Here is a 72089-nt window from a genome sequence, read left to right as displayed (position 1 = left end):
GTGATCAGAGATTCCTCTAGGCAATATTCGTATGTCTATGACCCGTAGGAGGTCCGGACTTCCTGCAAAGACTAAGTCTATTCGGGAAAATGTTCTATGAGAGGCTGAGTGGCATGTGTATGCCCTGGTCTGGGGGTGTCTCCACCTCCAGACATCAGTCAGGCCATAGGTATCCACCCACTCAGTCAACCCAGGGCAATGATGTCCCGCTGACGTTAGTCTATCAGGATCCGGGTCAGGGACCAGATTAAAATCACCCAGTATGATATTGTTGTCAGATGCAAAGTCAGCCATTTTGCAGGTGGTCTGATTGAGCACCAGCAAAGAAGCTGGAGGGGGCAAATATACGGTCCACGTTAGAGAGTATATTTTAGCATGAATGATAACATATCGACCATTGGGGTCCAGGGCCAAATCCAGGAGCCGGAAAGGAAGAGATTTCAGTAACAGGATAGTAACACCCCTAGAGACGCTGGAGTGCGTAGAGTGGTAGTGACAGCCCACCCATGGTTTTTTTAGGGCCAGAACCCTACTTCCTATTAGGTGCGTCTCCTGGAGCACACATATATGTGGGTTATAAGCTTTAATGAATTGGAACACCAGGGAATGCTTGACCGGGGAGTTCAGTCCCCTGGTGTTCCAGGAGATGATGTTAAGGGAGGACATGGTTACTAAGAATGATAAGAATGTTAGGATCAGTGTAGGTCACGGCTCCTGAATTGGACCCCCAAACCCACAACAGGCACATCTGGAAACAGTGCAATGCTGATGAGACAATTCTTTTAGTGCAATTATAAAACAAAAACAAAACCAAACTAAAAACAGCCCAATAACCAACGTAAATTAAACTAGCCCCATTAGGGGAACTTTCAACACCCCCCACCCCACCCGACCCCCCAAACTGAGGCGGGTTTCAATCCCAAACCGATTCAGCTCGCCGGCTGCAACAGGGGGTCCGTGGAAGAGGCGAGCCCAACCCCCCGAAACTACACCCGGGGGGGTAAGCAACAGTTCAAGCGGCCTTCCAAATGTGAGATCTCCGCTAATGGACTATAACAGGCTGTGAGGTATTAAAAGTCAAACGGAGGGAAGTAAACCATATTGCGACCCCACAGTAAAGTCGATCCATCATTATGAGAAAACCTAGAACAAGAACTTCAACGCTCCTCAAGGGGGGCAAGCACGTGTCAAGAAGCTTCATATCTCAACAGTCTCCTGACCATAATCTTTGGCAGGGGCATTAACTTAGAATTTCCTGATAGGGGATAGTTAGTTACCCCCCTCAAGTCCGAACATACCATGGGTTTGAACTGAGCACAACCTGTGCAACGAAACTAAGATTTCCATGGAGCAGTTTGTGTGGTAACTCAGACCTGTGCCCAGGTTGTTACAAGTAAACAGCAAAGAGGGTATTCGGCACATACCGGTTAGTCGGTCAGCGGATCTGTGGTAGCGAGTCCAGCCAGGCAGAGGCCTCTCTAGGTGTGTTGAAGAATCAAGTTTTCTCGCCGTCCTGGACTCTCAGACGAGCAGGGAAGAGTATACTGTAGCGAATGCTGCGTGATCTCAATGCCGCTTTAACTTGGTCAAAAGATTTCCTGAGTTTCTGGGTCTCCGAGTAATCCGGGAAAATCATCAATTTAGTGTTCTGGAATCTGAGGTCCCCAACATTTCTGGAGGCACAGAGAACTTCATCTCTGTCTCTAAAGTTGAGACGGAGGATGAAGGTGCGGGGAGGGGATCCAGGAGGCCCCGGACTAGGCAGCATGCGGTGTGCCCTCTCCACTGTATAATAGGGTGACCAGTGGGCCTCGGGCAGAAGGTCACGTAACAAGCCCTCTATGAAGGAGGTAGGATTTTTCCCCTCCGCCCCCTCTGGCAAACTGATAATACGAAGATTATTGCGCCGATTTCTGTTCTCCGCGTCCTCGGCTCTGTATTCTAGGGCCTTTACTTTGGTTTGAAGCGTACGGAGGGTTGCGCCGTGTTCCGCCGTGGTGTCTTCAGTGGTACTCAGTCTTTGCTCCGTCTCAGTAACTCGCGACCTGAGTTTGTCTATATCTTGGCGGATTAGACCCATGTCCAGCTGAACGGCTTCAATTTTTGTTGTTAACGTGGATTGGCAAGTTGCGATGGCCGCCATGACGTCCGCCAGCCAGGGGGGGCGAGAGTCGTCCGACTCCATGAGATTCGTCTGCGAGGCTCTATGGGCGCTGCGTGTGATGTGAGCCTCCGGAGTGGGACAAGTGGGAGTTTGAGGGAAGTCCGACTGTGGCGGAAAGGTCAACCTTTTGCCCCCCTTACTGTATTTTGCGCTGGAATTCCTGCGCCTCATTCAGAATTCTAAGGCCCTGATCTGGGCAATATTCAGTAACTGGCTGTGGGAGCCTGTCAGTGGGGAGAGGGTTATTCAAGCAATAGGTGCAATGTAGTACATGTCCCCCAGACAGTCTTCCCCCCTCACCTGCGAGTTATGTAGTGCAGGAGCTATCCTCATCAAACTACCACAGGCCTGGAGAGATGTTCAACTCATCCACCACGTGTCTCACCCAGGATGTCAGGGGTGGGGATGGTCCAGGGCTTGTTCTGCTGTCCAAGCAGCGGCCTCCAGTCTTCTCAGGGCCCCTTCTTTCAGGCCTGTGGGATCAATCACCCTCCCAGCCGATCCAGTGGCCTCGGGCCTCCAGGAAAAGCCGCGATTGCGGCCTAGCTGTTCGTGGGGGTGAGGAGAGCAGACCCGGATAACAGTCTATGGCCAAGTCTGGGCCAGACGATTATCCCTCACCCGCAGAGGGTTACAAAAGTCCTCAGAGGCGCCGATCGCGCCAGGGATCCTCCAGCGCGCGGCGCGGCCCACCAGGAAAGCCCGTGGCTGCGGCCTAGTACCTCGAGGTAGGCTGGAGGCGTCCGACGGGGCCTCGATCACGGCCCAGAAACACCCAAATTCTCCTCTCCCTTCAGTGGTCGGGCAGTCTGTGGATCCCCCCCCGGGCAGCAAGGATGTTTTAGCAGGGGATTAGGAGCTGATGGATCCGGATTAATGATGTGGAAGCGGAGCTCACTAAAAAGCAGCCGCTCACACTGCCATCTTGGCCATGCCCCTGCACTTTTTAATTTAGGGCATGCCAGTGTCCATCACCTTAAGGTAGCCTGTAACCCACATACTAACTACTATGGCTCTGTGTCCTGTGATGTACTTCAAAGAAAAGGATTTTACAGGTAAGCTGTTATAAAAATCCTATTATTGCAGTAAGGCAAGTCAAACACAATGCATAAACCAGTAGACAGGCAACTGAACACGTTTAAAGATGCTGAACTAACTTGGGTGAACACTGGCCTCTTATATGGGAATATCCGTATTGGCCAGCAGTCCTTGGGGTTTGTCTGTAAGATGGTGCTTGTGAAGCTGTCTCTTTTTAAGAATGTGTAATAGATGGCTGATTGGGTGCTAAGTAAAGAGCAACCTCTATTAGGTATAGACTGTGGGTAGCAAGGGATTAACAAGCTCACCACTCCTGGTAGGTAATGGATCTGGTCCAATCCGCTTGGTCGTCAGTTGTCCTCATGATCAAGTCCTTGCTATTATGCTGTCACTGGCTCTATCCTGCGATAGGTACACACATGGCAACAAGTCTCTTAGTTCCAGTTCAGCAAGTGACCTTACAGTGGCTCAGTCCTTTGGATTTCTGGGCACACAGAACGTCAAAAAGGGCACCCCAAACCCTATGCAGGCTCTTTTCTCTGGTGTGTTGTACATCCCAGGAAGTGTCTGCACTCTGATTCCCCATACTAGACTACCCTGAGCATGGCAGCAGAAAAGCAAGTTCTCATTCCCTCTGGCTCAGAGCCGCTGTTGCCAGGATGGAGGGGGGCCTCCTGCCAGGGGATGAAGCGGGCAGACATAGACAAGCCCACACCTGTGTCGCTCTGTCACTCTGCAACAGGTGAGGTGAGGTGAGAGAGCCGGCTGAAGCGCACACAGTTCAGCGCACTTCTCAGCCAGCAACACAGTAAGTATCAGGATGGAGAGATCAGGCAGAATTTACATTGTGTATGGACTTGTTTGTTAGAAATACCTTATTTGACAACTTTGTGTAAAAAATAAATAAAAAATAAAATGTAATTTCCATTCCACATTTTCCAAGAGCTTGTGGCAAAAAAAAATTTTCATTTTCAAAAGACTAACTATGCCTTCTAGAAAATACCTTGCTTTTCAAATTGGGGTCATTTTGTGTATGTTTTCACTGTCCTGGTGCTCCGGGGCCTCCAAACGTGATATGTAGTCAGGAAATTAGATGTGTTATGAATGCCTCTAGAACTCCTGAAGGCAGTGGAGGATTAAGGTGGTCATGGGCCCCTAGGCTACTTTTTGTGTGGCCCCCTCCTAAGCATGCTTTACCAGAAAAGCGTATTTTCTATCGGACATTTTGCCACTTTGCTGTCCTGTAGCACCCAGGCAGTGACGTATCATTTGAAGACCAATTTGACCTTATGAACCCTGGCAACATATAGGGATAAAGTGAGCGCTGAGCCCAACACAGTGTACACCCCTATCTCTATTGCTCCCAAAGGGGAATTAATGTACAAAAACAATACAGTGTTAAGAAAGGAAAAAGGATAAAATTATGAATGACATTAGGCTGTAATAATGTCCATGAGGGCTATAATAAAGTCCATAAAGTTCATGGAATAATAGCACTTATGGAAGGCAGCCTTGTTGAAGAAAAAGAAGCAATCCTCTGAGCACTCTGAAAATGAAACCAAGGCACCACTCTAAGTGATATTTTTATTAATTTATATATATTTATGTATATGTAGAATAAAAACAATGTAAAAATGGATGGGGAGACCTTTTTGATAGTGCTGTGTGGGCCCATGAAACAAGGAATGGCGTGTAATGCTGAAAAAAGGAGGGGATAAAGAATGTGCGAGATGAAAAAAGGGGTTTGAAGAAATAATGGATGGTTTCATGGTTTCCCGAATAGCTCTGAACGATCGCAGCATTATCCAATGCACAGAGCGCTTTGTCAACCTATCAGTGTCACTCACTGGCTGTATAAACCCTGCCCAGCCCACGTTAGGTCTGAGGAAGGAGCGTAGCTCCAAAAAAGCGTTGCCTATTCGTGCCCGCTTCCGGAAGTGACGTCATCCTCCTGGTTTCCACCGTGCGTTCCAACGGCATCCATCAGCGCAGCCTGTCCATCAGACACCACTGTAATCCAGGAAAGGACCAGACTCACTCCCAGGATATCCGGCAGCTTTTGCCAACATGCTTGTTTACTATGTACCCTTGTGAGTACCTTTTTACAGTTTTATTAAACTCCATGTTTTTTACTGCACTTAGAGTGGCGCCTTTGTTTCATTTTCAGAGTGCATATAACACGCACCCTAACATTAAGAGGGAAGTTTCAGGAAAAAAAACTTCCCACAGCCCGCCTGCACAGTACACAGACCCCCTGCACATAACACAGCCCCCTTTCCCTGCACAGTACACAGCCCCCTTTCCCTGCACAGTACACAGACATCTCACATCTGCATTATAGTACACAGACCCCTTTGAATGCATATCACACAGGCCTATTTTATTATAAAGCCCCCCTGCACTCCCAGGAGACCTCCAGTCTCCTGGGAAAGAATAATCTAAAGTTGAGAAAACATCACTGCCAGCCCTTTCTCATACACCGCTCCTCCTGTGTCACTCATTGTAAATCAAAGCTTCTAAGTACCTAAATTAACGCCGTTCTTCGTGACCCGGTCATGTGACTGCTCTCCTCTGCTGTTTCATTGACGGTCACATGACCGCTCTCCTCCTGCAATCAAAGGCTACACTCGGGAAGGAGGTGGAGCGGGAGGAGGAGAGCGGCCAGACAGAGCGGCTTTAATTGAGGCATTAAGAGACTTCCATTTACATTGAGAGTGACACACGAGGAGCTGTGCATGAGAAAGGGCTGGCAGTAATGTTTTCTCAACTTTAAAGTATGCTGGCAGTGCTGTCCCAGGGTCAGGAGAGGCGGTACAGCTGTATACATGCATGTATACTCTAGATCTCATTTTGTCTCAGTTTGTAGACTCTATAATTTTCAAAAAGACTAAATAATATACACTGATTTGGGTTTATATTTTGGTCTACATTTTATAAAGAAAGATTTGCAAAATGTTACAACCAAAACCAAGAAAAAAAATGTACAGAATTTCTTGCTTTCATTTTTATATAGCAGAAAAATAAGTGCTGATTAACCACTTGCTTACAGGGCACTTAAACCCCCCTCCTGTCCAGACCAATTTTCAGCTTTTAGTGCTGTCGCACTTTGAATGACAATTGCGCGGTCATACAACACTGTACTCAAATGAAATTTTTATCATTTTTTCCCCACAAATAGAGCTTTCTTTTGGTGGTATTTGATCACCTCTGCGGTTTTTATTTTTTGTTAAAAAAAAATTGAAAAAGACCGAATCTTTAAAATTTTTTTTATATATTTTTAATAATTTGTTATAAAATTTTGCAAACAGGTAATTTTTCTCCTTCATTGATGTACGCTGATGGGGCGGCACTGATAGGTGGTAGTGATGGATGGCAATAATGGGCACAGATTGCTTACACTGATGGCAGCACTGCTAGGTGGCACTGATTGTCACCACTGGTGGGCATTCTTAGGTGGCACTGGCAGGCTCAGATGAGGCATATGTGCCTCCTTCCTCTTCGGGACCGATGTCCCTTTAACATAAGCTGGTGATCGGCTTTTTTTTCTCCTCATGCTGTCAGCTTGAGGAGAAAAAGAAAGCGATTACCGAGCTTTTGTTTGTTTACATCATGTGATCAGCTGTCATTGGCTGACAGCTGATCACATGGTAAGGGGCCGGGATCGGCCCCTTACTCAGATCTGTGATCATCCGAGTCTTCGTGACTCGGTGATCACAGCGCGCACACCGCGCGCCCTGCAGGGTGGGCGTGCACAGGGGAATAAGTACGTTTTCTCCTTCACTGATGAGGTGGCACCATTGAGTTGGTACTAATATGCAGCACTGATAGACGACACTGATGGGCACTTATGGGTAGCACTGATAGATGGCACTGGCAGGCATTACTGATGTGCATTGATTGGCATCATTTATGGGCTCTGATTGGCATCCCTGGTGGTCATGGGTGGAATACCTGGTTGTCATCAGTGGTGGGCATCCCTGGGTGAGCATCCTGGGGGGGGGGGGGGGGGTGTTGCACTGCTGGACGTCATATGATGCCCAGTCAGGATAACCAAACCATCGCCCGGCCGTCATTCTGCTAATGCTAAAAAAATTTTCATTCGGGTACAGCGTTGCGTGACTAGTTATGAGTAATTGTCCTTCAGCTTGTGACAGCGTGGGAATCTGAAATATGGTTTGGGCAGGAAAGGAGAAATGCCGCATACACACGGCCGGACTTAACAACCTGTTCTGTATCTGAGTCCATCGGAAATGCCGACAGAAAAAGTTTGATGGGGCATACACACGGTCGGAATGTCCGACCGAAAGCTCCCATCTGACTTTTTCTGTTGGGAAGTACGGCCACGTGTACACGGCATAAGTGTGGTTTTGAGGTGGTTAAAGGTACCTTTCAGTCATCTGTTGTAGCAGTAAAAGTAATAAGTTTAATTGTATACATAACAACTTGTCTACTTGCCTTTCAAAATGTATAAAAACAACCGTGACCTCAACCCAAAAAGATGTATTGATTGGCAGTTTTCTGCATTTTTTAATGGCTTAAAGTATTGAACAACTTCACACTTATTTTACTTATTTTAGATGAAAGCTCAAACCCCTTTTGGTCCGCTCTTCACTGCTTCATGACCATCCTCGATTGCTTGGGTTCCAAAGTATAGGGGCAGCTCATTGATCCCCCTTCAGACATTTCAGACTATCATAGGGAGCCAAAGTTACAACAGTGAGATCGAAAACATCAGGAAAAGCTGTTGGAGGTAGGCAATAGCAGTTTGTAAGTATAAAGGGGAACTTTTTTTTTTCCAGCAGTGCTTTGTACAGTCCATGAACAAAGGACATCTTGGTACACCTCCATCTAGGGCTAAGAGTTGAGTGCATTTTCTTTTGATTTATTATGTATTAGGCCTCTGTGTATGCTATAAGGTCAGTGTAGCCAAGTGTCCTTTGGAGGTAGAACATGTTTCTTTAGTTTTACTTGATGCAGTCTTTAAGCTCTGGTTCACACCAGTGCGATCAGACATCACATGTAAATCGCACCCGCAGTGCAGATTACATGCGATGTCTGTGAGATGCAAGTTCAGCCATACAGTTGTATGGCTGAACTCGCATTAGATTTGCACAGAAAAAAGTGCAGGGACTTTCTGTAATTGGATCACATGGGTGTTCTCACCTATGCAAACCGATTGCTGTGCGAGTTCACAGTTCGCACTGAGATCTGTGAACCAATCTAGGGTGTCATTAATGTATTGACACCCACAGCGGTTCGCAAAAGGCAGTGCGAACTGCCTGCGGGAGAGATGCGAAGCAGGAGCCAGCGCTGTAATCACACTGGTTCCCGCATCGCATCATTGTGAACCTAGGCTAAAGTTTTCTTCTCTATCCTAACAGCTTTTTGGTAGTGTCAGATCTTGCAGCCAGTTCTGGTGAGGACACCTGAAAGGGGCAACACCTGCAGTCTGCCTGCCAATTTGCTACTTCAGGACTGGATGTTTCAGGTTTCTCTCCTCAGTTATTTGCTGGAGGGACTTTGTCTGAGCTATCAGAGTATACCTCAGGCAATCATCCTGGCTGCAGTGGTGCTCATGACTCCCTTCACCTGAATCATTCAATCATGAGATCTTTCATGTTATGATTGCGGTCTATTTGCTGGCCATAGTTTTCGACAAATTTCTGGACACGCATGCTTTTGAAGCTTCTCTGCTCATTCCTTTGGTTTTCTTTTGATTTTTTAGGACTACATATCCTTTGGCATCTTGCTGCTTATAAGCTGTGATTCCTGTACTGACTATGCCTTCTGAAACTCCTCTCAGTACCTCCTATAGTTCAGACAGCAAGCTCTTTGAAATGTGTGACACAAGCAGTGCGTATTCATGGGGCATTGTGAATATGTATCACAGAATTCAAGGAAGTAGATGTGTTGGACTTTTCAAAAAGTAACTTTCCAAACTTCAAGATCATTCACATTAATTGAAATCCAATGTAGAAATGAATATGATTTAACATTTTGACCATAGATACAGTTTAATCTGATCTCACAAGAATCCTCAGGGACTTTAGCTGCTGTTCATAGTTTATGTGCAACTCCATATTCTTCTTAGCAAGGGCAAATTATCAGATGATACATCCTCTCATCACCTAAGTTTTTTACATTCTCATTCAAGTTGTCCTATGGATGCCTAACATTAATGCAGTAAGGAGGAGGGAAATAGAGTGCTGATACATGATACTTCTATTTTTCATCTTTCAGCATAGTCTTGCATCTTTTACTCCTGATGAGTGGCTATAGGTCATGAAATGCCTAGATTCCCTGCTATAGGTTGTCAAGACAAGCTGGTTTTATGATGAATTGTGAAACATTTTTTGAATTTAAAATTTCTAGTACTATGTATCAACTTGCATTGGATGTATGCTATTCTTCGGTACTTAATTCATTAATCATGATTATTGTGATTTCTAGTTGTATTGATTATGTCAGTCTACTTTTTTTTTTAAAGATGTTTTTATTGGGTTTAACCGCTTCAGCCCCGGAAGAATTTACCCCCTTCCTGACCAGAGCACTTTTTGCGATTCGGCACTACGTTGCTTTAACTGACAATTGCGCGGTCGTGCGACGTGGCTCCCAAACAAAATTGGCCTTCTTTTTTTTTTCACACAAATAGAGCTTTCTTTTGGTGGTATTTGATCACCTCTGCGGTTTTTATTTTTTGCGCTATAAACAAAAAAATAGCGACAATTTTGAAAAAAACGCATTATTTTTTACTTTTTGTTATAATAAATATCCCCAAAAAATAATTAAAAAAATTTTTTTCCCTCAGTTTAGGCCGATACGTATTCTTCTACATATTTTTGGTATAAAAAAATCCGCAATAAGCGATTGATTGGTTTGCGCAAAAGTTATAGCGTTTTCAAAATAGGGGATAGTTTTATGGCATTTTTATTAATATTTTTTTTTTTCACTAGTAATGGCGGCAATCAGCAATTTTTATTGTGACTGCGACATTATGGCGGACACATCGGACATTTTTGGGACCATTGTCATTTATACAGCAATCAGTGCTATAAAAATGCACTAATTCCTGTGTAAATGACACTGGCAGTGAAGGGGTTAACCATTAGGGGTGGGGAGGGGTTAAGTCAGTACTAGGGAGTGTTTTCTAAATGTAGAGGGGATGGGCTAGCTGTGACACGTCACTGATCTCTGCTCCCGATGACAGGGAGCAGAGATCAGTGAGACTGTCACTAGGCAGAATGGGTAGATGCTTGTTTACACTAGCATCTCCCCATTCGTCCTCTCCGTGAGGCGATCGCGGGTATCCCCGCGATGATCGAGTCCGCGGGACCCGCGACCCGACTCATGGAGCTCCCGGCGCGCACGCAATGGCACGGCGGGGAATTCAAATGGGACTTACAGGTACGCCCATTTGCGCAGCCGTGCCATTCTGCTGACGTACATCGGCGTGCGCCGGTCGGGAAGTGGTTAAAGACAAACCAACATACAAAAGGTTGTTCATTGATATGCATCTACAAGTGTTACATTCTTTTGATCAATAATAAAGGCATTTCATTAACAGGTATAATTAGAGATTGTAGAGATAAAAAAGCAGACCACATTAGCATCGTGAGTTGTATCAGTCAATCGTGGGTATCATCACAGTAAGGCACATGATATGACACGACCAAGGGTTTTGGGAAGCATTTTCACTCTGGGGCAAGGGTCAGAGGACTGCCTCAGATTTTATGGAATGTCTTGTTCCATTTTCGGAGTTCAAATGTAAGTTTATACATCGGTATAGAATCATTAATTGATTTTAACCACAGGGATTTCATGGAAGTCTGTGTACCTTTCCAAGATAGTAGGATGTTTTTTTTTAACATAGAAGTACAGAATACAAAGTAATCTCTTAGCATGTGGTGGTATAAGTAGTTCCCCAAAGATTCTGAGGAGACAATTCTTAGGGTGAACAATATTTGGGAGGCCTAATGCTGATGAAATAAAACAGCCCACTTCTGTCCAGAAGTCCTGGACCACTGGACAGAACCAGAAACAATTGATGAAGTCGGCAGTCTGACCACAGCCCCTGAACAATATTTGGGAGGCCTAATGCTGATGAAATAAAACAGCCCACTTCTGTCCAGAAGTCCTGGACCACTGGACAGAACCAGAAACAATTGATGAAGTCGGCAGTCTGACCACAGCCCCTGAAGCATTCAGGTGAGGGTAGCTATCCCATTTTGTGTGAATCTGGCTGGTGGGAGGTGGGAGTGATGAAAGATTTGAATGTGTATAATAAGGTCCCTGGATGCAATAACTGAAGTTTTGTATGTTTACTAAATTCGGACCAATCCTCATCTGTCAAGGAAATGTCCATAGATGTCCACTTTGCTTGAGCCCTATGGAATCTAGTATTAAAAAAAGTAACGAGGGCACTATAGTAGGTAGAAACCAGTTTGGGGGGGGGGTCAGGGTGCCTTAGCAGTTTCTCCAGGAACCAAATTGGGTATGGACAGCATGTCAGAATTGATAGTAGTAGAATAGGTATGAGCGTGGCAGTTCAAAGTCAGTACGTAGCTGGTGGAAAGATTTGAAGCCCTGTGCATCATATAAGTGACATAGGTATTTAACCTCTTTAGAATACCAATGGTTGGGGTCAGATAGGGATTATAATTCCTGTAGATTGGGATTAAACCACAGAGGGTTATTGCGGGAGGTCAACCAGGATTGTTTAGATATCTTTGAGACAATGGTGCGAAATAATGTAAGGGAGGCTTTTAATATGGATGTGCCAGGCCGGTCTGGGACCCAGCCTCGGTAGATGATGTTCTGGAGTGTCTCTAAGGAAGACGCAATGGCTCCCTCTGTGGTGGTACATGCATTGGCTGTAGCTGGGTGCAACCAGTCATGTATATGGACCAATTGGGACGCTAGGTAGTATAGGTAAAAGTTAGGAAACGCCAATTGTGCTGGCAGTCTTAGAATCTCCGGTGCCACCCGAGGGGATCGGCCATTTCATAAGAATGCTGTGCAGATCGTATCAATACGTTTAAAAAAGACCTAGGGATTATACAAGGAGAGTTTGCCAGGACATACAGTAATTTAGGTAGGTAGATCGTTTTAAGGGCATTAGCTCTACCGCTAAGATCCAGAAGCAAGTCCATCCAACGTCTGGTTTGCTCTTGTAATTGAGATAGTAGGGATTCAAGATTATTAACTATATATGTAGACAAAGGTGTCTGCACCATGACCCCAAGATACCTAAAGGAGGACACAACCTGTAAATCGAGAGTCCGGGTGAATCGGAGGGGCCGCAGCAGTGTCTAAGGGAAAAAGATTTGACTTATCCCAATTCACCCGGAATCCAGAGTAGTCGCCGAAGGTGTTAATTTCAGAAAGCAGCACGTGGAGGGACTTGTGAGTGTCAGCCAGGTATACCAGGGTATCATCCACGTACAGCGAAACCCGCTCCTCTATAGTGGCAATGGGGAGACCTTTAATTAAGAGGGAGGAGCGAATCCGTACTGCAAGCGGCTCCATAGCCAGGGCAAAGAGGAGGGGTGACAATGGACACCCCTGCCTTGTGCCCCTGGTAATCGGGAATGGATCGGTTACACGCGAGTTGACTTGAATTTGAGCGACTGGGGAGGTATAAAGGAGATTTATCCAGGCTATCACCCTGGGTCCAAATCCATACAGCTGTAATACCTGAAAAAGATAAGACCATTCCACACTATCAAAGGCTTTGCAGGTGTCCAGGGATACTATAGCACGGGTAGGGGGCAGTCATGTGGGTATTGTATATTGTGAAACAGTCTATGAATGTTCATTCTAGTGGACCGGCCTGGTATAAAGCCTCCCTGATCACTGTTGACCAGGGTTGCGACTACTGTATTCAAACGGCTTGCCAGCACTTTGGCCAGGATTTTAACATCTACATTTATAAGGGATATTGGGCGATATGAGTGGCAGTTAAGAGGGTCTTTGCGAGGTTTTCATAGTAATACGATCAGAGCTTCCCGCATGGGGGGGGGGGGGGGGGGGTTCGACATCCAGTGCTTTGTTATATGTATGTAAGAGAAATGGGCATAATAGTTTCTTGAACTGGGCATACCATTCGGCCAGAAAACCATCCAAGCCTGGTGTTTTATGTGTTGGCAGTTGCGAGATGGCAACAGCGATCTCGTCTGCCGAGATCGGTGCCTCCAACACAACGCTCCCCTCAGACGTTAGGGAGGGGAGATTTATCAGCCAGGTAGTCATTCAGTTGGGCTTCGGTGTAGTCAACTCTACATGTGTAAAGGTTTTTGTAAAAGTCTAGCAAAGTTTCCATGATATCCCCCGGGGTATCGCTAATCTGGCCCTGTGTAGTTAGGATACAAGGGATAGAAATAGGAGGTTGGGTCTGGTCAGGTATGCCAGGAGGCGACCAGCTTTGTTACCATGTTCAAATAATTTCTGGGTAGTGTACAACATGTGTTTTTGCACAAGGTCTAACAAGAGTGCAAGGCTTAGAAGCTGAAGGGCGGATCGCGGCAGTGATCGCAGACCGTGCGTGCGCAATGCAGCGGCGGTATCCGAGCAACCAGGGACGCAGTTGTGCCGAGGCATGGAAGACGTGTGACGTCGGCAGTGCGAGGATGCTGCCAATCTATAACAAGATTGTGCGCTGCATACAGATGCCCCCCAGCAGCTGGTCCATCCCCACAGTGATTGGGGACACATGCCGTTACAATAATAGAAAGGTACTACAAAGGCATTATCAACATGTCATTTTACTAAACCCTTCTTTTGACATGTTTTTTTCTCAAATCTGTGATATTGTGCTAATGTATTTGAATTATTTGAGCTGTTTTGGCGGGATTTGTGAGGTCATACCAGTCTGGGGGTGGGAGGAGCTTTGTTTTTTTCTGATTGGTTGATGGTTATTTAAATTCTTTTCGCTGTTACCCCACATTTATCACATGCCTGACAAAGGGGTCTTGCATGACTCCGAAACGTTGCACTCTCCTTGTGTTCATGCAATAAATTATCCGTTTGGACGCCATTTATGTCGTTCCATGGTGTGCTGGCAAATATCTTCATTGTGACTTGAACCAGTATACAGCTGCAGCACCCAAATTTGAGAGCTCATTCAGGAATGTAGGCGATAGGAATATGAAGTAGGACACTGCAGACATAATGGGAAGGGTGTCAATCGTGGCAAATGCCAGATCAATAAGACATAGTATGGAAAGAATCCGAGCGGCAGTAGTATTGACAGACATCTGGATGTTTCCAACGCCACACCTCCGTGAGATCATAAACCTGTGCCCAGTCCACAAAAGGAGGGGGAGGGTCTACCACCACCCTCCAAGCAATCCCTAGTCGGGTCCAAGATGGCATTAAAGTCGCCCACATAAAGTATGGGGCCTGGAGGTCTAGATAATAGCTGAAGTGACAATTTTGACAATACCTCCACCGAAAATGGGGGAGGAATATAAATGTTTACAAGGGTAAATATCACAGAGGCAATTCGTAGGATGAGTATGATAAATCTCCCATCAGGGTTGGTATTGACTAAGATTTCAGAGGCAAAAGATTTGGCTAGTATAATAGAGACCCCTCGGGAATAATTTGTATGGGTGGCGTGATATGTTTGGGCCAGCCACGGGCGTTTAAGGGCTCTCACCTTAGTGCCAGTAAGGGGAGTTTCTTGGAGACAGATTATATGAGGGCGACTTTTTTTAAAACTGAAAAGACCAGGGACCGCTTCTGAGGTACATTCAAACCCCTAGTATTCCATGAGACTATTCTTAATGGTTTCGCCATGTCAGTGTAGACAGTACCAATTAATCACATAAGGATACCACCATATATAAAGCCTGCTTGGTCGTGTCATCCATAACATATCTAAGCATGCATACAGTACAATGTGGTGATTTAAAGTCAGGTTCGTGAGATCAGCTATAGTAGTAAAAATGAACAACCAACTTCGTCTGCTCAAGGCAGCAACCATAACGAAGTGCAAGAATTGCAAAAAGAAGATAAAAAAAAAAAAAAAACTCTATCCAAAACCCCAAACCCCCCACCCCGCTCAGCCATCCCAAACACAGTGAGCTGCGGATCCCTAAACCTGAAAAAAACCCCACTAAATCTTTCGTTGAGGATTAAAACTGTTCTGAGTCGGTGAGGGGGTCGTGTGGAATCCGGTGAGGCTCCTAACATTAACTGGATAAAAGAAAAACCTTCATGAATGGGTTCTGTTTCAGGATATAAGTCTGCCAAAAATACAGGGTTAGTCAAGGGCCACCTGGCCTTTTTGTATATTTGGGGGTATTTTGTTCAGTACTGCGATGTGTTTAGAACAGCTTCAGGAGGATTGGCCCAGTATAATGAAGGGGCGCTTCTCGTCATGGTATAGGAGGGGAAATATAGGAGGGAAAATCAAGGACTGCCATGAGGTCCAAAGGCAATGTGGTGACTATGGCAAATATGAACACATGTAGAATTTCCGGGATCAGCAGTAACGGGTTCAAGTGTGGTTTCAATGAGCACAGTTTACAATCCTTGAACCTCAGACTTACTAAGATCCAAGTTTCTTAATACATTTCCTCTGACAATTAGGTTGAATTTGTCTAAATATTGTTTGCAAGCTGCTTGCTGCCCCAGTTGAAAACCTTCTCTTAAAAAGGCTCCTAATTAATTGCATGCAAGCAAATTGCACAGAGGAAGCAGTCTGAGAAATGGGGGAAGAAGGTAATGCCGAGGTGGATGTAACTCTTGGGCTTTTGACTGGAAGCAGGGAACACTTGACAATGGCTTCAACCCACTTGTGCGAGCTGTTCCAGAGGAAATGAAGGCACTTTTTACTTTGATGCAGTTCAATGATAGCAACCAAGACTCTGACAAAGAATTCTGTCACTTTGTCACACTGGCTGCTTGCCTGAGTCTTCAAGACAACCTTTATTTCAGTGTACAGGTGGTGAATCACTTCCATAATGTAAGCGACTCCTAAGTTATATATATATATATATATATATATATATATATATATATATATATATATATATATATATATATATATATATATCTCTATCTATATAGATAGAGATATATATATATATATATATATATATATATATATATATATATATATATATATATATATATATATATATATATATATATATATATATATAAAAAAAAAAAACACACATTTATTATCTTACCTGAATTAAAAGCTGTAGAAGAAAGCGATAAGCAGTCCAAGAAGTCTGATAACAGACCTTCAGTATCTCTAAGGTAATAAACAAATAAAAATATTGTTAGAAAATAAATTAAAATATTTAGCCATTAATAAATAAATAAAAAAAATTTTAAAACCAAAAAAAAAAAAAAAATTTACCACAAAAAAAAAAAAAAAAAATTACAGTAAAACAGACATCTAACAAAAAAAGTTATATTTTAACATACCTGTAAATCTATGGCAGTTATCGTTGACGTAAATAAATCTCTTTTCCGTACCGAATTAAAGTACAATTTTATCTAAAAAAAAAAAAAAAAATTAATCATCAATTAAAATAAAAAATATTTGTAGAAAATAAATAAAAATATACAAACAAAAAAAATCACATATACAGTATTAAAATTAATGTGATTTAAAGTATTAATTTAAAATAATAAAACGATTTAAATTTAAAAATAAATGGCGATAAATAAAATGTAATACAATATTCAATTGTTGCTAAAAATAAAAAATAATATAATATATAAACGTTAAAGAAAATAATTATGTGGTGGAACAATACATAACCAAAAAATCATGCATACAAAATAAAATAAATTACTACAATACACTCCTATAGCATTGCTAAAAAAAAAAAAAAAATACACAACATAACATAGCATATAAAAACACTAGATACAACAATACTTACCAGTTTTTACAAATATTTAATTTTAAATATTTCAGCTGAATGATTACTAGAAAAATACAGTATACAGTTACACAATACAAATAAGTGCATAATTAGACACATAATGAGTCTATTTATACAGTATAATTAAGATTACTTACCTTTTGTTATTGTTGTAATAGCTGGTCAGATGGTGAACTTTTAAGCGTTTGCCTCGTGTCCTCCGTTGTCTGTTCTGCTGCGTTAGCATCGTGTGTTCAGGTAGTAATGGGAAAATGTACCTGCTTGCCCTCATTTAAAATGGCAATTTTCGATACGCCCTCATCACCTGACCTGCATCACTTCTGGTTTTACGATCTCTCGATATTTCGCAGTGGTGATCCGCACTGCCTCCTGGGAATGCTGACACTTAGCTCCAAGGAGACGCCGGGGATGAAGTATATACACGGCTACTCCCGCGGGGGTCAGAAACAGGAAATGCCACAATAAAGACCGATAACAAGGTAAACACACAGCAAAAAAAAAAATTTTTTTTCATTTGCACATCTGTTCTATACAATAATGGTATTAACCACTTAAAGCAGAGCTCCGCCGAAATTTTTTGTTTAAAAGTCAGCAGCTACAAATACTGCAGCTGCTGACTTTTAAAACATGGACACTTACCTGTCCAGGGCGCCCGCGATGTCGGCACCTGAGGCCGAACCGTCTCTCGGTCCTCGGGGGCTGCCGCCTCCATCTTCGGGAAGGGAATCAGGAAGTGAAGCCGTGCGGCTTCACTTCCCGGTTCCCTACTGCGCATGCGCGAGTCGCGCAGCGCAATACGGCTGGTCCCTGTTGTCTCTGGGACCCGTGTGTTTCCCAGCAGACAGCGGGGGGGAACAGGATGTGGCGTAAATAACCGCAGATTCTGCGGCTATCTACGCCGGAAGTGGGTACAGATACCTGTAATATACAGGTATCTGCACCCCCCTCCCCCCCTGAAAGGTGCCAACTGTGACACCGGAGGGGGGGAGGAATCCGATGAGTGGAAGTTCCACTTTTGGGTGGAACTCCACTTTAAGGACTAGCCTCGTTTTGAGATTTTGGCGTTTACAAGTTTAAAACAGTTTTTTTTTGCTAGAAAATTACTTCTTTTTTTTCTAACACCCTAGAGAATAAAATGGCGGCCATTGCAATACTTTTTTTCACACCGTATTTGCCTGAATTTGTCTTACAAGCGTACTTTTTTTGGAAAAAATTCACTTTTTTGAATAAAAAAATAAGACAACAGTAAAGTTAGCCCAATTTTTTTATATTGTGAAAGATAATGTTACGCCAAGTAAATTGATACCCAACATGTCACTCTTCAAAATTGTGCCCGCCCGTGGAATGGCGTCAAACTTTAACCCTTAAAAATCTCCATAGGCGACGTTTAAAAAATTCTACAGGTTGCATGTTTTGCGTTAGAGGAGGTCTAGGGCTAGAATTATTGCTCTCGCTCTAACGATCGCGGCGATACCTCACATGTGTGGTTTGATCACCTTTTTCATATGCGGGCGCTACTCTGGTATGCATTCGCTTCTGGGCGCGAGCTCGTCGGGACGGGGCGCTTTAAAAAAAACATTTTTAATTGATTTTATTTATTTTTCACTGTTTTTTGGGTCACTTTTATTCCTTTTGGCAGGCTTTTTTTGTCTTAATAAAGAGTAAAGCCTGGATCAGGCTTGCTGGACTTTGATCAGCGGAAAAACTAGGAATGCCGCATACCTTGTCCTTAATACTTTTAAATGACTTGAGTGAGACAGGTTTGCAATCCTTGAACCTCAGACTAAGATCCAAGTTTCTTAATAAATTTCCTCTGATAACTAGGTTGAATTTGTCTAAATATTGTTTGCAAGCTGCTTGCTGCCCCAGCTGAAAACCTTCTCGTAAAAAGCTCCTAATTAATTGCATGCAAGCAAATTGCACAGAGGAAGGAGTCTGAGAAATGAGGGAAGAAGTTAATGCTGGAGGTGGATGTAACTCTTGGGCTTTTGACTGGAAGCAGGGAACACTTGACAATGGCTTCAACCCACTTGTGCGAGCTGTTCCAGAGGAAATGAAGGCACTTTTTACTTTGATGCAGTTCAGTGATAGCAACCAAGACTCTGACAAAGAATTCTGTCACTTTGTCACACTGGCTGCTTGCCTGAGTCTTCAAGACAACCTTTATTTCAGTGTACAGGTGGTGAATCACTTCCATAATGTAAGCGACTCCTGAGTCTTTAAGGTTCATGACAGATTGAACATAAGGAATGAACCATAGGAAGGTGCTACTGTGGACACGTATATCCTGAGCCCTCTTTCAGACTCGAAGGTGACTGACTTCTCAGCATTGTGACACGCACATAACAAACTTAAAGCATGCACACAGAAACAATGCCAAAAGCAAAGTCACTATAATACACACAGCAATATCCTTGATCCAGGAAAATACTCCACTGAAACAAAACCATCCCACGTTACCCAGGGGGTTCCCAAGGAATTATCTAGCCTTTTCATCATGTCAATACCCCCTCCAGTTCCTGAGGGGAACCATGCCCAGGTCATGTCCTTTTCCAAAAATAATAACCTGGCATAACGTTGTTTGAGGGGGCATTTAGGATGAACACCAGCCTCGAGCAAGTGACGTCCCTCACTGTCCCCGGGAAGCCCCATTATCGGAACCAATGGGGCCAAGTAACACCATCCCTTGGGATCACTCGGAATCCATGGATGGCATGTGCTTCCACAACAAATGTACGTGCTGTTGCCCAAAGCTAGTGGCTGTCTGCTAAGGACCCGTTGGGTACCTTCAGAGAATCCTGCAAGGGCAAGCTGTGAAAGTAGCCTAGCCATCTCAGTATGGGGTTCAGAGGCATGCATGAAGGTATATATAGTGTGATTTAGGGCACGATCCGAGGTGTCAAACACTGGAGTTCCCTTAGACTTTGAATACACATCCCCTCTATGTCTAATGAGTGTGTTATGAGTGGTGTTATCGGGTGGGCCACATATAACCTTAAGGGCCCCCCCAGAACACAGAGGCTGGCGGATGACATGTGAACCAATACATATATAGTACAGTGCTCATGCCAGCATCCCTCCAAACATTATCCAACAGCTGCAAATTCAAACCATCTTACACACTGAAGTGGTTGAGCACATCCCAGGCACACTGCAACAACAATTCCAAGATGCCCCCGACCCTCACCCGGTCCACAACACTAAACATGCAAAAATAGAAAACAATAAACACGTAATCTCAGCTGCATAGCAATTGTCCATGGGATGCAAAAGGGAGGAAGGGGCATGACAGTTCATAAAAACAAGTGGGAGGGGCATGACAGCCTTTAGGCCAAATAAAAATGGTCCTAAAGAAATATAAAAAAAAAAGTCTTTTGGATGGCTTTTGAATGTCCATTAAATTTGCAAAAAAAGGAAGGAAAAGGAAATGTCCACATTATAACTCTCATTCTCCTCAACTTTTCCCAAAACCTTTGGTTCAATTCTGTGATCATCCATATGTACAGACATGAATTCTATACCCCAAAACACTGCCTCTTTGTAAGGACAGAAATCGATATCCACAGACAAACTGGATCTAGACTTGGGTCTTCGGGCTGGCATCTGGATCTCTTTGTGGTGCTCACTGGAATTTCGTAGACCTCGGATTTGCGTCATTTTGGCTAGCCCTCAAGGTGTCATTCCCAGGAACACTTTCCAGCAGGAGTCCGCATTTAGTCATCTAAGCACCTCCTATGGTATTTGAACAACAAAGATGAACAATGAAGATTTCCATGTAAAACCTGTAGTCATCTATTCATCCGGATAGGGTATAGGGCAGGGTATGAATGGGGTGTAGGGTATGACTGGGGTGGGCATTTATTCATGTGCATGGGGCTGTGGGTGAATGCTGGCTGGCTGGGGCAGATACTCCTCATCCGACATGAGTAATTACAGAATCTACCTGATCAATTTAGGCCTTAACCATTGGAGGTATTAAAAACAATATTCTTCATTTGACTCAAACATAAGTAAAACATGCAGGAATGAAAATGTTTCTCAGCAAGTTTTCATTATATAGATTCAATATTTTTACCTAAACATTTTTCCAAATCCAGTATTACAGCAGAACTTCAACAAAACTTAAACCCCTTTAGTTTCTTCTATTCCCGGGACCCAAGTGAACACGAGGGATTTAGAACAGAACATTTTACCCAAACACATATTCTGACTCAGAAATCTCCCAACTTTGCAAATATGTCTGATCATCATCAACAAACAAAACATTGATGGATAAACAACATTACATCATTAACAATTCATGATTGACACTCTGGGAATTCAAAAGGTAAATATCCAGAATAGTCATTCTGATTGCTTATTTCAAACAAATCCTTCCCCCATCACATTGTAGTACCTCATGGACTCAATATATGCAGCAATGTATTTAGATCTTGGTTCCTTAATTTCAGTAACTCTTCAAACATTTTTCCCAAATTTCACCCTTCTGTTACCAAAATCCCTGTATCAATTTTAATTTAACCCCAATTTTTTTAGGGAAATATATAATCAGGAACATAGGCTTAAACACAATATGGGACAATGCGTTGTGTACATTTTAAACACACACTTAAAATACTTTACTAATCAAAATGATGCTGTGCATTCATTAAACACAATACCACCACTTTCTCATGCCACATTCAGTTGGCCAATCCATTCACTCTCCATTTTTTCATATTTTCCCTTCGAACACCTTTAAACACCTTTTAAAACCTTAATATTTTTCCCTAGTGCATAGGATTACACAACCTTAAAGCACTTCCTCTTTTTTTACCAACCAACTCATCTGGCATAGCGCCTGGAATACATAACTTCCCTTTATTTATTTTCGTAGTATGGACTCTTAATTATAATATTTTTAAACCTGTATTAACCAAAAAAGATAAAATCAAACATTTTAAGATCCCTGATCAATGTTAAAACAGCTTAAAACACAATTAACTCATTTTGCACAAATAATCATCCCCCTGCTTTATAAAAGGCAATGTCCTTATATAGTGCAAAGCTCCCATTGTTTCCTTCGACATCAACAAATGTGCCCGTCTGCCCAACATCCCCTCACACATACAATCTATTAATCTGAACTATAGCACACTTGTCGATACCGAAAAACCACCCTTTTAATTTCAATAACGTAAGGATAGGCAACTACGCCATTAAAACAGTCCTTAAAGTCAGACTCCAACTTAAGTAATCAAAACTACCCCATGTATAAGCTGAACTGTTACTCCCAAAGAAATTGTATCTGATCAGATTCCTCAAAAAAAACAAAAACATTTGGTACCAGTGCAAACATGTAATTTTATCAGTGACTTATCACAATCCCCTTTTAATGTTCCCAATTAACTATGCATTGGGTATGAGCCCAATATGTGCCCAACACATTTCATGAATAGACTGACAATAGCTGCAACATTTTAACAACAACATGTATAGCATTTTAAATCTATATAGATAACTCTTCTCAATTAAATCCTTCTTTGAAATCCATTCTCCACCTCAGCAAGTCTCTCTGACTCGTTGAATTTGGAATGCAAATATAGCAGTATGCTCTCCACAAAAGCAGTGGTGAAGGCGTGGTTGGCGGTTTGGTCCCCTCTTCCACCTGAAGCAAAATAGCAGATCTCTGCAAGCGGATATGTACCTCCGTGCATTGTGCTAAACAATACTTTGGATAGGAGGAATCACTCAAATAGTAACTTGTCCTTGTCCAAATCAGTGATTCAATCCTCTTAAAGCACCACACACAGATGAGTACCCTACCTGTCCCTCTCACCTGCCCACTTTAGCAACGAGCTCTGTCTTGACAGGATCATAGGACACATATCAACTACCCAACAATCCATCTGCATTCAGAAGAAAACACAACTTATACTCTAAATTGGAATTCCAAGACAAGACAAAAATTCACATACACATAAAATTAAGCATTTCTCTCTATTAACAACTTTCCCTTACCTAGGTGTCCGTCTTATGAAACTGCAAACAGCGCCGTCCCAAAGGATTGCCACTGATCACAGTCCATAAAGAGTCCATGAAACAGAGAAAATCGCGAGAGAAGTGTTTAAACATGTTCTCCCGCCGATGATGTCCGCACATCGAGAATCCTCACTGATCGACACAGAAACGGCCAGTCCATGAAGCTGCGATCCCAGCGCCTCACCAGCGATCCGTGTTAGAATTCACACCCCCAGACTCACCAGCTCAGAAGTGGAGAATCAGGGAGTGAAGAGGGAATCTCGGGGGATCCGAGGGGAAGGAGGAAGACTTTTAACTTCCCTCTACCTCATTCAGACCCCCCAAAACAGTAACCATGTCCCCCTGGTTACCCTACTGTTAAGAAGTTTTAAAACGTAATATTACGCTCTTTTTGGGAAGGAGGATAAGGGTTAATAAGGCAATTACTACCAGGACCCACAAACTTTTGCTAATCTTGCTTTTTCTTTTCTGTCGAAAATTTATTTTAAAAACAGGAAGTTAGCAGTCGGAGCTGTTTGAGATTTAAAGGGGACGTTGAATGTTGGGACATTTTACTGGCATGGCATACCGAGCTTGAAGGATTGATTTTTCATGTTTGCTGTAGCAAAATGCGGAGATATTCGTTTTCATGTATTTATTGATCACAAAGTATATTTGAGGAAAGAGACCTTAAAGGACAGCCGAGAGAGGAGGTTTCGGGCAGTTAAGGAAATTAACACAGAAAGAGTTTTGTTTAAAATAAGGACGTTAAAGTGTCACAGCTAAATTAATTTGAATTATCAGATAAAAGGTGTTGTTAAAATAAGGATTTTTGTGTAAACTTACCCTGTTTGTGGGTCGGTACAGTGTGCAGATCACTGTTCAGCGACAGGCACAGGTACAGAAGGTGGTGGAAGAGGATTCCCAGGTGGCATCGGGACAGGGTGCCTCTACTGCACCAGACATATCTGATGAAGGGGAAGAGGACTGTGAGACTGAGTCTTCAGGGGAGGCACCCACACCTGCCTGTACAGAAAAAGGTTCAACCAAGGGTAAAAAGAGAGAGCTGGTGGGGAGGCTAGAACCCTTGTTGAAAGCACCCTACCTCATGCAAAGCCACGTCTTAACAGAGATGGTCCGTTTCCCTTCTCTTTTTTTTTTCTAAAATTTAAGAGACTAAGGTTTTATCAGACCTGAGGCAAGAAAAAAACCTTACCACAGGTGAATACCTTATCCCAGTAGTGCCTCCTATTGAAGAGAATCAAACGGTATTTCCGTATACCGGACAAGACCAGCTAGATATAATCACAGCAATTACCACACTCACAAGATCCTCTCAGTACTGAGGAGATAGCTTTGCACATTTAGACTCTGCATGATCTCTTTTTGTGTTCACCAAGAAGCTATCTGTGTTATTCTGGGCGAGTATACAATTTATATATGGTCATCACTAACCAATCATAATATGGAAGATGGGAGTGGTTAATACAGGGGTGTAAATTTCATATCATTACTGGTCAGATGATTAACCTTTCACAAAATGGCTGACATAGGTCACTACAGTAACTTATACCATCTGCTTCCCTGTTTCAGGTCTCATTACACAGGAAAGGTGGTCCAGACATACTGAGCCACAATTGTTTAGACAGTACAGAATAAAACTGCTTACGCGAGCTATATTTTCCTATATGTGTGCTTTAAGTCTGATAAAAGTGAAGATATATGAATTTATATGACTTTATGGCCGCACAAAATGGAGTCACTTCTGTTCAGTCATATTACTACACTTGTGTATATGTATTGAGATTGGGCTGTGCTGGCTTGACACCTGCTAGAATTCGTTCTAAAAAAAGACGGGTTGTTGAGACCCAATTCAAGTGAATCAGGGAGTGCATTTGGGATTTGGGAAATCGATTCCCTTGATGGTGTTTTTTTTTTGTGTGGGATAGTTGGTTGATATTTCAGATATCGGAGTGATATCAGAATGTATAGGACACTTATCACCAGAAACTGTGACAAACTCGGTGCAGTCCTTAAAACTACATTTTCATACATTCGTCCGCTGAGAGACTGATGGCGAATGGTCAACCACACTGGACGGACACATATCTTGAGGTTTGCCAACGTGTATATTAGTCTCTAATTGTGAGCACGAATCCGTATCAATTGGATCTGCCTGTGTTAAAAACAAGTCATCATCATCTTTATGATCATCATGAGTACATGGCATGGTAGGCTGAGAAATTTTCTCTTGAAAATTCGACTGCGGCACTAACTCGGCAACAGGATGGTCATTCGTTTCAGTATCTTTAGTCGTTTTAGAACTGCCCATATACCCTTTTTTGCATCCATAAGCTCCAGTCTCTGGGGTTCTTGCTGTTTTGACCTCTCCATTCTCTCTGTTCTGCTCAGTTGACCTGGAAGAGAGGTCTGATCCCCTAGCTTGTGTCCACTTTGCTTTGTTGCCATACCTGCATTTTTGTCACCGTTTTCAGCATCACTACTCAATCTCCTTTTCTCTGTCTCCTTAGGTCTGGACCGTCGATAAAACTGTTTATCCTGGCAAGTCAAATACTTAGTAACTTTTACTAAAAGTGACTGTGGTGAAATCAGTTTTGAGTTACGCTTTCTAGTCTCAACAAGTCCCGCGGACTTGCCATAATTCCGTAATTCGGCCAAGCTATCAGGTGATCTTAGGGACAGATGAAAAGCTTTGCGGGGAGCCTTTTTCAAACTTAGTTTTTCAACAGTGGAAGCTGGTTCAGGACACTTGTGTATTTTATTTGGTGGCACCACAGCAGGGGAAGCTTTACCTGGGCTTCCATTCTTCCTAACATGTCCCTGGCCTTTTAAAGGACTTTTAGCTTTGTTTGCTTTCGCAGTTTCCTTTGTGTTGCTGGAGATTTTGTGTTCCTACATTTGGCATGGAAAGAAACTGGTTCTTTAGCTAATTTGGGCTGTTTTATTTTAGTGTCTGTTTCTGCGACAAACTCATGAGATCTTTTTTCATAAAACGCGCTGGAATTCACATTCTCATGTGCTGCTTTATTAACACCATGATCTTTTCTAGATGGGGTGTTTGCAGTAGAGGTTGCTAGTTTAAATTGCTGTTCTGCATCTTTAGCTGCACTCTATTATTTCATCAGAAACATAGTCGGTGTCATACCCCCACTGATTGAGATCATTGTTTTGGTCAAAGTCCCCAATATTGTTGGTCTCTGGCCTTGAGGATTTATTTTCTTGGACAAAATTAGGCTTAGTCTCCTCCAACAGCGAGTCACTCCAAGCAGAACATATATCATCCTCGGTTTCAAATTCAAAACATTGTGAATCATACTCCTCAAAGCTTGGATTGCAAGGCTCAGACTTGATCTGGTCTCTGTACTGGTTTTTCTGAAGTATTTTGACCAATGTCCTGCTTTTGTATTGAAATAGATTTGCAAACAGGTTCTTCTTCTGGGTCAGTGTCATCTGAGATTGTTCTAATATGATCAGATTTTGCTTTGGAGGAAATATCATCCTCCCCAATAGCTCTGGTTGCCCCTTTAACTTTCCTTTTTATAGAATACTCTGGTACATCAGACCCCTGCTGATTTGAATCAGCAGAAAAATTGGACCCTTTCATCTGTGCCACCTTGACACACTCTTTCTGAGATTTTCATCACTGTCAACTAAATCCTCTGACTCACATTCATTACTGCAACTTTTTGCTTTTAGCAACAAATCTTTCTGCTCTTTAGCCATTTCATATGGCCTTTGTGCAGTGCTGGAGTTCCCTTCACTGCTGCTTATTTTACTTTCAGCCACTACATTTGCTGTGGTTGGCTTCAAACTTGGAGCATTTGCAATGACTTTAGATATTTTGGATTGCCATCCTGCTGCCAGTCTTTTTGGTTCCTTTTGGGCAGAAATAAACATACTTGCATCATCTAACTTTTCCTGTTTAATATGGGTCTTTAGGTATGAACTACAGTCAGGTGCCTCTCTTTCGTATTTATTTTTAATTGTTTCCTACGTTCTAAGGGGTGGAGAGGAACATCAAGTAAGTTATGTGGAGAAGTAATGCTGGATCCATAACATTCTGCATCCATTTTTTCTGTCTTAATAAAGGGAACAGCCTGGATCAGGCTTGCTGGACTTTGATCAGCGGAAGAACTAGGAATGCTGCATACCTCATCCTTAATACTTTTAATGACTTGAGTGAGACAGGTTTGCAATCCTTGAACCTCAGACTAAGATCCAAGTTTCTTAATAAATTTCCTCTGATAACTAGGTTGAATTTGTCTAAATATTGTTTGCAAGCTGCTTGCTGCCCCAGCTGAAAACCTTCTTGTAAAAAGCTCCTAATTAATTGCATGCAAGCAAATTGCACAGAGGAAGGAGTCTGAGAAATGAGGGAAGAAGTTAATGCTGGAGGTGGATGTAACTCTTGGGCTTTTGACTGGAAGCAGGGAACCCTTGACAATGGCTTCAACCCACTTGTGCGAGCTGTTCCAGAGGAAATGAAGGCACTTTTTACTTTGATGCAGTTCAATGATAGCAACCAAGACTCTGACAAAGAATTCTGTTACTTTGTCACACTGGCTGCGTGCCTGAGTGAAGACAACCTTTATTTTAGTGTACAGTTGGTGAATCACTTCCATAATGTAAGTGACTCCTAAGTCTTTAAGGTCTATGACAGATTGAACATAAGGGATGAACCATAGAAAGGTGCTACTGTGGACACGTATATCCTGACCAATGTCAGATTGGAGTATGCTAGCAAGGCTCAGCATATCTTCATACATATTAGGACAATAGTCTGGGCAAATTGCACTTTTCCAACCAGCTTCCTACAAAGTAATAACAAAAGGAAAAAAATTACAACACAGCATTAAAAAATGCAGTTACCAATAACTTTGTAAAACAATTTTTTTAACCAAATGAGGTCTAGAGCACATTTTTTCATTTTTGCACACATGTAATAATCTTCATTTTTGGCAATACAATTTCTTAAATCCCCAGAACATTATACATTTTCTGAAAGCAGAGGTACTGTAGAATAAAAACGATAGTTGCAAATTTTTATGTCGTGATAATTGCGCAACTATTTGTTAAATACAGATTTTTAGGAAACAAAATATAATAAATATAGCAAACACACACACACAATACAATACCCATTGTTGGTGAAATATAAAAGGTGAGGTTGCATCAAGCAAATATATACCAAACATGCCACAGATTAACCACTTGCCGACTGCAATACGTATATATACTTTGCAGGTTGCAAGTGGTTTACTGGGATTATGGCCGAAGAGAGCGGCCATAACCGTATGGTTTTTTTCAGCCAGCTTCTTGCTCTCTCTTGAAAGCGTTTAGAATGGCTCATGAGCCGCTGGAATGCTTTCAAAAGCGGTGGGTGGGCACATTCCGCCCCTCCTGCCGGAGTTGCTCGGGCTCATCATTTCCCCCGGTTTGCCAGAGAAACGATCTGATGGTGCGGGCACCTGCCTCCCATAGGCGATCAAAGAGTACATACTCTAGATTGCCTCTATGGCCTTGGAGGACCAGAGCGTCGTCATGGCATCACTTCCTGTCCAGGCAGGAAGTACTTTTTTTTTAATCTTTTTTACTTTTAAAAAGGTAAAGAAGAGATTTGGGGGTCTTTTTGACCCTAGATCTCTCCATAAAGAGGACTTGTCATCCTTATTCCTATTACAAGGGATGTTTACATTCCTTGTAAAAGGAGTAAAAGTGATAAAAAAAAAAAAAAAAATTTTTAAAAGCGCCCCCAATCCTCCGTGCTCGTGCACAAAAGCAAATACATACGTAAGTAAACGGTGTTCGCACCACACGTGAGGTATCACCTCAAAAATTAGAGCGAGAGCAATAATTCTACCACTAGACCTCCTCTGTAACTTTAAACAGGTGACCTGTAAATGCATTTAAAACGTTGCCTATGGAGATTTTGGAGTACCATAGTTTGTCACCATTCCACAAGCGTGCAAAATTTTAAAGCGTGACATTGTAGGGATCTATTTACTTGGTGTAATATCATCTTGGGTATATATTGTGTTTTGTTTTTTTTTATTTCATTAAAAGTATTTTTTCCCAAAAAATTACATTTGAAAAAATTGCAACGACCGCCATTTTATTCCCTAGGGTCTCTGCTAAAAAAAAAAAAAAAAAAAGTATAATGTTTGGGGAATCGAAGTAATTTTCTAGCAAATAATACTGAATTAACTTGTAAACAAAAAGTGCCAGAAAAGGCCTGGTCAGCAAGTGGTTGAAATTGTGTGCGCCTGTGATATTGCAAAAAAAAAAATCACCATAGGTGACACTTTGCAGCTTTTCATTTACAGCTCATTAATTTAGAATTAACTAGGAATTCTTGTGCCAGAATTATTGCTCTCACTGACGTTCTCAACAATATGTCACATGTGTGGTGCAATAGGGGTTATGGCAATTGTTTTAAATACATTTTTTTTTCCTTTTAATTTAAATTTTACTTGATTACCAACACAAAAGGATTATAAAAAAAAAACATGTAATTGCATTGGGCAGATGACAGATACTCTTTATGGAGACATTAGGGGTCTAACCAAGCACAGATCGGCTTGGCGAGATGTGTCCCCTTGCTGTACAGGCCAAAAAATGGTGGATCTGAAAATCGTAAGTGCCAAAATCATTGTTACTTCCAGTTCCAATGTTTACATGTGAAAACAAGGCATGGATTTACCTCAGTTTCACATCGCTCTCCCCTAAAGCCGCCGGTTGTGGTCCCGGGCTACCAGTAAGAGGGAGAAAGCCCAGGAACCATGGAGGGAGGGGGCAGCACCACACTGCTGGCTCTGTTAAAATGTTCAGCAGCTAGGGAGCCAACGCATCACTTTCACCTTCAAGCAGGGAGCCAGTTGAACAAAAAACACACAAGCTGATGACTGCTACTTCAGCCTTCAGCGTGTGATTAAAAGGTTCACTCTTTGGACAAATGTACACCTGTTTATTATTGACAATCTGTATGTTTAAACAGGACCCCCCACCCTTCCTACTCTATAAACTTGTTAAGAATGTATAAAGGGTAAATAATCATACTTACTTATATCCTTGTGATCTTGCACACATGGCATAAAATAAACAAAACATTTCCCAAGATCTTATAAGATCTTGGGGGAGAAGTTCAATTAATGTTACTTTGTATGGCACATACTTGCTCTTCGTATATCAGCAATATGACAGTGCTGCAAGAGCTTGCGGTTTAGGTACTAGATTTCCCCTAAAGGCATTGTTCCCTTCCCAGGGGGGATCTGAGCAGCTGGGGCTACCTCGCCACTGCTTTCATGGAGGCCAGAAAGTGGGATACAAAACAGGTAAGTAAAGCAAAAAATATGTCTACAAAATAGTTAGGAAATGTTACATAAGCATGCATTTTTTCTCACAATTTTATCAAAAGGGGAAAAGGTCTGCTTTAAGAGTTTTACCTTTTTAAGTTTTTCAGTATTAAAACTGTACACAGCTTAACTGCATGTCACAAAGTCATCATCATCTGGATCAGGTCCACATTTTGTCGTCCTAACAGAAAAGCATGACAAGAATAAACATTTCAATGCAACAGAAAAGCATGAAAAAAACAGTAGAGTTATTCATAGACCCTGGGTATAGGCTCATATTTTTATGTGATTGGACACTGGCAAAGCTTTTGAAAACACACCCCCTGGGCGCCTCCCCATAACACTATCACAATCCCTGAGTCTTCAGTATTGTAGCAAGCAATGTAAAGTAACAAAGCCATAGAGGCCAGCGTGTCCTTTACAGTGCTCCAAGATATGGAATTTACAGTGCCTTGAAAAAGTATTTATACCCCTTGAAATTTTCCACATTTTGTCATGTTATAACCGAAAACGTACATGTATTGTATTGGGATTTTGTGTGATAGATTACAAAGTGGCACATAATTGTGAAGTGGAAGGAAAACGATAAATGGTTTTAAATTTTTTTTTTACAAATAAATATCTGAAACGTGTGGTGTGCATTTGTCAATTCTTTGTAGAACCACCTTTCGCTCCAATTACAGCTGCAAGTCTTTTTGGAGATGTCTCTACCAGCTTTGCACAGCTAGAGAGTGACATTGGTAGGTTTCCAGTTGTGCCATACTCTTTCCATTTTTGGATGATGGATTGAACAGTGCTCTGTGAGATGTTCAAAGCTTGGGATATTTTTTTTTTATAACCTAACCCTGCTTCAGGTGGGTTTACACTGGTGCGAAAAAAAGCTCCGACATTAGGAGCTCATGTCGCGTATAAATCAATGTTTCCCTATGGGAGCCGTCTTAACTGGTCCGACATAAGTCCATCCAACTTTGAAAATGCTCCCTGCACTACTTTGGTCCGACTTTGATCCTATTTCAGCAAATTGAATATCATTGAAGTCGGATCAAAAGTCGCCGTCTTGCCTGATCCGACTTTGGCATGCGAATTGTGCTCTGATGATCTTGAGGGGGAACTCCACGCCAAATTTTAAATAAAAAAACGGCATGGGTTCCCCCTCCAAGAGCATAGCAGGCCCTTCGGTTTTAAGGGGAACCCCCTACGCCATAAAAAAACGGCATGGGTTCCCCCTCCAAGAGCATAGCAGGCCCTTTGGTTTTAAGGGGAACCCCCTACGCCATAAAAACGGCGTGGGGGTCCCCCCAAAATCCATACCAGACCCTTATCCAAGCACACAGCCCGGCCGGTCAGGAAAGGGGGTGGGGACGAGCGAGCGCCCCCCCTCCCGAACCGTACCAGGCCACATGCCCTCAACATAGGGGAGTGGGTGCTTTGGGGCACTCTGCCGCCCCCCCACCCCAAAGCACCTTGTCCTCTTGTTGATGAGGACAAGGGCCTCTTCCCGACAACCCTGGTCGTTGGTTGTCGGGGTCTATGGGCAGGGGGCTTATGGGAATCCGGGAGCCCACTTTAATAAGGGGGCCTCAGATCCAGTCCCCCGCCCTATGTGAATGAGTATAGGGTACATCGTACCCCTACCCATTCACCTGGGGGAAAAAAGTGTCATAAAAAAAACACACTAGACTGGTTTTTAAAGTAATTTATTTGGCCGTTCCGGGGGTCTCTCTGACTTCTCTGCTCTCTCCGGCATCTTCTCCCGCTCTCCGGTGTCTTTTGCCGGGTTTCTCCGCCATCTTCTGCTGTTTTGCTAGCATTGGCCCGGTCTTCTCCGTCTTCTTCCCTCCGGTCTTCTTCCGATGTTGACACGACGCTCTCTCCCGATGTAATGCCGCGTGTGCAGTGTGCAACGACTTATATAGGCATTAGGGCGTGGTCACCGGGTGATGTCCAGGGATATCCAGGGACCCCGCCCCTTATGACATCACCGCCCCATCACGCCCCGGGGTTCCCAGATTCCGATAAGCCCCCCCGCCAGGGTTGTCGGGAAGAGGCCCTTGTCCTCATCAACATGGGGTCAAGGTGCTTTGGGGTGGGGGGGGACCGCAGGGCCCCCTTGCCCCAAAGCACTCACCCCTCATGTTGAGGGCCTGTGGCCTGGTACGGTTCGGGAGGGGGGGCGCCCTTTGCTGACCAGCCTGTGTACTCGCATAAGGGTCTGGTATGGATTTTGGGGGGTCCCCCTTAAAATCCAGATCAGACCGAAGGGCCTGGCATGCTCTTGGAGGGGGAACCCATGCCAGTTTTTTATTTAAAATTTGGTGTGGAGTTCCCCCTTAAGATTCATACCAAACACAGTGCCTGGTATTGGCGGGGATCCAAGTCGGATCCCCGTTCATTGAAGTCGGGCGCCTCTCTGACTTCAAGTCGCATCCAAAGTAGGACGAGTGTCGTGTCGCATCAGTGTAAACCCGGCCTCAAACTTCTCCACAACTTTATCCCTGACCTGTCTGGTGTGTTCCTTGGCCTTCAATAATGCTGTTTGTTCACTTAGGTTCTCTAACATACCTCTGAGGCCTTTGTAGAACAGCTGTATTTATAATGAGATTAAATTACACACAGATGGACTCTATTTACTAATTAGGAGACTTCTGAACGCAATTGGTTCCACTAGATTTTAGTAAGGGGTATCAGAGTAAAGGGAGCGGAATACAAATGCACACCAACTTTTCAAATATTTGTAAAAAAAATTTAAACCATTTATCATTTTCCTTCCACTTCACAATTATGTGGCACTTTGTGTTGGTCTATCACACAAAATCCCAATAAAATACACTTACGTCTTTGGTTGTAACATGGCAAAATTTCATGGGGTATGAATACTTTTTCAAGGCACTGTGAAAAAAAAAAAAAAAAAAATATATATATATATATATATATATATATATATATATATATATATATATATATATATATATATATATATATATATATATATATATATATATATATATTTTTTTTTTTTTTTCTTTTTATCTTACATTTATCTTTATCTTACATTTTTTTCTTTTAGAACAGTTTTTATCGATCTATATAGATACTACAAAACATATGAAAATAAAACCAACATAACCTTCAGGAACAACCCTCTAACTTTTGCAAAATGCTCACTATACAGAAAACATGAAAAAAACAATGTTCGGGACCTAAATTCTTTAATAAACTACTGGAGCAAGCCCTTGCACTGAAAAACCATAATCAGCTGATGCAGTGACAACCACATGACAGAACTTGGCAAACATGGTAACTGCAGTTAGCAGCCTTGCATACCTGGGAGACAGATGTTTGGTGCTGAAAGACCCGGGAATGCCACAGATCAGACAGATCAAAAAAGGGCTCCCATCATTTGAGAATATGCTTAATATATAACCTTGTCACTCCAACATGCAGTAATAGCACTGGCTACTAGGGCCACTTAAGGAAACGTATGGGGCCAATCTCACAAAACAAATAAAGTTGTGCAAGTAAATTCTGACTGCCTGCAAAACATTCACAAAAAAAAAAAGGCAGCACAATATTCTCACCCAGAAGGATAATAAAACCTTTAAAAGAAAAGGCAGGACAAGGTTGTCAGACCACTTTGTCCTGATGTAAAATGAAGAACAGTGACTAGGACTGAGCTGCCAGTTCCGACATTCTCCAAGCCAGAGACAAGTTGATAAGAAAAGTCAGCTGCGCTGTGTGAATGGCCCCACCTGTGACGTGCCCCAGAAGGCCGTGGGAAGGGAAGAGGGTACCAACTTCCAGTGAAAGTGATCCAACCTAAAGTGGGACCAAGACCACAGTAGCAGTGAAAACTAAGAGACTCTCGATCTCTCTCTCTAAAAGTGGTTGTAAACCCTTACGATCCACCTATAATAAGGCTTACCTGTAGCTACCCCGGATATCTCCTAAACCTGCACGGTTTAGGAGATATCCCCTGTATCTGTATGTGCCGACGTTATCGGCATGAGTACGTGCCGTTGCTTCAGTGAGTGTGCTGTTACCGGTGGCTCCCGCATATATGCGCAGGAGTGACATCATCGTGGCTCCGGGAGCGTGGTTGCTGGCTGGTGCTGTGTAGGGGCACTGCAGCGGGGGCTTCAATCTCAGGTGAGTATTACATAATGAGTTAGTATGCTAAGCTCATTATGCCTTTGTCTTCTGCTCTTTTTTTTTTTTTCTATGTGGGTTTACAACCACTTTAAGGGAAAAGAACGATCAGTCACATCTGGCTTTGCCCCTCTGCAGCACTCTGGTATAGAATTGAGCAAACAGGATTGCATTGAATGATGCGATCGTGAATAAGAACAGTAAGAAAAGACAACAGAGCCTCTTGGATTTGTATAGACACTTTCTTTAAAAAAGGAGAAGTCCAGCCTGAGCTTTTTAGGCTGGGCTTCTCCTAAAGGGTCACAGGAGTGCAATTCGTTTTGCACTCCTGTGACCTGTTTTCAGCGGAGAGCGGTCTGAAGTCCGCTCTCCACTGACGTCTCCATAATCGGTTGAGGCAGCGCGTCATCCCGACTTAGGAAGTCTGGATCCACCAGCTGTCTGGACTGATGGCAGTCTCAGCCTCTCAGCGAGCCGCCGAGACTGCCTCTCCCAGCACTCCAATCAACGTCGAGGAGCAGAGCAGGAGAGATCCTGACACAGTCAGCAGCTCTCCGCTCGGGGAGGTGAGAGAATTGAGCCATCGACGATGATTGGTGGTGTGGTTTTCAGTGAAGAAGTGGTGGGGGACAGATGCAGCATCAGTCTGATGCTGCATCCACCTAGGTAAGTATAACAAGGAAAAAAACAAACAAAACAAAAAAAAACATACTTCTCTTTTAATCTTGAAACAAAACACACACAAAAAAAAAACCTTGTGGAGGTAAGTCAGAATGGCTTTTCCTTCTGTTAATGTGGCCATCAGCATCAGAGTTAAGCTGGATGAGCAGCAGTAACATTGTCCATGATGCAGCCATTTTTCCCCACTCCTGGTGTCTGTCAGAGGTTTTTCGCTGCTTATCCAGCTCATTTGTGATATCAGTGGCTATATGCACCAGACTGGAGAGTCAATTTGTTTTTATAAGAGCACTCCTCTCCTTCGTGCAGAGATACAAGGCGGACTGAATTCAGACCTGTTCTATGGATGGACTTTAAAAAAAAAAAATTTAGATTAGAGTGAACAACCTGTGACTTACTACTAAACCTAACAGTGCTATTGTATTCAGTTATATTTGTATCCAATGGTGTTTTTCCTGATGCATAGTTCGAAGCTGTTCTTTCAGATAGGGTCGCAAGATAGGGAGCAAATTTAACCACTTCAGTTCCAGGTTTTACCCCCTTCCTGACCAGGCCAATTTTGCGGTACGGCACTGCGTTGCTTTAACTGACAATTGTGCGGTCGTGCGACTTTGCACCCAAATAAAATTTAGGTCACTTTTTGCCCACAAATAGAGCTTTCTTTTGGTGGTATTTGATCACCTCTGCGGTGAAAAAAAAAAAAAGGACAATTTTGAAAAAAAATATATTTTTTACTTTCTGCTATAAAACATCCCAAAAAAAATAAATACAATTTTTAAATGTAATTTCTTCATCAATGTAGGCCAATATAAATAGAAAATTCCACGCTTAGGTTAAGAATGAACTGCTGCCTCCCTATATAGAAAATTCACCTAGGTGAAATCCAGAAAAAATATATAACTCAAAAGAAAGGGAAAGTGGCGCTGTTCTACTAAGGTAATACACTGAGACCAATGATCCTGTAGTAAATGATACTACTAGTGTGATAAATAAATCTCTACTGTGATCCGCCTTGGTAAAAATGACCAATTGAAAATTGTAATGAAAACATATGAATATGATAATAAACTATATAAAAAAAATTCTAAGATGTGCTAGGAAACTGTGAATGGGCTTCTTTTTAAAGTGATGGCACTGAGCTGTGAAAAAAGCTCTATAAAGTGCCAATATGTGTACAAAAAAACGAGAATTAACTCATTTAAAGTGACGTATGCAAGCAAAAAGCAGGAAAAAAAAAAAAAGTACAATATCATACAGTATCATTTACAGCAGGATCATTGGTCTCAGTGTATTACCTTAATAGAACAGCGCCACTTTCCCTTTCTTTTGAGTCCCAAAAAAATAAAAATCGCTGATCGCTGCCATTACTAGTAAAACCAATAATAATAATAGAAAAAAAGTCCCTATATCTTTCCCCTATTTAGTAGACGCTATAACATTTGTGAAAACCAATCAATATACGCTTATTGCGATTTTTTTTACCAAAAATATGTAAAAGAATACATATTGGTCTAAACCGATGAATAAATTAGTATATTATATTTTATATATTTTTTTGGATATGTATTATAGCAGAAATTGTCAGTCTTTAGTTCTTTGTAGCGCAAAAAATAAACGCAGAGGTGATCAAATACTACCAAAAGAAAGCTCTATTTGTGGGGAAAAAAAAAAAAAAAAGATAAAATTTTATTTGGGAAACACGTCACACGACCGCGCAATTGTCAGTTAGGCCTCTTGCACACAATACTCCTGTATGAGCACCTACTTTTTCAGACTTTTTTAAAAATGTATTTTCGCGCATATGCGTGTCACACAAAAATGGCCTAGTTATTAAGGGGGTTAATCCTTCCGGGGCTGAAGCGGACCTTCAATAATTTTTTTAACTTTCCATCTATTTAATCTTCTGCCCTTGTAGTTTTAACTTTGGGTAGTCAAATATTTTTTTTTCTGCCATTAAAAACCTTACACAGCCCACTTCCTGTTTGTCTGGTCATTAGCCTAGGCTTATGACATTACGCACAGCTGTCTCTCACTCTTGTAAGAGTTTGCCAGGAAGGGGGTGGTGGTAGGAGTCATAAGAGGGCCAATGAAAGATGCATGGCGGCAGAGCTGGAGGTGTGCCTCTGTATAAATCCAGGAAGTGAACAGGCAGCAGCTTCAGCTGCCCACAGTTAAAATGGCTGCAGCCAGACTTAGTGGAGGGAGATTTATGCAGCATAGTTGGCAAGTACAGAAAGAGAGAGAGAGAGAAGAAAGAAGAGAGCGAGAGATACAGTATCTCAAAAAAGTGAGTACACCCCTCACATTTTTGTAAATATTTTATTAGATCTTTTCATGTGACAACACCGAAGAAATGACAATTTGCTACAATGAAAAGTAAAGTAGTGAGCGTACAGCTTGTACAACAGTGTAAATTTGCTGTCCCCTCAAAATAACGCAACACACAGCCATTAACCACTTGACCACTGGGCACTTAAACCCCCTTCCTAACCAGACCAATTTTCAGCTTTTGGTGCTCTCACATTTTGAATGACAATTACTCAGTCATGCAACACTGTATCTATATGAAATTTTTGTCCTTTTTTTCACACAAATGGAGCTTTCTTTTGGTGGTATTTAATCACCGCTGGGTTCTTTATTTTTTGCGCCGTAAAAGAAAAAAGACCGAAAAATCTGTAAAAAAATACATTTTTCTTCATTTCTGTTATAATATTTTGCAAATTAGTAATTTTTCTTCATATATTTTGGCCAAAATTTAAATCGCTACATATCTTTGGTAAAATTAACCCAAATCGGTGGATATTATTTGGTCTTTGTGAAAGTTATAGAGTCCAAAAGCTATGGTGCGAATATCTGAAAATTGATCACACCTGAAGTACTGACGGCCTATCTAATTTCTTGAGACCCTAACATTCCAGAAAAGTACAAATACCCCCCAAATGACCCCTTTTTGGAAAGAAGACATTTCAAGGTATTTAGAAAGATGCATGGTGAGTTTTTTGAAGTTGTAATTTTTTCCCACAATTCTTTGCAAAATCAAGGTTTTTTTTTTACTTTTTTTTTTTCCCACAAAATTGTCATATTAGCAGGTTATTTCTCACACACCGCATATGCATAGCACAAATTACACCCCAAAACACATTTTGCTATTACTCCCGAGTACGGCGATACCACATGTGTGAGACTTTTACACAGCGTGGCCACATACAGAGGCCCAACATGCAGGGGAGCACCTTCAGGCGTTCTGGAGCACCCAGGCCAATTCTGACATCTCCTACATGTAAAAATCATCATTTATTAGCTAGAAAATTACATAGAACCCCAAAACATTATATATGTTTTTTTAGCAAAGACCCTAGAGAATACAATGGCGGTCGTTGCAACTTTTTATCTCGCACGGTATTTGCGCAGCAATTTTTTAAACGCGTTTTTTTTGGAAAAAAAACTGTTTTGTGCTTTACAAAAACCAAAACAGTAAAATTAGCCTAATGTTTTTGCATAATGTGAAAGATGAAGTTACGCCGAGTAAATAGATACCCAACATGTCACCTTTCAAAATTGCACGCGCTTGTGGAATGGCGCCAAACTTTGCTACTCAAAAATCCCCATAAGCGACGCTTTAAAATTTTTTACTGGTTACATGTTTTGAGTTACAGAGGAGGTCTAGGACCAAAATTATTGCTCTCGCTCTACCGATCGCAGCGATACCTCACATGTGTGGTTTGAACACCGTTTTCATATGTGGGCGGGACTTACGTATGCGTTCGCTTCTGCATGCGAGCACACAGGGACAGGGGCGCTTTAAAAAAAATTTTTTTTTTTTTATTGTTCATTTTACTTTATTTATTTTAGTTTGATGCTTTTTTCCCAAAAAAAAAAAATTTTGACCACTTTTATTCCTATTACAAGGAATGTAAACATCCTTGTAATAGGAATATGGCATGACAGGTCCTCTTTACAGTGAGATATGGGGTCAATAAGACCCCACATCTCACCTCTAGGCTGGGAAGCCTGAAATAAAAAAAAAAAAAAAAAAAAAAAAACGATCCTGGCTTCGATCGTAGTGGTGAGTCGGTAGAAGCGTGGGGGGGGGGGACATCCCCTCTCGCCTCCCGTAAGAACGATCAAGCAGTGGAACAGCCGCTATGATCATTCCTATGGTGTAGGGAATCGCCGGCTGAAAAAGCTGATATCTGAATGATGCCTGTAGCTGCACCCATCATTCAGATATCCCCGCACAAAGTCAAGGACATTGTATGACGGCCGGCGGGCGGGAAATGGTTAAAACGCTTTTTTTTTTTTTAACACAAAGTTGTCCATTTATACAGTATTTCTACCACATAACATGTACATACCAAAAATGACACCCCAAAATAGATTCTCCTGCTCCTCCTGAGTATGGCGATACCACATGTGTGAGACTTCCACAGCCTGGCCACATACAGAGGGCGAGTACAGCTGAGCATGGCTCAGCATGGCAGGGTATGGCGGGGTATTGCGGAGTATGGCGGGGTATTGTGGGGTATGGCGGGGTATGGCGGAGTATGGCGGGGTATGGCGGAGTATGGCGGGGGCATGGCGGAGTATGGCGGGGGCATGGCGGAGTATGGCGGGGGCATGGCAGATTATGGCGGGGGCATGGCAGAGTATGGCGGGGGCATGGCAGAGTATGGCGGGGGCATGGCAGAGTATGGTGGGGTATGGCAGAGTATGGCGGGGGCATTGCAGAGTATGGCGGGGGCATTGCAGAGTATTGTGGGGGCATTGCAGAGTATTGCACAGCATTGGAGAGTATTGTGGGGGTATTGCAGAGTATTGCACAGCATTGCAGAGTATTGTGGGGGCATTGCAGAGTATTGCACAGCATTGCAGAGTATTGCACAGCATTGCAGAGTATTGTGGGGGCATTGCAGAGTATTGTGGGGGTATTGCAGAGTATTGCACAGTATTGTGGGGGTATTGCAGAGTATTGCACAGCATTGCAGAGTATTGTGGGGGTATTGCAGAGTATTGCACAGCATTGCATAGTATTGTGGGGGTATTGCAGAGTATTGCACAGCATTGCAGAGTATTGTGGGGGTATTGCAGAGTACTGCACAGCATAGCAGAGTATTGTGGGGGTATTGCAGAGTATTGCACAGCATTGCAGAGTAGTGAGGGATGGCTGAGCATGGATGGATGGATGTCTCTGTGCAGCGCTGTGGGCACTACACATCCAGCCCACAGCGCTGCAGACATCCATCCATCCCCCTCCCCGCTCACTGAGTACCGATCGGTACACAGGAGGGGAGGAGAGGAACCGGCGTCAGATGACGCCGGTCTGTTTACATGTGATCGCGCCGTCATTTGACGGCGCGATCACATGGTAAACGGCCACGATCAGCGGCCATTTACCGGGATCCGTGATGCGCCGGGTCCTCTGGACCCGGCGGTCACGGATGTGTTCGGGTGCGCGCGAGAGGGGAATTCCGGGAGGACGTCATATGACGTCCTCCCAGAGTTATCCAACCGCCCTGCAGCCGTCATTCGGCTATGGGCCGGTTGGTAAGTGGTTAATGTCTAAACCGCTGGCAACAAAAGTGAGTACACCCCTCACTTGGGGCCCAATGTCCAAATTGGGCCCAAAGTGTCAATATTTTGTGTGGCCACCATTATTTTACAGCACTGCCTTAACCTTCTTGGGCATGGAGTTCACCAGAGCTTCACAGGTTCCCACTAGGGTCCTCTTCCACTCCTCCATGATGTCATCACGGAGCTGGTGGATGTTAGAGACCTTGCGCTCCGCCACCTTCCAATTGAGGATGCCCCACAGATGCTCAATAGGGTTTAGGTCTGGAGACATCCTTGGCCATTCCATCACCTTTACCATCAGCTTCTTTAGCAAGGCAGTGGTCGTCTTGGAGGTGTGTTTGGGGTCGTTATGTTGGAATACTGCCCTGCGGCCCAGTCTCCAAAGGGAGGGGATTATTGCTCTGCTTCAGTATGTCACATGTTGGCATTCATGGTTCCCTCAATGAACTGTAGCTCCCCAGTGCAGCCCCAGACCATGACACTCCCACCACCATGCTTGACTGTAGGCAAGACACACTTGTCTTTGTACTCCTCACCTGGTTGCCGCCACACACACTTGACACCATCTGAACCAGGTAAGTTTATCTTGGTCTCATCAGACCAAAGGACATGGTTCCAGTATCCATGTCCTTAGTCTGCTTGTCTTCAGCAAAATGTTTGCAGGCTTTCTTGTGCATCATCTTTAGAAGAGGCTTCCTTCTGAGACGACAGCCATGCAGACAAATTTGATGCAGTGTGCAGCGTATGGTCTGAGCACTGACAGACTAACCCCCCCACCCCTTCAACCTCTGCAACAATGCTGGCAGCACTCATACGTCTATTTCACAGAGACAACCTCCGGATATGATGCTGAGCATGTGCACTCAACTTCTTTAGTCAACCATGGTGAGGCCTGTTCTGAGTGGAATCTGTCCTGTTAAACCGTTGTATGGTCTTGGCCACCGTGCTGCAGCTTAGTTTCAGGGCCTTGGAAATCTTCTTCTAGCCTAGGCCATCTTTATGTAGAGCAACAATTGTTTTTTTCAGATCCTCAGAGAGTTCTTTGCCATGAGGTGCCATGTTGAACTTCAATGACCAGTATGAGAGAGTTAGAGCAATGACACCGAATTTAACACACCGGCTCCCCATGCACACCCGAGACCTTATAACATTAACGAGTCACATGACACCGGGAAGGGAAAATGGCCAATTAGACCCAATTTGGACATTTACACTTATGCCCCGTACACACGGTCGGACTTTGTTCGGACATTCCGACAACAAAATCCTAGGATTTTTTCCGACGGATGTTGGCTCAAACTTGTCTTGCATACACACGGTCGCACAAAGTTGTTGGAAAATCCGATCGTTTTAAACGCGGTGACGTAAAACACGTACGTCAGGACTATAAACGGGGCAGTGGCCAATAGCTTTCATCTCTTTATTTATTCTGAGCATGCGTGGCACTTTGTCCGTCGGATTTGTGTACACACGATCGGAATTTCCGACAGCGGATTTTGTTGTCGGAAAATTTTATCTCCTGCTCTCCAACTTTGTGTGTCGGAAAATCCGATGGAAAATGTCCGATGGAGCCCACACACGGTCGGAATTTCCGACAACACGCTCCGATCGGACATTTTCCATCGGAAAATCCGACCGTGTGTACGGGGCATTAGGGGTGTACTCACTTTTGTTGCCAGTGGTTTAGACATTAAAGGCTGTGTGTTGAGTTATTTTGAGGGGACAGCAAATTGACACTGTTATACAAGCTGTACACTCACTACTTTACATTGTAGGCAAAGCGTCATTTCTTGGCCAATCGAAGGAGCAGCAGCTCAGAGTGCGTAGCCTGCCTATCCAACCCTTCTCACTCTGTGGAGTCCTCCCCCGGAAGTGTCCCCGTGACCCATGACCTCAGCTCCTTCCTGATGGCAACAGGATTTGCTCCAGGCTGAGCAGCAACGACTGCAGCTTTCCATCTCTACATAGAAAAACGGATCTGGAACTGAGGCTTCCCTATGGACCACTGACACACAGATGAGCCTTTGTATTTCCTGTTTCCTGTAAGTGTGATTTTATCTATGCCATTAAAAGCTGTCTCTAATACTACACTCAGTTGGCGCTTCCTTCTCTACCTCGTTCTTGCCTAAACACAGAGCCAGCTCTCTGAGGACAGCAGACGCCATTGATCTGCCACGATTAACCCTTAAACTATTTATGGACTTATTACTTATTTAGCGAAATATTTCAGCCAGTGCGCACTTACGTACTTGCGCTTACAGTTACTACCACCTTGTTAGAATCACTCCCTAGGACACACTTAACCTCTTGCTAGCCCCCCTACTAAATTAATAAAAATGCCATAAAACTATGCCCTATTTTGTAGACGCTATAACTTTTGCGCAAACCAATCAATAAACGCTTATTGCAATTTTTTTTACCAAAAATATGTAGCAGAATACATATTGGCCTAAACCGATGAATAAATTAGTATATAATATTTTATATATTTTTTTGGATATGTATTATAGCAGATGTAAAAAAAATATGTAGAAGAATACGTATCGACGTAAACGGAGGAAAAATTTTGTTGTTTTTTTTATAGATTTTTTGGGGATATTTATTATAGCAAAAAGTAAAAAAATATTGCTTTTTTTTAAAAATCGTTGCTTTGTTTATAGCGCAAAAAATAAAAACCGCAGAGGTGATCAAATGCCACCAAAAGAAAGCTCTACTTGTGGGGAAACAAGGACGTCAATTTTATTTGGGAGCCATGTCGCACAACCACGCAATTGTCAGTTAAAGCGAGGCAGTGCCAAATCACAAAAAGTGGCCTGGTCATTTGGCAGCCAAATGGTCCGGGGCTGAAGTAGTTATTAAAGAACCACAACTACCAATGCCTGTTTAACACTGCTCAGATGTGAGTTTACTTTGAAAGCATATTAAAGCTTTCTTAACTAACTTATTACACATAGAGCGGCGCCGCTCTCTCTTCCTTCTCATACCATAGTGTCTCTTCTGCTCTCCTGAGCTGGCTGTCGCTTTCAACATCCCCCAGAACCTTTAACACAGGTCTGGATCCAGAGGAAAATGCACTAAATTTCCAAACACAAACTGGATTTTCACTATTATCATTGTGTATATATAAATAAAAAAGAGGAGATATTGGGACTTTACTTGAGGCATGTAATGCGAATAGTAATATATGTGTGTAAACAATGTTGCAATACGTCTGGTCTACTATGATTAGTTACAGTGTCGCAATTGCATGAGCAGCACTACTCGACACATAACAAATTGATGTGTATTGATAATAATACTCATATTAATAATTATACTAATAATAATAGTGGAGGTAATAACATAAAATAATTATATGATTTTAATGTTTGTTCAATAATCAATTGACATAACAGTTAATGATCATACAATATTTGATACAGATAATCAGTACTGTAGACATAATCAATACAACTAGAAATCACAATAATCATGATTAATGAATTAAGCACAGAAGAATAGCATACATCCAATGCAAGTTGATACATAGTACTAGAAATTTAAAATTAAAAAAATGTTTCACAATTCATCATAAAAACCGTCTTGTCTTGGCACCCTATAGCAGGGACTCTACGCATTTCATGGCCTACAGCCACTCATCAGGAGTAAAAGATGCAAGACTATGCCGAAAGATGAAAAATAGATGTATAATAATTGGTGTATAATTCCCATTGTGTACTGTATATATCTCACTAGCAGCTCCTGCCAGCACTCCATTCCCCCCTCCTTACTTCATTAATTTTAGGCATCCATAGGACAACTTGAATGAGAATGTCAAAAACTTAGGTGATGAGAGGATGTATCATCTGATAATTTGCCCTTGCTAAGAGGAATAAACCACATAAACTATGAACAGCAGCTGAAGTCCCTTGTGAGATAAGTTCTCAATCAGATTAAACTGCATCTACTGTCAAAATGTTAAATCATATTCATTTCCACATTGGATTTCAATTAATGTGAATGATCTTGAAGTTTGAAAGTTAATTTTTGAAAAGTCCAACACATTTACTTCCTTGAATTCTGTGATACATATTCACAATGCCCCATGAATACGCACTGCTTGTGTCACACATTTCAAAGAGGTTGCTGTCTGAACTATAGGAGGTACTGAGAGGAGTTTCAGAAGGCATAGTCAGTACAGGAATCACAGCCTATAAGCAGCAAGATGCCAAAGCATATGTAGTCCTAAGAAATCAAAAGAAAACCAAAGGAATAAGCAGAGAAGCTGCAAAAGCATGCGTGTCCAGAAATTTGTGGAAAGATATGACCGGCAAATAGACTGCAATCATAACATGAAAGATCTCAAGTAAATGATTCAGGTGAAGGGAGTCATGAGCACCACTGCAGCCAGAATGACTGCCTGAGGTATACTCTGATAGCTCAGACAAAATCCCTCCAGCAAATAACTGAGGAGAGAAACCTGAAGCATCCAGTCCTGAAGTAACAAATTGGCAAGCAAACTGCAGGTGTTGCCCCTTTCAGGAGTCCTCACCAGAACTGGCTGTAAGATCTGACACTGCCAAAAAGCTGTTAGGATAGAGAAGAAAACTTTAGCCTAGGTTCACACTGATGCGATGCGGGAACCAGTGCGATTACAGTACTGGTTCCTGCATCGCAGCTCTCCCGCAGGCAGTTCACACTGCCTTTCGCGAACCGCTGCGGGTGTCAACACATTGTTAATGACACCCCCAGATTGGTTTACAGATCGCAGTGCGAACTGTGAACTCGCACCGCAATCGGTTTGCATAGGTGAGAACACCCATGCAATCCAATTCTAGTGCAGAAAGTCCCTGCACTTTTTTCTGTGCGAATCTAATGCAAGTTCAGCCATACAACTGTATGGCTGAACTCGCATCTCACAGACATCGCATGTAATCGGCACCGCAGGTGCGAATTACATGTGATGTCTGATCGCACTGGTGTGAACCCGAGCTTGAAGACTGCATGAAGTAGAACTAAAGAGAGATGATCTACCTCCAAAGGACACTCGGCTACACTGACCTTATAGCATACACAGAGGCCTAATTCATAATAAATCAAAAGAAAATGCACTTAACTTCTAAACTCTTAGCCCCGTACACACAAGCGGAATTTCCGGCTGAAAAATCTTGGATGGATTTTCCGACAGAATTCCGCTCAAGCTTGGCTTGCATACACACGGTTATACAAAAGTTCTCTGAACTTTTGACCGTCAAGAACACGGTGACATACAACACTACGACGAGCCGAGAAAATGAAGTTCAATGCTTCCGAGCACGCGTTGAATTGTTTCCGAGCATGCGTGTTTTTTTGCACGTTGGAATTGCATAGACAAACGGAATTTCCGTCAAGAACTTTTTCCGTCGGAAAAATAGAGAACCAGCTCTCAATCTTTTGCTGGCGGAAATTCAGACAGAAAAAGTTGGACGGACCATACACACGGTCGGAATATCCGACCAAAAGCTCCCATCACACTTTTTTTGACTAAAATTCCGACCTTGTGTATGCAGCATTAGCCCTAGATGGAGGTGTATCAAGATGTCCCTTTGTACAAAGTACTGCTGAAAAAAAAAAAAAAAAAGTTCCCCTTTATACTTACAAGCTGCCATTACCTACCTCCAACAGCTTTTCCTGATGTTTTTGATCTCCCTGTTTAACTTGGGCTCCCTATGATAGTCTGAAATGCCTGGAGGGGATCATTGAGCTGCCCCCCATACTTTGGAACTCAAGCGATCAAGGATGGTCATGAAGCAGTGAAGAGAAGTTTGAGCTTTCATCTAAAAAAAAATTATGACATAACTGTGAAGTTGTGCAGTACTTTAAGCCATTAAAGAATGCAGAAAATTAGGGACCTACAGGGTGGGGGGGGGATGGAAAGGTCGGCTGTTGTGGACCACACATGGACACTTAGAGTTTGTAACTTGAATATTTGTTATTTGAATTATTGTTTTTTATGATGTACACTGTTCTTTTAAAATATGTAATATAAGTACCTTTTCATGACAAATTGTGTGTGGGAACGATCAGAAAAGAGGATGCAGCTGGGAAGGACGTCTCCCTCAATGGTGAGTCATCTTTGCCTGCTACCCCCTGGAGTGCTGGGGTGGGGACCTGCCCAAACCTCCTGAGCCCCCAATCTGTAACAGTATCATTATTTCAGTGCACAGTATAGTTTCCTGGAACATGCCGTGCCTAAATTCTCCCACAAAACGCTCCCTGGTTTTTAATTACCTTAAAAATTACTCACCCCAGCTGGTCGTCCTTCAGGAGACCCACTTGGTGGGATCTCGGATCCTGGGCCTCAAGAAGGCATGGGTTGGAGCACACTACTATGCCACGCACTCCAGCTACTCTAGGGGGGTCAGTATCCTAGTTCATAGGGGGCTCCCTTTCCAGCTCATTGATCTGAAAACAGACCCGGAGGGTTGTTTCATAATAATGCATGCCCTTGTATCTAGTAATCCCTTGATTCTGGTGGGTTTATATTTGCCCCCTCCTGCTGATGTTTCAGTCCCTAACGTCATTATGCAGAAAGTGATCACATATGGTGTTGACGATGTTCTGATCATAGGAAGAGATTTTAATATGACCCCATCCCCTGATCTGGACAGACTCCCCTCCACCTCTCGGTGGGCCCCTGGCTTGGCCCAGTGGATGGGCGCCTTCGACCTGGTGAATGTATGGCATTACTACTATCCTCAGGACAGAGCATTCTCCTGCCATTCAGCATCCTTCTGGGCATTCTCGCGCAGTGACTTTGCCCTCCCCTCCCGATCCATGATGCACCGGATCACAGACCAGTATGCTCCAAAGGGGGGTCTCAGACCATGCTCTGCTGCAGATTGGGTTGGCAGCCGAGGTGTCGACGTGACGTCTGTCCAGATTTTGGATAGAGGATCCTGCTATAGAGGAACATATTCAGGAGAGAGTCTGTCATTACTGGCTTGCCAATGCAGAATTTGCTGCCCCTGAGGTCATGTGGGATGCCTTTAAGGCCTGGGCTCGGGGGGCCTATATCTCCCGCATAGCTGCCGCACGCAAAGCCTCTGCACAATCGCTTACGGAGCTTGAGAGGGAAGTAGACCAAAAAGAGGCAGCATACGTGGCTAACACAAATTCCACTGCATATGGGGCTTGGCAATTTGCACTGCAGCAGCTATCCCTGCTAGGGATAGACGCAACACACAAATCCCGTCTACACCTAGCCCAGAGGATTTTCGAGTTCGGAAACAAAAATGGTAAGATGTTGGCTTGGTTGGCAAAGGGTCAATTTGCAGTGACTACTATTAGTGGAGTTAGGGACCAGATGGGCACCATACTGTGTACACCCTCTGAAATCAATGACCACTTTTCTCCTTTACTATAAACAACTCTAGTCTACCAAGGTTTCTTACACCACCTCTGACCTGCACTCCTACCTTGACAGAATTAGCCTCCCTAGGCTTGATGACGAGACGCGCGATGACCTTGAACAGGAAATAACTCTCGAGGAGGTTCAGAAGGCCATGACCCAACTTAAGCCAGGCAAAACACCTGGGGTAGATGGGCTACCTGTAAAATTCTATACACAGTATTTAGACCTACTTGCCCCTAGGCTCACATCCCTTTTTAAACAATTTCTACTCATGGGAGAATTGCCGGACTCCATGTCAGAGGCGGTGGTGGTGCTGGTGCCCAAGCCCCGGTAGGACTGCTCCTCGTACAGGCCAAAATCCCTTCTCAACGTCGATGCAAAGATCTTAGCCAAGGTACTTGCAAATCGACTTTCAGTGGTCCTGGAAGACATAATTCATGTCGACGAAACTGGCTTCATACCGGGTAAGGGGACCGATATTAACCTCCAAACGCCTCTTTCTGAACCTCTCGGTCACCCACACCAACAGTGGTAGCAAAGTCATAACCTCCCTTGACGCCGAGAAGGCTTTTGACTCAGTCGATTGGGAATTTCTGTGGGAGGTAATGGAAAGGTTCAGGTTCGGTCCTCATTTCATTCACTGGCTTAAAATGCTCTATAGCTCCCCCAGAGCCCAAATCTGTACCAATAATAGACTATCCGAGTCCTTTCCATTGCCGAGGGGTACAAGGCAGGGGTGCCTGCTTTCCCCCCCCTCTTCGCCCTGGCCTTGGAGCCACTGGCGAAACTTATTAGGGAGTCTACACTGGTTAAAGGACTCAAGGAGGGCCCGCTGGAAGAGAAGCTCTCCTTATACGCGGATGAAGCGCTGCTTTACTTACAAGATGCGGATGACTCTCTTGTGGCGGCCCCAGACCTGTTTAACGAATTTGGACATTACTTGGGAGTACGCATCAACCGGGACAAGTCAATTCTTTTGACTTGATCCCCTAACATGCACTAATGCCCCAGACAACCAGTTGGTGTGGGTGGAACAGTTTAAAATACTTGGGCATCCAGGTTAGAAGAGATCCGGCCAGCTACTCTGATCTTAACATAACTCCTATACTTACCCAACTTAAGGAGAAATGTATGGCATGGTCTTCACTAACCCTAAACTTTTTGGGAAGAATTAACCTCTTGAAAATGATCTTCCTTCCCAAATTCCTTTACGTTTTTCGTAATTCCCCGACCTGGATGCCCAACCTGTTCTTTAAGGAGGTGGAGAAATGTATGGGTAGCTTTATATGGGGACAGTTGCTTCCTAGGATAGCAAAACATACCCTGGTCCTTCCGGTAAGATGTGAAGGCCTGGCACTCCCAGATATGCGTGTGTATTTCTGGGCGGCAGTGTTGGTCACTGTCCGATGGTGGTTTGTGCGGTCATGAGCGAATGCGGCGGTCAGTCTAGAGGCAGCAATCTTAGGCTCTCTTCAGGAACTGGGGAATTTGATATACCGGGGGCCCCGAGCATATGGTGCGTTACCTCAGTCCACTAAGACTACACTCAGGGTATGGGCTGCTGCAAGGACTAGATTCACTTGCCCCAATAGATGGTTTCCATTCACCCCGCTATGGGGCAATCCCAATCTCCCGCATCTCCGTACCATCCCGGACCCTCATATCTGGGCTAGGCACGGGATAAAGACTTTGGGGGATATTTTAATGACCGACAGACTGCTCTCACTAACAGAACTCAGGACCCGATTCCGTCTACCTGGCTGGATGATATTCCGGTACTGCGAGCTGCGTCATGCCATAAGAGCTCAGTTCCCTACTATCCCGAAGCTAGACATGGATCCGATAGAAGGTAGATTGGCCCTAGAACAATTATCTAAACCCTTGTCCACACTGTATTTCGACCTATTGGGATGTCACTCCCCCAGGATGGAACGTCTTTGGGAAAAGTGGAAGATCGACATTCCAGACTTAGACAGGGAGGACTGGGATGACTGTTTTGGAGAGAGTGCCCAGACATTAATTTCATCTAGGGACAGGCTGATCCGAGTCAAATTCTTGCACAGAGTTTATTTTACACCCCAGAGGTTACATAGCATATACCCAGAAAGATCTGCTAATTGCACAAGATGTGGTGGAGAGGAGGGTACTTACATGCATATGTTCTGGAGCTGTCCTAGAGTGGCCCGGTTCTGGATTCAGGTGGTTGAACTTATAAACTTTCGTCTTCAGCTGGCCTTACCGGTCACCCCTGGACTGTTGCTCTTAAGCATTCATGATGATGACCAAAGACCCAGATACACCAAAATACTTATATGTTTTCTATTATATTACGCTAGGAGAGAAATCATACTCAAGTGGAATCCCCCCCCCCCTCCCCCTCCATGGGTTCTTGGGAACAGGCTATTACCTCAGCTCTTCCCATGTACAAGCTAACCTACATAAGCAGGAATTGTCCTGAAAAATATGAGAGAGTCTGGCAACCCTGGACTGCATAATGGGCACAGATACCCGCTAGTAAGGTTTATACTCAGGGTGTAGCTGAGCCCTCTCGTGTTAATTCTATTACTTCCTCTGGAAGATGCTTAGACTTACTTACCTTATATACTCGAGTGTAAGTCGACCCGAATATAAGTCGAGGCCCCTAATTTACCACAAAAAAAACTTAGTGATCCGAGTATAAGACGAGGGTGAGAAATGCAGCAGCTACTGTAAGTGGAAAAAGAGGGTCAACAATGCCCATCTGCAGCTGCATGCCTCACTGTGTCCTGTGCATGTGTCCTGTGCAGCCTATCTGTATCCTGTGCATGTGTCCTGTACATGTGCATGTGCCCTTGTGTCCTGTACATGTGTCCTGTGTCCTATGCAGCCTCCGTGTGGCAATCTCCATCCTCCGATCAGCGTGTGATAATACCATTCGGCGGCCATTCCACTGTTCAAAAGCTGCGCCTCCTCCTCGTCTGTGATAGGCAGAACACTCCATTTCCCAGCAGTCAGCCTATCACGGACATTCTCTCATTCTCCTACAACGAGGATGAGAGAATGTCCGTGATAGGCTGTACACTGACTGCTGGGAAATGGAGTGTTCAGCCTATCACAGACGAGGAGGAGGCGTGGCTTTTGAAAGCTGGAACAGCCTCCGAACTGTATTATCACACGCTGGCCGCCGTCTGCCTGCATGACACGCTGATCATGTAGGCAGACATCGGTGACTTGAGTATAAGTTCTCAGGCTAAAAAAAAAAAAAAAAGGTGAAAATCTCAACTTATACTCGAGTATATATGGTACGTTATGTTGATAATCCACTAATCTGTATATATGATGCTCAACTTTTGTATGACACACTACATGTAATTTTAGCTACTTTCATATTGTACTTCATAAAATGTATCATACCTATATTTTCTCAATAAAAGAACAGTCTATTCATGTTAAAAAAAAAAAAAAATGCAGAAAATTGCCAATCAATACATCTTTTTGGGTTGAGGTCACGGTCGTTTTTATAAATTTTGAAAGGCAAGTAGACAAGTTGTTATGTATACAATTAAACCTATTACTTTTACTGCTACAACAGATGACTGAAAGGTACCTTTAACCACCTCAAAACCACACTTACACCTTTCCTACCCAGACCATACTTCAGATTTCTACGCTGTCACAAGCTGAAGGACAATTACTCACAACTAGTCACGCAACGCTGTACTCGAATGAAATGTTTTTCTTTTGTGTTTTTTTAACCACTTCCCGCCCGGCCATTAGCCGGATGACGGCCGGGCGATGGTTCGGTTATCCTGACTGGGCATCATATGACGTCCAGCAGAATAAGAAGCCAGTGCGTGCCCGTGGGGGCACGCACCGCGGCAATCTGTGTTGCTGTGTGTCAGCCTGATACACCGCAACTCTGATCTAGGTAAAGAGCCTATGCCAGAGGCTCTTTATCACATGATCAGCTGTGTCCAATCACAGCTGATCACGGTGTAAACAGGAAAAGACAGACGCGACTAGAGGAGAGCCGATCGGATGGGGGTGTTATTGCTTTTCAGCGCAGCCCCCCCGAGGATGCTAACCCCAGGACCACCAGGGATGCCCACCACTGATGACAACCAGGTATGCCACCCATGACCACCAGGGATGCCAATCAGAGCCCATAAATTATGCCAATCAGTGCCCATCAGTAATGCCTGCCAGTGCCTCCTTATCAGTGATGCCTATCAGTGCCATCTATCAGTGTCCATCAGTGCCACCCATAAGTACCCATCAGTGCCACCTATCAGTGTCCATCAGTGCTGCATATTAGTGCCAACTCAATGGTGCCACCTCATCAGTGCCCATTAGTGAAAGAGAAAATGTACTTATTTACAAATTTTTTATAACAGAAACAAAAAGAAAAAAAACTTTTTTTTTTACCCAAAACCCACAGGTGCCCAAATACCACCAAAAAATCCCTATTTGTGGGATCAAAATGATAAAAATTTGGTTAGGGTACAGTGTTGCATGACCGTGCAATTGTCATTTAAAATGCGACAGCGCTGAAAGCTGAAAATTGGCTTGGGCAGGAAGGGGGAGGACCCTGTGTTGAAGTGGTTAAGACAGATCTGGCTTTACTTTGGTATTTAATCAGCACTTATATTTTTTGCTATATAAAAATGAAAGCAAGACCAAAAAATTATGTACATGTTTTTCTAAGTTTCGGTTATAACATTTTGCAAATAAATCTTTCTTCATAAAATGTAGACCAAAATATAAACCCAAATCAGTGTATATTTAGTTTTTTTGAAAGTTATAGAGTCTACAAACTGAGATCTACAGTATACATTTGAAAATTTATCAGAACTGATGTACCGACTGCTTATTTCATTTATTTGAGGCCCTAAAATGCCAGGACAGTACAAATACCCCCAAATGACCCCTTTTTGAAAACTAGACAGTTCAAGGCATTTAATAGGCATGGTGAGTTTTTTGAAGATGAAGTTTTTAGGTCTAATTTTTCTGGAAATTAAGAAATGAAATACATTTTTTCACAAGGATGTTGTAAATTTAACAAGTTATTTCTCACATAGGCATACTTGCAATTACACCCTAAAACACATGTTATGCCTCCTGAGTATGGAGATACCACATTGAGTATTTTTCACAGTCTAGATGCATTGAGGGGCCCAACATTCAAGGAGCACCTTCAGGAGTTCTAGAGGCATACATCACACATCTAATGTCCTGACTACCCATCACGTTTGGAGGCCCTGGATCACCAGGACAGTGAAAACACACACAAAATTACCCCAATTTGAAAAGCAAGGTATTTTCTGGAAGGCATAGTTATGCCCCGTACACACGGTCGGATTTTCCGACGGAAAATGTGTGATAGGACCTTGTTGTCGGAAATTCCGACCGTGTGTAGGCTCCATAACACATTTTCCATCGGATTTTCTGACACACAAAGTTTGAGAGCAGGATATAAAATTTTCCGACAACAAAATCCGTTGTCGGAAATTCCGATCGTGTTTACACAAATCCGACGGACAAAGTGCCACACATGCTCAGAATAAATAAAGAGAAAGCTATCGGCCACTGCCCCGTTTATAGTCCCGACGTACGTGTTTTACGTCACCGTGTTCAGAATGATCGGATTTTCCGACAACTTTGTGTGACCATGTGTATGCAAGACAAGTTTAAGCCAACGTCCGTCGGAAAAAATCCTAGGATTTTGTTGTCGGAAAGTCCGAACAAAGTCCGATCGTGTGCACGGGGCATTAGTCTTTTGAAATTGTCTTTTTTTTGCCACAAGCTTGTGGAAAATGTGGAATGAAAATTTAATTTTATTTTTTATTTATTTTTTACACAAAGTTGTCTAATAAGGTATTTCTAACAAACAAGTCCATACACAAAAAAGACTTGTCAATGCGCAGATCTTCAAGTAACCCCTTTGTTAATGGATACAAAAGTAATTCACAATGGGATAAAACAATGCATAAATTTATGCATAACAGCTAAACCACACAAATTTGACTTGAGCCGCCTCTTGCAATCCATATACTGCAGAACTCTGGGAGAGGGAGAAGCTGCATAAGCCGCCAATCCATTATGCTGCACTGTTTATGTGCTAACAAAAAAGCATGGCAAAAGAAAAGGAAAGCAGTGTGTCAGAGACAGACTGCAGCAGAACAAGAGAAGTGTAGCCAGGTGCCGCTGGTAATGTAAATTCTGCCTGATCTCTTCCCCCTGCTACTGTGTTGCTGGCTGAGAAGTGCACTGGGCTGCGTGTGCTTCAGCCGTCTCTCTCACCTCACTTCCCTGTTGCAGAGTGACAGAGCGACACAGCTGTGGGCTTCTCTATGTCTACCCGCTTCATCCCCTGGCAGGAAGCCCCCCTCCATCCTGGCAACAGCGGCTCTGAGCCAGAGGGAATGAGAACTTGCTTTTCTACTGCCATGGACAGTGGGATAAGTAATCCCACAGTACAATGCAAGTGAATGGAGGCTCATTGGTTGTGGACTTCACTACCCAGGCTGCTGTGTGTCAAGAGGGGGGTCAGAACTTTTTCCTGGCAATTCATCGGAGCTCTGGGCAGTCTAGTATGGGGAATCAGAGTGCAGACACTTCCTGGCGTCTGTACAACACACCAGAGAAAAGAGCCTGCATACAGTTTGGGGTGCCCTTTTTGGTGTTCTGTGTGCCCAGAAAGCCAATGGACAGAGCCACTATAAGTTCACTTGCTGAACTGGGACTGGAACTAAGAGACTTGTTGCCATGTGTGTACCTATCGCAGGACAGAGCCAGTGACCGCCTAATAGCGAGGACTTGATCATGAGAACAACTGACGACCAAGTGAATTGGACCAGATCCATTACCTACCAGGAGTGGAGAGCTTGTTAATCCCTTGCTATCCACGGTCTATGCCTATAGAGGTTGCGCTTTACTTAGCACCCAATCAGCCATCTATTGCACATTCTTAAAAAGAGACAGCTTTACAAGCACAATCTTACAGACAAGCCCCAAGCACTGCTGACCAATATGGATAGTCTCATATAATAGGCCAGTGTTTACTCAAGTTAGTTCAACATCTTTAAACGTGCTCAGTTGCCTGTCTACTGGTTTATGCATTGTGTTTATCTTGCCTTACCGCAATATACTTATTTTATCTAACATCCAGCAGTCTGTGACCTATTTCCTGTTTACTGTTATAAGGTGGTAGCATACAAACACTTAAGTTAAACAGGTGTTTACTGCCTCCAACTTACAGCCAGGCATGTCATTAGGGACCAAGGAGCTTAAGAAGTCAATTTAGAAGAGAACCCATACCAAGTGGCTCCTGTGGAGGGCGCTACATAAGCATCACTGATCTTTGACATAGAAAAAGAAGAATTTTGGAGTTACCTGTAAATTGCATATCTTGGAGTACAGTATAGGAAACAGGCTAGGTATTCATAGACCCTGGGACTTCCCCAAGCAATGAATGAGAAGGGTGGGCAAAAAAAAGGGAAGCAGCACTTTACGTGTCCAAAAACAAGGAGTTAACAGACCCAAGGTCAAGAGTGCTAATGCAAAAACCTTGCAGCCAAAAGCTGCATCTGCAGAAGACTGGATGTCCACCTGGTGGAGCTTTAAAAAAAAAAAAAAAAAAAAAAAAAAGGTACGAGCAAAGGATCAGGTAGTGGTCTTACAAACATGGGCGAATGAGAGGTGCCGGAATGTCCAGGAAATACTCATTGACCCGGTGGAGAGAGGATCACAATAAGTGCAGAAGGAAACGTGTCTTTGAGAGTGTAAGCTCTAGCATCAGATCTCTTATCCATCGAGTGATGGTGGACTTGGAAGCAAGATGTGAGGACAGGACAAATAAAGAATCCGTCTTCCTGATCGAAACTATTGCTTTGAAGTAGACTCTGGCTCCGACTACACGCAGGAAATAAATAGCAATTTCCTTTTGCCGCTTGGAGCAGGGAATAATGATGGTAGGACTAGGTTTTCACAGACGTAGAAGACTGATACCACCTTGGGAAGAAAGGATGGTCTTAGGTGCAAGACATTGGGGGTAATTTACTAAAGGCAAATTCACTTTGCACTACAAGTGCAAAGTGATCCGAGGGGGGACATGCAAATAAAGTAAAAAACAGCATTTTAGCTTGCACATGATTGGATGATAAAGTCAGCAGAGCTTCCCCTAATTTTAGATCTACCCCTCAGATTTACAGCGACTGCACTTCTAAGTGCAATTTCAAGTGCACTTTGCACTTGTAGTGCAAAGTGGATTTGCCTTTCTTAAATAACCCCCATTTTGAAGAAAGAGGAACAGTGCCTTACATGAGAAAGCCACCAACTCCGGACAAGTCTGACAGACATGATAGCGACCAAAAAAGGCAACTCTAAAGGAGAGGTCATCTAAGGGGATATCACTGATGGTTCCCTCTGCCCTACAGGAACAAGCTTTTGAATCCAAGTTAAGATCCAAAAGAAGCACAGGGAGAGCGAAGCCAGAGGTTTTTGAAAAACATTGGACAAAGATGAAACCTGTCCTTTCACAGTGTTTAACGTTAAGTTTAGACCTGATTGCAGGAAGGCCAGGATGTGAGGCTCTGGGATTGAAGTGCCGGCGTTCACACTAGACAAATATTGCAGATCCATCTGGAAGTGGCTCTTTTTGCTTTCAGCAAGCTAGGAATGAGACTCAGGTCCCTCTGTCTCCTAAGACACCTGGGCTTCAACAGCCATGCTGTTAAGGCTAAAGAATGAGAGACAGAATGGAACCAAGAGCCCTGATACAGAAGGTCTGCCCTGTTAGGAGGATGCCAGGGGTCATCTCCGAGATGTGATGTCTGTTTACCAGATTTTTCTGGGCCAGTTTGATGCAGTGAGAATCACCATCTTCTTCTCTTGCTCTACCTTGTGGAGCAGATAAGGTAAAATGCTAAGTAGGGGAGGGGAATAGATTAGCCTAAATTATCAGGGCATCCATTGCTAGAGCGAGAGGATGCTTGGTCATGGCGAGAGGTTTTTTTGTTAAATCTGAAGTCAGAATTGTCCACATATGGGGTCCTACCTATCAGGTTGAAGGTGTCTGGGTGAAGGGCCCATTACCTTTGATCCAGGCAGTGGCGGTTAAAGAAATCCTCTTACCAGTGGTCCATTCCTGGGATACGGATGGCAGCAATCAGACAGCGAGACTCTGACCATGAGATTTGGCACTCCTGGTGCCCCCTTGATGGTCAATGTAGTCCACAGCCATAGCTGTGTCTGACTGCACCCCGATTGGGTGCACTTGCAGAAGGATGGGGTCAGGTGTTGCAGAGCGATCCTTATTGCTCTGAGCTTCAGGATGTTGATGAGAAATTTTGGCTTCTACCAGTGACTATTTCCTGGAGCATGAGTAATTGGAACACACTCCATTCCCCAGCCTGAACAACTGGCATCTGTTATCACTTTCCAATTAAAAAAGAAATTGTAAAATAAGGAGTGAAAAAAAAAAATATATATATATAATAATCTTTATTACATATTGTCACCAGTTACAGTGTCCCCGATCACCACCACATCAGTTACAGTGTCTCTAATCACCACCACAGCAGTCATTGTGGCATCATAAGGACTTGTTCACATGTTCGATGCTCTCCGAAGAGCTATCCATATTCCAAATCGCTCCTCAGAGCATTTGACAGGCAGCGAGGAGGCATTGTATCACTGCACAAGCAACCAAAGTAATCATTGGAGTTTGTTATAGACCTCTCAGTTTTAATGAGGTGGAGACTCAGCTCCTTGCACAGATAGAAAGGGCTGGGACAGCGGTAATAATAGGGGAGTTTAACTACCTCCCCTCATGTTGCAAAGTGTTGAGCAAACTGTTGAAGCTATATAAATCTTGTATTATTACAATAATAATACCACCCAGAGATTGACTGGAGTAATGGCACTGCTGAAACTATGGGGCAAAAATGTATAAAACTTATTAGACAATTTTAATGGTACAGTTCATAGAGGCCCCAACTAGGAATGATGCTAAGTTGGATCTGGTAATTTCAAACCATGCAGAGCTTATTACTACACCCTGTTCCAAATTATTATGCAAATTCTATTTCAGTGTCACAAAGATTAAAATATTTTGTTTTTCAGTTTAACTCATGGATGGCATTGTGTCTCAGGGCTCTTTTGATCACTGAAAGCAATCTCGGACCCCTGTGTTAATTAGATTGCCAGGTGAGCCCAATTAAAAGGAAAAACTACTAAAGGAGGGTGTTCCACATTATTAACCACTTCCCTACCCGCCTATAGTCATATGACGTCCACAGATGGGATATCCCATGCTGGGTGGACGTCATATGACGTCCTGGGATTCCCGGCCGTCTAGGGGGCGCGCCCGCCGCGTTGCTCGGGACCCGGTGCGTGGGATCCGCGATTGCCCGTTAACCGGGCCAGACCGTGGATCTGTGTGTGTAAACACACAGATCCACAGCCTGTCAGCTCTGAGGAGAGCGATCTGTGTTCCCAGAACGGAGGAACACTGATCGGTCTCCTCCCCTTGAGCGTCCCCTTCAGTTAGAATCATTCCCTAGGAACATATTAACCCCTCCCCGCCCCCTAGTGGTTAACCCCTTCACTGCCTGTCACATTTACACAGTAATCAATGCAATTTTATAGCATTGATTGCTGTATAAATGTGAATGGTCCCAAAAATGTGTCAAAAGTGTCCGATGTGTCCGCCATAATGTCGCAGTCATGAAAAAAAAATCGCGATCGCCGCTAAAAAAAATAAATAAATATTTTTTTTTTTAAAAATGCCATAAATCTATCCCGTATTTTGTAGACACTATAACTTTTGCTCAAACCAATCAATATACGCTTATTGCGATTTTTTTTACCAAAAATATGTAGAAGAAAACGTATCGGCCGAAACTGAGGAAAAAATTGGTTTTTTAAAAAAAAAATTGGGATATTTATTATAGCAAAAATTAAAAAATATTGTGTTTTTTTCAAAATTGTCGCTCTTCTTTTGTTTATAGCGCAAAAAATAAAAACCGCAGAGGCGATCAAATACCACTAAAAGAAAGCTCTATTTGTGGGGAAAAAAGGACGTTGATTTTTTTTGGGTACAAGGTCGCACGACCGCGCAATTGACGTTCAAAGTGCGACAGCGCTGAAAACTAAAAATTGACCTGGGAAGGAATGGGGTGAAATTGCCCTGTATTGAACCGGTTAAGCAGAGCACCATTTTCAAGCAATATGGGGAAGAAAAAGGATCTCTCTGCTGCCAAAAAGAGTGAAATAGTTCAATGCCTTGGACGAGGTATGAAAACATTAAAAATTTCACGAAAACTTAGGCGTGATCATCGCACTATTAAGAGATTTGTGGCTGATTCAGAGCTCAGACGGGTTTTGTGCAGATAAAGGCACATTGAGGAAGATTTCTGCCAGATCCATGCATTGGATCAAGAGAGCAGCTATTTGAAGCTGCTGGTGCCTCCGGAGACCCACGGACATCAAGGTGTAGAGTCCTCCAGAGTCTTGCAACTGTGCATAAACCTTCCATTCGGCCACCACTACACAAGCAGAAACGGCTGCATTGGGCAGAAAAATACATGAAGACTAACTTTCAAACAGTCCTGTTCACTGATGAGTGCCATGCAACCCTGGATGGTCTAGATGGATGGAGTAGTAGATGGTTGGTGGACGGCCACCCTATTCCAACAAGGCTGCGACATCAGCAAGGCGGTGGTGGAGTCACGTTTTGAGCTGGAATCATGGGAAGAGAGCTGGTCGGCCCCTTTAGGGTCCCAGAAGGTGTAAAGATGACCTCTGCAAAGTACGTGGAGTTCCTGACTGACCACTTCCTTCCCTGGTACAGAAGGAAGAACTATGCTTTCCATAATAAAATCAACTTCATGCATGACAATGCACCATCTCATGCTGCAAAGAATACCTCTGCATCAATGGCTGCTATGGGGATAAAAGGAGAGAAAGTCACCCTGACCTCAAACCTATTGAGAACCTTTGGAGCATCCTCAAGCAAAAGATCTATGAGGGTGGGAGGCAGTTTACATCCAACTGCAGCTCTAGGAGGCTATTCTGACATCTTGCAAACAAACTCAAGCAGAAACTGTCCAAGCACAAGTTCAATGGATGCAAGACTTGTGAAGCTGCTATCAAATAAAGGGTCCTGTGTTAAAATGTAACGTGACCTGTTAAAATGTTTAAAAAGTTAAAATGTTGTTCAAAGTTTGATTGAAATAGCTTTTGATTTCAGTAAATATGCTGCAAACCTTTACAACCTATAAAGTGTTTTGAAACTTACTGTGTGCAATAATTTGGAACAGTGCATTGTAAGTTTTTTATTTTGAAAAAAAAAACTGTTATTAGGAGGTTTGTTCAATAAAATTTGAATTGTACTCCTAATAGCTGATAACATAAGAATTATGCTTACTGTTGTTTACCTCAATTATTTAGGTAACTTTTTAATGACTGGAATAGTTTCACTGGACTGGCGCAAGGCCAATGTGGTGCCTATATTTAAAAAGGGACCAAAGTCTTTAGCAAGTAACAATAGACCTGTTGGTTTAACTTCTATAGTTGGGAAGATACTGGAAAGTTTAATAAAAAGACCAAGTAAATGAGTTCTTGTTGGAAAAAAAAATATTTTAAACACTTCCAGCCAAGGTACGTCATATGAGCGGGGGTAATGATGTCTGATCGTTTCTCCGGGCTCACCCGCACGATTGGTGACCCGGAGAAAGAATCCATTGTGCGATGATCAGAGATCTCCGGTCCCCAGTCATCTCTATGACCGTCGCAGGCCCGGGCCTGACGTTATGGTGAGGGGGGGGGGGGGGGGGGGGGAGAGAGAGGGAGAGAAGGAGAGAGGGAGAGAGACCCAGGTGTGACGTTATGGAGAGAGTTTTTTTATCTCAATCTTTCCAGCCTGGAGGAGAGATGTGGGGGTCTTAGACACCACATCTCTCCATAAAGAGGAACTGTCACGCATCATTCCTATTACAAGGGTTGTTTACATTCCAATAGGAATAAAAGTGATCAAAAAATAAATAAAAAAATTTCAAGAGAAAGTGTAAAAATAAAAAGATTTAAGAACCGGAGACCGGAAAACTGGAGAAAGTGCAGAGAAGAGCAACCAAACTGATAAGAGGCATGGAGGAGCTCAGCTATGAGGAAAGATTAGAGGAACTGAATTTATTCTCTCTTGAGAAGAAGAGAATAAGGGGGGATATGATCAACATGTATAAATACATAAGTGGTCCATATAGTGAACTTGGTGTTGAGTTATTCACTTTAAAAAGCGATACTAAAAAGTTAAAGATAACAAACCTGTTATACTTACCTGATCTGTAAAATGGTTTTGCACAGAGCAGCCCAGATCCTCCTCTTCTCGGGTCCCTCTTTGATACTCCTGGCCCTTCCCTCCTGTTGAGTGCCCCCATAGCAAGCAACTTGCTATGGGGGCACCTGAGCTGTGCCGCAGCTCTGTGTGTTCATTCAGACACAGAGACACGGTTCGGCCACCCCCCTCTCTCTCCTGGATTGGCTAACTGAGTTGACAGCAGCGGGAGCCAATGGCGCTGCTGCTGTGTCTCAGGCGAACAGGAGGGAGAGTCCCGGCGGCCGAGGCACTCGTGCACATCACTTTATAGAGATGGGACTCTGTTAAGTATTAGGGGGCTGCTGCACACTGAAGGTTTATCTTAATGTATAGAATGCATCAAGATAAAAACCTGCCTTTACAACCACTTTAAGGTCAAATGTGAACAAGCCCCAATAGTGCAGCAAGCCAGTCACAGTTCTCAGATTACCACCACACCAGCCACAGTGTTGCCAGGCCAGTGTAGCTAGAATCAGTGTGCCTAATTTGCCCCTTTACTGACCACGTTTCTGCCTGTTGCCTAGACCAATCCTTTGCCTGTATGCTGACCATGTCTCTGCCTGCACCTGAAATGACCCATCTGCACGTACGACTGAGGTGCTTGACGATGTTCCTGTGAACATCAGTTCCATTCATCCCCTGTGGACAACTGCACACCTGGAACCAAAGAAACTCTCTTCTACCTTTCTTTAGCCTCCTTTACTGCCTGGCCAGTGAGCATGGCATTCCCGGGGACAGACATGTACCAGTAGGCTAGGCTTGCTTGGCCTAGAGCAACTGGAACTGCTAAAGGTGACGATACACTAAGCTTTATTCGCTGACAACTTATATAGAGGCAACCATTACAGTACATTGGTTTTGATACATTTGGCTGATTTGTGTAATACACAGAGTACAATGTCTGGCACATAATCAGTCCGGGCACTGAAAGTCTCACACATGTGGTATCGCCAGAACGTGTTTTGGGGGTGTAATTCTAAGTATGCCCATGTTTTATACGAGAAGTATCTTATTAAATTGGCAAAATGTAAAAAAAAATGTAAATTCAATTTCAATTTCCATTGCACATTTTCCAAAAACTGGTGGCAAAAAAATAAAGTCTTCAAAATCGGGTCCTGTTCCAATGTTAGAGAAACTCAAAGGTTGAGTATTATTCAGGCCAACAGCAGAGTGAACGTTTGCCTGAGATTTTTGTTGTAGCTCCTCTTCTCTTGGTTTGCACCATAGCTACAGCTGAGGGAATCCCCCTGAGGAATGCTCATGGGGTAGGGTACAGAATGTAGGGCACAGAATGTAGGGCAAATTTGTTTGGGAGGAGTATGTAGCAACACAGGTGCATGCCAGTCCTCATGGCAAAAGGTCAGGAGGAAGCACCTGTACCAGAGGTGGAATATAACACCCGATCATCCACCTGAGACTAAGCTCTCAATTAGTTGAATTTTAGCACCAAGTTTGAAAGTTTACACTGTAAGGTCCCTTTTACACAGGGCGGAACTGCTAGCTCAGCGGGAGATCGCTCCATTGATCCCGCTGAACCGGCGGATGACAGGTCCGTCTCTGCTCTCTGTGCAGGGACGGACCTGTCCGAGCCCCGCGGATCTCATCAGATCGGATGGCAGGCAGGTGTCAGCGGACACATCTCCGCTGATATCCATCTGCCCATAGAAGTCAATGGGTGGCCTGCTCGGATCTATCATGTGAAAGGGGCCTAAAGTGCATGCAATCCAAAGTCCCTATTTTTACAGTAATGATCAGAGAATACAGGGTTACCTCGTCTTAGCTGTCCATGATGGACCATATACAGTGCATTCATAAAGTATTCAGACTCTCTTGACTTTTTTCAATTTTGTAATGTGGCAGCCTGATACTGCAGTTGTTTAACCACTTGCCGACTGCCTAACGCAGATATACTGCGGCAGAATGGCACGGGCAGGCAAAATCACGTACCTGGTAAGTGATTGCCTTCCCGCGGTGCCCGAGGCGGTCGGCTTTAGTCTGGCAGCGAAAAGAGATGAGGGGGAGGCCATCCATTCGTGCCCCCCCCCCTCACGATCGCTCCCAGCCAATGGGAATCGTCCCCTGCCTCTGTGTAGTACACAGAGGCAGAGGATGTGATGTCATCTCTCCTCGGCTCGGCAGTTTCCGTTCCGGCGCCGAGGAGAGAAGACATCTGAGTGAGTTGCACAACACACACAGTAGAACGTGCCAGGCATACTTTACACCCCCGATCACACCCCCCCCCCCCCCCCCCGTCACACTGACACCAAGCAGTTTTTTTTTTCTGATTACTGCATGGTGTCAGTTTGTGACAGTTAGTGTGTTAGGACAGTTACTATTAGCCCCCTTTAGGTCTAGGGTATCCCCCTAATAAAGTTTTAACCCCTTGATCACCCCCCGTCACCAGTGTCGCTAAGCGATCATTTTTCTGATCGCTGTATTAGTGTCGCTGGTGACGCTAGTTAGGGAGGTAAATATTTAGGTTCGCCGTCAGCGTTTTATAGCGACAGGGACCCCCATATACTACCTAATAAATGTTTTAACCCCTTGATTGCCCCCTAGTTAACCCTTTCACCACTGATCACCGTATAACTGTTACGGGTGACGCTGGTTAGTTCGTTTATTTTTTATAGTGTCAGGGCACCCGCCGTTTATTACCGAATAAAAGTTTAGCCCCCGATTGCCCGGCGGTGATATGCGTCGCCCCAGGCAGCATCAGATTAGCGCCAGTACTGCTAACACCCACGCACGCAGCATACGCCTCCCTTAGTGGTATAGTATCTGAACGGATCAATATCTGATCCGATCAGATCTATACTAGCGTCCCCAGCAGTTTAGGGTTCCCAAAAACGCAGTGTTAGCGGGATCAGCCCAGATACCCGCTAGCACCTGCGTTTTGCCCCTCCACCCGGACCAGCCCAGCCCACCCAAGTGCAGTATCGATCGGTCACTGACAAAACACTAAACGCATAACTGCAGCGTTCGCAGAGTCAGGCCTGATCCCTGCGATCGCTAACAGTTTTTTTGGTAGCGTTTTGGTGAACTGGCAAGCACCAGCCCCAGGCAGCATCAGGTTAGCGCCAGTAGCGCTAACACCCACACACGCAGCATACGCCTCCCTTAGTGGTATAGTATCTGATCGGATCAATATCTGATCCGATCAGATCTATACTAGCGTCCCCAGCAGTTTAGGGTTCCCAAAAACGCAGTGTTAGCGGGATCAGCCCAGATACCTGCTAGCACCTGCGTTTGCCCCTCCGCCCGACCCAGCCCAGCCCACCCAAGTGCAGTATCGATCGATCACTGTCACTTACAAAACACTAAACGCATAACTGCAGCGTTCGCTGAGTCAGGCCTGATCCCTGAGATCGCTAACAGTTTTTTTTGTAGCGTTTTGGTGAACTGGCAAGCACCGGTGGCCTAGTACACCCCGGTCGTAGTCAAACCAGCACTGCAGAAACACTTGGTGACGTGGCGAGTCCCATAAGTGCAGTTCAAGCTGGTGAGGTGGCAAGCACAAGTAGTGTCCCGCTGCCACCAAGAAGAAATCAAACAGGCCCGTCGTGCCCATAATGCCCTTCCTGCTGCATTCGCCAATCCTAATTGGGAACCCACCGCTTCTGCAGCACCCGTACTTCCCCCATTCACATCCCCAATCAAATGCAGTCGGCTGCATGAGAGGCATTTTTATGTCCTCCCGAGTACCCCTACCCAACGAACCCCCCCAAAAAAGATGTTGTGTCTGCAGCAAGCGCGGATATAGGCATGACACCCGCTATTATTGTCCCTCCTGTCCTGACAATCCTGGTCTTTGCATTGGTGAATGTTTTGAAAGCTACCATACACTAGTTGAGTATTAGCGTAGGGTACAGCATTGCACAGACTAGACACACTTTCACAGGGTCTCCCAAGATGCCATCACATTTTGAGAGACCGGAACCTGGAACCGGTTACAGTTATAAAAGTTACAGTTACAAAAAAAAGTGAAAAAAAAAACAAAAACAAAAAAAAACCACAAACAAAAATATAAAATAAAAAAAAATAGTTGTCGTTTTATTGTTTTCTCTCTCTCTATTCTCTCTATTGTTCTGCTCTTTTTTACTGTATTCTATTCTGCAATGTTTTATTGTTATGTTTTATCATGCTTGCTTTTCAGGTATGCAAATTTTTTATACTTTACCGTTTACTGTGCTTTATTGTTAACCATTTTTTTGTCTTCAGGTACGCCATTCACGACTTTGAGTGGTTATATCAGAATGATGCCTGCAGGTTTAGGTATCATCTTGGTATCATTCTTTTCAGCCAGCGGTCGGCTTTCATGTAAAAGCAATCCTAGCGGCTAATTAGCCTCTAGACTGCTTTTACAAGCAGTGGGAGGGAATGCCCCCCCCCCCACCGTCTTCCGTGTTTTTCTCTGGCTCTCCTGTCTCAACAGGGAACCTGAGAATGCAGCCGGTGATTCAGCCAGCTGACCATAGAACTGATCAGAGACCAGAGTGGCTCCAAACATCTCTATGGCCTAAGAAACCGGAAGCTATGAGCATTTTATGACTTAGATTTCGCCGGATGTAAACAGCGCCATTGGGAAATTGGGGAAGCATTTTATCACACCGATCTTGGTGTGGTCAGATGCTTTGAGGGTAGAGGAGAAATCTAGGGTCTAATAGACCCCAATTTTTTCAAAAAAGAGTACCTGTCACTACCTATTGCTATCATAGAGGATATTTACATTCCCTGAGATACAATAAAAATTATTAAAAAAAAAAAATGAAAGGAACAGTTTAAAAATAAGATAAAAAAGCAAAAAAAAAATAATAAAGAAAAAAAAAAAGCACCCCTGTCCCCCCTGCTCTCGCGCTAAGGCGAACGCAAGCATCGGTCTGGCGTCAAATATAAACAGCAATTGCACCATGCATGTGAGGTATCACCGCGAAGGTCAGATCGAGGGCAGTAAATTTTAGCAGTAGACCTCCTCTGTAAATCTAAAGTGGTAACCTGTAAAGGCTTTTAAAAATGTATTAATTTTGTTGCCACTGCACGTTTGTGCGCAATTTTAAAGCATGTAATGTTTGGTATCCATGTACTCGGCCTAAGATCATCTTTTTTATTTCATCAAACACTTGGGCAATATAGTGTGTTTTAGTGCATTAAAATTTAAAAAAGTGTGTTTTTTCCCAAAAAAATGCGTTTGAAAAATCGCTGCACAAATACTGTGTGTAAAAAAAAAAATGAAACACCCACCATTTTAATCTGTAGGGCATTTGCTTTAAAAAAAAATATATAATGTTTGGGGTTTCAAAGTGATTTTCTTGCAAAAAAAAAAAATACATATTTTCATGTAATCAAAAAGTGTCAGAAAGGGCTTTGTCTTCAAGTGGTTAGAAGAGTGGGTGATGTGTGACATAAGCTTCTAAATGTTGTGCATAAAATGCCAGGACAGTTCAAACCCCCCCAAATGACCCCATTTTGGAAAGTAGACACCCCAAGCTATTTGCTGAGAGGCATGTCGAGTCCATGGAATATTTTATATTGTGACACAAGCTGCGGGAAAGAGACAATTTTTTTTTTTTTTTTGCACAAAGTTGTCAGTAAATGATATATTGCTCAAACATGCCATGGGAATATGTGAAATTACACCCCAAAATACATTCTGTTGCTTCTCCTGAGTATGGGGATACCACATGTGCTTTTTGGGAGCCTAGCCTCGTACGGGACCCCGAAAACCAAGCACCGCCTTCAGGCTTTCTAAGGGCGTAAATTTTTGATTTCACTCTTCACTGCCTATCACAGTTTCGGAGGCCATGTAATGCCCAGGTGGCAAACCCCCCCCCAATGACCCCATTTTGGAAAGTAGACACCCCAAGCTATTTGCTGAGAGGTATAGTGAGTATTTTGCAGACCTCACTTTTTGTCACAAAGTTTTGAAAATTGAAAAAAAAAAAAAGTTTTTTCTTGTCTTTCTTCATTTTCAAAAACAAATGAGAGCTGCAAAATACTCACCATGCCTCTCAGCAAATAGCTTGGGGTGTCTACTTTCCAAAATGGGGTCATTTGGGGGGGGGGGGGTGTGCCACCTGGGAATTCTATGGCCTCTGAAAATGTGATAGGCAGTGAAGAGTGAAATAAAAAATGTATACACCCTTAGAAATCCTGAAGGCGGTGATTGGTTTTCGGGGCCCCGTACACGGCTAGGCTCCTAAAAAGTCCCAAACATGTGGTATCCCCATACTCAGGAGAAGCAGCTAAATGTATTTTGGGGTGCAATTCCACATATGCCCATGGCCTGTGTGAGCAATATATCATTTAGTGACAACTTTGTGCAAAAAAAAAAAAAAAAAATTGTCACTTTCCCGCAACTTGTGTCAAAATATAAAATATTCCATGGACTCAACATGCCTCAAAGCAAATAGCTTGGGGTGTCTACTTTCCAAAATGGGGTCATTTGGGGGGGGGGGGGGTTATGCCATCTGGGCAATTTATGGCCTTCAAAACTGTGATAGGTAGTGAGGAGTAAAATCAAAAATGTACGCCCTTAGAAATCCTGAAGGCAGTGATTGGTTTTCGGGGCCCCGTACGCGGCTAGGCTCCCAAAAAGTCCCACACATGTGGTATCCCCGTACTCAGGAGAAGCAGTTGAATATATTTTGGGGTGCAATTCCACATATGCCCATGGCCTGTGTGAGCAATATATCATTTAGTGACAACTTTTTGTAATTTTTTTTTTTTGTCATTATTCAATCACTTGGGACAAAAAAAATGAATATTCAATGGGCTCAACATGCCTCTCAGCAATTTCCTTGGGGTGTCTACTTTCCAAAATGGGGTCATTTGTGGGGGTTTTGTACTGCCCTGCCATTTTAGCACCTCAAGAAATGACATAGGCAGTCATAAATTAAAGGCTGTGTAAATTCCAGAAAATGTACCCTAGTTTGTAGACGCTATAACTTTTGCGCAAACCAATAAATATACGCTTATTGACATTTTTTTTACCAAAGACATGTGTCCGAATACATTTTGGCCTAAATGTATGACTAAAATTGAGTTTATTGGATTTTTTTTATAACAAAAAGTAGAAAATATCATTTTTTTTTCAAAATTTTCGGTCTTTTTCCGTGTATAGCGCAAAAAATAAAAAACGGCAGAGGTGATCAAATACCATCAAAAGAAAGCTCTATTTGTGGGAAGAAAAGGATGCAAATTTCGTTTGGGTACAGCATTGCATGACCGCGCAAATAGCAGTTAAAACGGCGCAGTGCCAAATTGTAAAAAGTGCTCTGGTCAGGAAGGGGGTAAAGCCTTCCGGGGCTGAAGTGGTTAAACAGGAACATGATTTTTTTTTTTTTTTTTTTTTTTTTAGGGTAAAAAACACTTTAAGCATAACATTTTTGTTATAAAAAAATATATTATAATAATAATAATAATAATAATAATAATAATAATAATAATACCTTTACAAATCACTTTAACTTCAATCATCCAATAATTTAGAAAAGCTAAGGCTTTTTTACTTCAGCTGCAAATGAATTAGTACTGTACACAAAGTGAGCATGAATTTGCTTTTCATACGACTGAAAAACTGAGGTGAATAGTCACACGATTTGAGTGAAGATTCTGCCCCGTACACATGGTGAAATTTTCCGATGGAAAATGTTTGATGGGAGCTGGTTGTTGGAAATTCCGACCGTGTGTAGGCTCCATCTTACATTTTCCATTGGAATTTCCAATGCACAAAATTTGAGATCTGGATCTCAAAGTTTCCGACAACTAAATCGTTGTCGGAAATTCCGATCGTGTGTACATAATTCCGACGCACAAAGTTCCACGCATGCTCGGAATCAAGCAGTAGAGCCGCACTGGCTATTGAACTTCAATTTTCTTGGCCTGTCGTATGTCACCGCGTTCTTGAAGTTTGGAATTTCTGACAACATTGTGTGACCGTGTGTATGCAAGACAAGTTTGAGCCAACATGCGTCGGAAAAAATGGATTTTGTTGTCAGAATGTGTGATCGTGTGTACGCGGCATAAGTCTGACATGTAACGAGAACCTAATTGGTACCATGCAAGGAGGGAGGAGGAGACACTTGCCCATCTAGTTCAACCATATAGCTATTGGTGGATAAACAAGTGAAGATATTTGGTCAGGTGGTCCATCTAGTTGGAGGACCAGGACTAATTATTATGCAAGCAGGTTTGTCATTTTGAGAAAATGATAATTTTTGACTTATCCTTATTCTTTGCTATCAAGTATATCTAGTTGATAGAAGTTCTGTCTGCCCAGATACATTCTCAATGTTTATATTTTTTCTGAAATAATACTTACTAACACGTTTGTCAACAAGCAGATATGGAAACTTGAGGATCTCCAATAACGGTACCCGGACATTGCTTCAAAACTGCAGTCACTGTAGCCATAAAGTTGTTTCTCTCCATCTTCTTCAACTAAGTTGAGCTCATTGTCATCCTCAATCTCTTCCTGCATTGCGTTCTCCAACTGCGCAATAAGCCGTGAGGTTTCCAAGGTCCACAGAGACTGATAAAATAATCAAAGATATAGCAACAGAAGAATATATCTCAAACATTTGGCTTAATCAGTAAGTGCTTAAAGAGGAAGTAAACCTTGATGGGTTTTACTTCCTCTATTTCCCTGCAAAGTGAAAGCATAATGGGCTATTATGCAACGTATAGTAGCCCATTATGTGTCACTTACCTGAAAACTAATCCCGCGTTGTCCCCGCTGTCCGGAAGCGTCCATCTTCAGCCACATTCCTTCCGGGGCCATGGACTCCCTTTCTAAAGTGCGCATGGGCCGATGACGTCGGCACAAGCGTATATTGTAAAGGTCTCCTAAACCATGCAGGTTTAGGAGATATTTCCAGCACCTACAGGTAAGCCTTAATATAGGCTTACCTGTAGGTAAAAGTGATTGTACAGAGTTTACAACCACTTTAAGATTATTCCAACAACTCAAGTTCACTGCAGAGTCCAAATCAGAACAGTGGTCCGAATAACTTCCTCTCAAATTGCACTCCACTGTGACAGATTCCTCCTGCCTCCTCTCGTAGTCCTCTACATTTTCACTGAACTTTACTGCCTCTTCATACACCACCTTACATAATCACCAATTCCTGTTGCTTCCTCTCCCAACCTGTTCTGACATTTTTGATCTCTACTGCCTCCTCTCCCCATTATATTCTGCCATCACTGAATCACCATGCCTCCTCTCACATCCATTTCTACCATCAATGATCCCATCTGTCTCCTCTCACATCTTGCTCTGCCATCACCAATCCTCGCTATCTCTTCCCCAATTACATTTTGTCACCATTGATCCCTACTACCTTCTCTCCTATGCAGTTTTGACGTCACTGATCTTTACTGCGTCCACTTCCATACTGCTATGCAGCTGCTGATTCTTGTTGTCTCCGCTCTTGTCCTGCTGTTACAGATTTCCACTGCCTTCTCTGCTATCCTGTTCTGGCAATTTGAAACCCAACTGCTTCCACTACCATCCTTTTCTACCATCACTGGGCCCTGCTGCCTCCTCTCCCATCCGCATTTGTCATCACCAATCCCCACTGCCTCACAGTCCCATCCTGTTCCTCCATCAAAAGATCACAGCTGCAAACACCTCCCACCCCGTTTCACCTTCTTGTTCTACCATCACCAATCCCCACTGCATCCTGCTCTGCCAATATCTCCACAGACTCCACTTGAATCCTGTTTTGCATTAACCACCCTGCTGCCTCTCCTGAACCCCCACTCCCTCCTCTTCTGTCCTGCTTTGCCATCACTGATCTCCGCTCACTGCTCTCCTATCCAATTTTGCTGCCATTGATCTTTATGTCTCTCTCCCATCCAGTCCTGCTGTCACTGATCCCAACAACATCCTCTCTTATCCATTCTTGCTGTTGTTGATCCAAGATGCCATTGCTTCCATTCTTTTTTCTCGTCACATATCCCCACTGCCTCCTCTCCCATCCTGTTGTGATATCACTGATACCAGCTGCCTCCTACCCAATCCTGGTCCACTGTAACATATTCTAGCTGCCTTACCGCTCCATTCTTCTATCTCTAATAGAGGACTCTCACTCCACTATAACCAAACCCCGCTGCCTCATCTCACAGTCCAATCCACCACTGCAGATTCTTACTAGTCCTCTTATATCATTTTCTGTGATCACTGGTCCTGCTCCTCAGCAACCATGTCCCACTGCCATCTCACTAATCTAGTGCCATAACTCATCCCTGTTGCCTACTCTCCCATCCTGTTTTGCATCACAATCCTTGTTTCTTTCTCTACCATCCTGCATTGCCTTCACTAATCACCACTGCTTCTTCTCTTTATCTGCTGCAATCACAGATCCCCGCTACCTCCTTTCCTATTCTGACATTGCCGATACTTGCTGTTTCCTCTCCACTTTGGTCCATTTCTACAGATTCAAACTGCCTTAGGCCAAACGTTGCATACTTCTAGCTCTGATCGCTGCTA

At 43.3% G+C, this 72089-nt stretch overlaps 1 pseudogene; it reads right to left on the bottom strand.

Annotated features, from left to right (window-relative positions):
* Positions 1-24991: 24991 nt before the first annotated feature.
* Positions 24992-70364, bottom strand: LOC141127139 (probable helicase senataxin; annotated as a pseudogene).
* Between the last annotated feature and the right edge of the window lie 1725 nt (positions 70365-72089).

The sequence above is a fragment of the Aquarana catesbeiana genome, linkage group LG02 (assembly GCF_042186555.1).
Source record: "Aquarana catesbeiana isolate 2022-GZ linkage group LG02, ASM4218655v1, whole genome shotgun sequence".
Taxonomy (NCBI): domain Eukaryota; kingdom Metazoa; phylum Chordata; class Amphibia; order Anura; family Ranidae; genus Aquarana; species Aquarana catesbeiana.
This window is presented reverse-complemented; position numbering and strand designations above follow the sequence as displayed.